The 72,089-nt window shown below is 44.4% G+C and overlaps 2 protein-coding genes across 3 annotated transcripts; both read right to left on the bottom strand.

Annotated features, from left to right (window-relative positions):
• Nucleotides 1–24,044: 24,044 nt before the first annotated feature.
• Nucleotides 24,045–27,751, bottom strand: LOC123168662 (uncharacterized). Of its 2 annotated transcripts, none has more exons than XM_044586535.1 (2): nt 27,136–27,693; nt 24,045–24,156 (listed from the first exon to the last, which is right to left on the bottom strand). In XM_044586535.1, exons 1-2 carry the CDS (start codon nt 27,617–27,619, stop codon nt 24,083–24,085), a joined length of 558 nt encoding a protein of 185 aa, XP_044442470.1. In that variant the 5' UTR covers nt 27,620–27,693; the 3' UTR covers nt 24,045–24,082. The 2 variants fall into 2 exon arrangements, 1 of the variants encoding a protein (XP_044442470.1); XR_006484468.1 differs by lacking the exon at nt 24,045–24,156 and adding an exon at nt 25,745–25,813 and having other exon boundaries at nt 27,136–27,751.
• An 11,760-nt stretch (nt 27,752–39,511) lies between these two features.
• LOC123181566 (24-methylenesterol C-methyltransferase 2) lies at nt 39,512–41,120 on the bottom strand. The gene has a single exon (XM_044593861.1). The coding sequence runs from the start codon at nt 40,902–40,904 to the stop codon at nt 39,813–39,815; it is 1,092 nt and encodes a 363-aa protein (XP_044449796.1). The 5' UTR covers nt 40,905–41,120; the 3' UTR covers nt 39,512–39,812.
• Nucleotides 41,121–72,089: the final 30,969 nt, after the last annotated feature.

Genomic DNA, 72,089 nt, shown 5'->3' with positions numbered 1-72,089 from the left:
GTCCGATTGGCATTGCCACCTTCCTGGATCGTTGTTTCGGTCGCCGACGCAGACTGAGGTGTCTTTCCAGCTGACGCCTTCCTGTTTCTTCTCCCCTGGGGCCTCAGTGGCACGTCTTCGTCATCATCTGGAAGATCAATGACATGGGGAGGAGCTGCAAAAGAATCAATTCCTAGAAATTCAATCGACCAATAAAACGACCGAGTAAATAAGGATAGGATTATGAGAATCGTACCTGGATTGGAGGTGACGGCATCTTCCATTTCTTCGTCTTCATTCTTGTAAGCGGAAGTCTCGGAGGTAGCGGCACTGCAGATTTCAAGATTCAGTCGGTCATAACAGTGAGTCAACCAACACCCAGTTCGTACTAAACAAGGAATTCAAGTCCAACTATTACCTGGAAATAGTAGGGATGGTCACTTTGATTTTGGGCAAGGCTTTCGGCGGTTTTCATGGCGCAGCTTTCGGCTGCTTCGGTGCCTTTTCAGTCGGCGCTGGAGAAGACGTCTAAGGGCGCTTTGATGACTGCCCGGTTTGCGCGGTCGCTTTGCCACGGGCGCTTGCCGGATCGTGGGTGAGCTTGGATTGCCTTTCCCTACGGGGAGGTGAGTCGACCTCTTCTTCATCACTCGGGTCGTCGCTATCTTCGTCCTCTTCACCATCAGAATGCCACTCGCCGCTCTCGCCTCCGCTCGCCTCCCCCTCTGGGTCCTGCTCCTGCTCTCCGTTAGGCATCGAGTACATCTCAGTAAGGGCCTAGAAGACAACAAGCAAGACAAAAGTCAGTCGGTTGATTACAAGCAGTTGCATGACGAATCAAGATAACACTCGGCAATTCAGAGTTGGACCTTGTCTGTTTCGTACGAGTTGTTGAGTGGAGGGACTCTCCTGCCCCCCTGGGGTTATCTTTGTTGCCAGTGATACCCCTCAACCACTTCTCCACCGTATCCTCATCAACGTCTTCCGGATGGATCCGAGTGGAATCATCAATGCCCAAATACATCCACATCGGATGGTCACGGGCTTGAAGCGGCTGAATGCGGTGCCTGAGGAAGACTTCCAACAGATCCATGCAGGTCATGCCATCACGGATGAGCTGGACCACTCGCTCAACCAGCACCTTCACCTCCGCTTTCTCCCCCGGGGCCACTTTCAAGGCAGAGGGCTTCTCTACTCGAGCCATGGAAAAGGGGGGAAGTCCAGTCGACTAACCTGGAGTCAGCTGGTCTTTGCAGTAAAACCAAGTCGACTGCCACCCTCGGACTGACTCGGGAAGGATTATGGCTGGAAAAGAGCTCTTACCCTCATCTGAATCCCAAGACCCCCACACATTTGGATCACTTTTGTCCTCTCGTCACTCGGATTTGCTTTTTTGACCGACTGAGAGCGACACATGAAAATGTGCTTGAAGAGGCCCAGTGCGGTCAACAACCCAAGAAATTCTCGCACATAGACACGAAAGCGGCAAGATAGACGATGGTGTTGGGGGAAAAGTGATGAAGTTGTGCTCCAAAGAAGTTCAAGAAAGCTCGGAAAAAAGGATGAGGCGGCAAAGAAAACCCGCGGTCGACATGAGTGGCGAGGAGGACGCACTCACCCTCCCGCGGTCGGGGCTCGGTCTCGTCCTCCGGGAGCCGCGCAGATCCGTGGGGGATCAATCCCTCCTTGGCCAGATTGTCGATGTCGTCCTGACGAATCATCGACCGGATCCAGTCGCCCTGGATCCCGCCGCGCGGCAGGCCGGACCTTGACGAAGATCCACCCCGGCTGGACTTCTTCCCCTTCGCCTTCGCCGTCGCCTTCTTCACGCGCTCCAAGGCCATCGTCTTCTCCTTCCCCATCGCAGCGGGCGGAGCTCGAACAGAGCGGCAGGAGCGGATGCAGTGGAGAAAACAGAGAAGGAAGAGGAAGAATGGGAACGCACTGTTCAAAAAACCCCACCCGACGCCTTATATGAGGTTGTTTCCGAGTGACTGACCTGTGGACCCGGGCGATCTTATCAAATCCCGCAACAGTCGCGCGTGCTATACATGGCAAAAAAGGTGGCGAATAAATCGAGGCGGCCCTGCCTAATCCAGCCCGATTACTGCGGCTTCCTCCGCCCCGCGCGCTTCCCAAAATTCAAATCCCACGAGATCCGCAGACAACAGAGCAACCTGTCAGACGGAAGATTTCCTCCATATCAACGCTCGAGGCTTTTCGGTAAAAGTTCACTCGACAAAAACAAAGAATGGATCAAGGCGACTGAAAAAGAAGTTGATGTTACCGTTTTGATTCGTTGATCCCCACAAGACACTTCCGAAGCGCGAAAGTTGAATCGGAAGTATTTTCAACTCCTTCTCCACTCAAACCCTGAACTATTCGGGGGCTAATGATGAAGCTATGTACCTAGTGTAGGGTCATAGGCCTGACCTAGACACCCTTCCCAAGGACATCATCCTAAAGTCAGAAGCATTCGAAGGGTACCATCATCCACTCGACCGGGAACATTCCAATTGGAAGAATCGCTGTCACTCGACCGTAACAGAAACCACTCGACATATAGAAGATCTAAAGTCACTCTGCACAGCAACGGTCGGGCGTTTACTCATAGATTTAATGATCATTTATAGCACTTTCTTACAGACGTTACCTGTAACACTCTCTCTTTAAGTACATTGAACCCTGTGTAACGGAGGGGAGCTGGGGTCCTGGCGCACTCTATATAAGCCACCCCCCTCCTCTAGGACAAGGGTTCGCACCCCTGTAACACACACACACACGCATAATCCAGTCGACCGCCTCCGGGCACCGAGACGTAGGGCTATTACTTCCTCCGCGAAGGGCCTGAACTCATAAAACTCGTGTGTACAACTTCGCCATAGCTAGGATCTTGCCTCTACATACCTACCCCCATTCTACTGTCAGTCTTAGATCCACGACACCGGTGGCCTCATTATATGGAAATTCCGGTCGTACAACCTCTCATACAGGCGCGAGCGCCAGTATGGAATGCCGTCTGGCGTTGATTTCTGTTGATCTAGGGTTTGGGTATTTGGGTCGGGCGCTCTCATATGGATGTGAGCTCCCGTATTATAGACCTCCGTTTGCTCTGTTTCCCTAGCTAGGTTGATTTCGCTCAAGGGGTCAAACTACCACGCATGCGGGTGCTTGCCCTGTTTGAAACGCCGTCTTCTATGCTGGATGTTTTGGTGATTCTCGTCGGAGGTCTCATACGACGACTCAAATGAGCGCGGGTAGTCGTATGAGACACCATAGTTCTCCCTGACCTTCTTTGATGTTCCCTTTTGTCTTTTCATGCGACCGCACATACGGGCGGCTGCGCCCGTATGACACGCCGTCTTACTCCCTGATTGCTCTTCTCTCTTGCCTCTTCCTTCCACCTCCTTTAATTCTTCAATGTTTCTCCTATGACACAAAGTCAAATACAAGCTTTTCAAGAGTTTTTCATCAGATTTTTATGAGAGCAAAACATCAAAAACAATTCTTTTGACAAACTAATGGGTTGCCTCCCATTAAGCACTGGTTTTTAGGTTGCTAAGCTCAACCTCATACCTCAGTATCATGTCAAGTCCCTGGTGGCCTGAGATTTTCTTTACTTACCGCACATACTCATTTAGGTGGGGGAACATAGTTCTCCTTTGCTCCTGGCTTCTTCAGGAAGTACTTTACGATTTCTTCTTCGCAAATTCAAAAATTTACTTTCCCTTCGGGGCAGTGAAGCGCTGCACCTGCATATTCAAAAATGGTCTACCAAGGATAATTGATATTTTCTATATTCAGGCATGTTAAGAATAACAAAATCAGTAGGTATAGCATGCTCATCTAGTCTTAGTTGAACATTCTCAGCTACTCCCACTAGCTTCTTTGTGGACGTATGTGTCATTTGCAAGGTTATGCTTGTGGGCATACATTCTGCTAAATTCAGCTTATGATAAAGATTTAGAGGCATCACACTAACACCTGCTCCTACATCGCAAAGATCATTACTTATACCAAGATTACTAGTTGAACAAGATATAGTGGGTATGCCTGTGTCTCCCAACTTTTCTGGTATCTTATTCTCAAAGGGGTACTCCATTATTGTAGCCACCTACTCCTTCCAATTCATACTTCTTTTTTTGTTAACGATGTCACGCATGAACTTGGAAAAAGTAGGAATCTTTAATATATCAGTTACATGCATCGAAACTTTAAGATTAGCTATTTCTTGTAAAAAGGAGGAATAAAGTGCATCATTCGAAGGTGGCTTGACAGTCTTAGGGTAAGGAAGGGTTTTCTTTGTTTTACCTTTGTTTTTATCCTTTTCCTTGCCCCTTTCTTTATTCCATGTTGCTTGGCTAGTTTCTCGTCTGGTGGGATAAGGTGGTCAGGTGTTCCTCTCTACCCTTGGTTCTCTAGCTCTTTCAGCTTCTGGAACTACTTCTTCGTTATTGTCACCATCTACCATTTCAACATCAAGGTCAATTTCTTTGTCAGACTCCGTTTCATTTTCTTGAGCATCCTAATACACCTATTCTTCAGGTTCTTCTTCACCAAAGAGTATTTCTTTGTTCTCCTATGTTTTTCTCTAGCTCTCTCTTCTCCTTTGTTGTTACTTCTCATAACACTCGGGGCCTTTAGGATCCTATGTTCTCTTACCACTACGAGTGGAAATTTAATTAGTAGAAACAAGATTATCTTTATCTAATTGAGCAAGAATCAAAGATTGAGTCTTAGAGATTTGAGAACATTGAGTTTGTATCAGTGAGGGTGTTTATCAAGATTATTTACCACTTGACTTAACCCTTCTACCTCTAGCGAAAGATAGGCTATTACCTTTTCATTATGATAAACACATCTTCGAAAGTCTCTGTTGAAGTTGTCTTGGTGGAATTTGAATTCATTGTCTCTTGAAGTTCATCCTCCTAATGATAGATACCAAATATATCCACTTTTTTCATTAATAAAATGTTCAACAGGCTTACCTTTCTCTTGAGTAACCCTTTTAAATTCTTCCATGTCTTCAATATGATATACTTTTCCAGTAGGCTTCACTGGTTGCTGGATATTCCACTGTTCTTGTGCAGATAGAATTTTCTCTATAAGTTCTTTCCACTGTTCAAGAGTTAAAGAAATAGATTGTCCTCATGCACTTAAATCAAGAAAGGATTTTGATTCCTCATTAATTCCATGATAAAACATATGAAGTATAACATATTCAGCATACCCAGGTCACGGCATAAGTTCAAAAATTTAGAATATCTCCCCCAAGCTTTATATAAACTTTCACTGCCCTCCTCGATAAATAGGGTTGTAGGATAGAAAGTATGTCTAGATGGGGGTGTGATTAGACTACTTGACCAAATAAAAATCTATCCTTTTCCCAATTTTAGTTGTGGGCAGATTTTAGCAATTCTACCAAGTCTAGTATCACCCTACACATGCAATTCTAAGAGTATAGCAGTGGAAAGTAAAACATTGCACATGTAAGTAAAGGAGGGGATTGGAGATTTCAAACGCAATGAAGACACGATGATTTTTGGTGTGGTTCTGATAGGTGGTCCTATCGTACGCCCACATTGATGGAGACTTCAGCCCACGGAGGGTAAGGTTGCGCAAGTCCATGGAGGGCTCCACCCACAAAGGGTCCATGAAGAAGCAACCTTGTCTATTCCACCATGGCTTCCGTCCATGAAGGACTAGCCTCACTTGGGTAGATCTTCATGAAGTAGGCGATCACTTTGTCCTTACAAACTCCTTGGTTTAACTCCACATCTTGGAGGCTCCCAAGTGACACCCAGCCAACCTAGGAGACAACACTCTCCAAAAGGTAATAGATGTCATGTTCGTGATGAACTCCTTACTCTTGTGCTTCAAATGATAGTCTCCTAACACTCAATCTCTCTCTCACACACACAGATTTGGCTTGGGTAGGAGAAGGATTGGAGTGGAAAGCAACTTGAAGAGGCTAGAAATCAAGGTTCAAATGGTAGGAATGGAATCTCTTTATCTCAACACATGAGTAGGTGGCGCTCTCTCAGAAGATGAATGGTGGAAGTTGTGTTTCGTTCTGATGGCTCTCTTGAAGAGTAAGTGGTGGTGGAGGGGTCTAAATAGGTAGCACCAAAAATCCAACTGTTACAAGTCTTTGACCCAACTCGATGGCACCGACATGAGAATCTCGGTGAGACCGACTAATGTAAAAGACTTGACTGTTAGGCTTTTAAATGAGACCGATTATACCAACTCGCTGGGACCGAAGTGAAATGGCTAGGGCAAGACCTCATTTCAGTAATTCTGATTAGTTCATCTCGGTGATTCCGAAATGAAGCGCAACTTCATCACAGAAACTTGGTCAGGCCGTCTCGGTGGGACCAAGAACCATTTCCGTTAAACCAAATTGCTAGGGTTTTGGCTGTGGCAATGGAATGATCATCCCGGTGGGTCTGGAGTAGGTGATATCAGTGGGACCGAAATGAAGTTTTTGGGCTTTGGACAGATGTGTTGGCAAAGTGATTGAGGGTTTTTGGAGCAATACCACTAAGCACTTGAGCAACAACCTCATCCCCTTTTAATAGTATTGGTTTCCTAAGGGACTCAATGTGATCTTGGATCACTAAACAAAAATCTAGAGTCTTGGAGTAGCCAATTCTCGTCCTTGAAATTTTGAGGGGTCCACATCCATTAGTCCTTGCCATGCTAATCATGGATCTTTTCTGAAATCTATCATCAATGTTCATTAGATCAATGACATGTATATTATTAATTACCAAAACCACCCGGGGAATAATTGCACTTTCAATCTCCCCCTTTTTGGTAATTGATGACAACATATAGATCAAAGCTTCGACAAATGATATAATGAATGAAATACATCATCGCTTTGAGAAGTATGTGATAAGCAAGAGCTCCCCCTAAATTTGTGCATTATTGAAAGTTTGTGTTTGAATGTAAATGCACAATCGATTTGGATCATGGGTTACTCTTCCATGTCACATACATCTTGGTGGAGCGCTCAAAATGATATGATTGCATAATAATTAGCACCCATCACCAAATAAATAAGTAAATGATCATACAAGAGCATATGAATGGATGTTCAAACAAGCATAGCATTAAGGTACGATATGATAAAGTAGTCTCATACGTGCATCAAGCAAAAGTAACTCAAAGTAGCAAGAATCACTCAAGGAAAACCAAATGAACAAAAGCAAAGCACTCTCAAGCACTCACTCGAGGCCTAATGATCTATACTATTCTCCCCCTTTGTCAACAAGTACCAAAACGTTCAAATAAGTACAGAGCTAAATGACGCTCTAGGCTTGATCTCCTGATGCTCCTGGTGGTGAAGTCCTCTAACTTGCAGCGCTGGTGGGCGTCGATGTCGGAGTAAAGAGAAGTGCATGTGCAAATGCCTTAGACAAAGTCTATTGTGGAGGAGTGGAGATGGTAGGAGGCATTGAGGGGGCAACCGAAGGTGTAGCTGCTGGAGCTGAAACTATAGCTCTGGAAGATACTGGTACTACAGATGATCTAGGCATAGTCCAGAACTGAGTAGTCTTGGTAATGCCATCACTTGGGTGATCCTCATCATCACTGGAAGCCCGTGTCCTGGCTTCATCCACTTCACGCTTTGAGCTCTCAACAGTGGTCTGAACCTTTCACCTTGACATCCCGATCATGAATCTTAGTCTCTACAATCCTCTCAAGACTCTTTTGGTTCTCTACGAGGTTGTCCAAACTCCGCTCTATCCTCCGAGTAGCTTTAATGAGATATAACACCTGGTCGGTCTTGGTCTTGAGCACTGGAGATGAAGAAGCACTAGGTCCTGAAGTTCTAGCAGCTTTTACGCTTACATGTGATGTGACTGAGGTAGGATGGGATGGATCCATCATCACGGTGTTGTCCTCAAACTTAGGTCGAAGCGGAAAATGCTCACAATCCAACAGAAAAGAATTGTTTGCACCCTTTCAGTTGATAAGCACCTTTATATGAGGGGCAAAACCACAAGTCCTCTTCTGATCAGCAGTTGTCCTCTTGATAGTTTCCATTATGAGATCCATGACCTTGAATTTCTCAATGTTGGTCAATATACTTCCAGTCCACCCACTTCATATCACTGACTATGGGCTTCTTGTCAAGCAACATAGTCTCGTAGAAATCTTGTTGTTCTTTGGTGTGGAAGCGATAGTCTACAGCAGTCCTCCTTCTGATGGAGTAGGGATCAGACTCTCTCCATTTTCTCAGTCTTCTATCCTTCCTCTTTCTCATGTTCTTTGCAACTGGGTGAGTGTCATTGTGTTTAGGCAATCTAGGTCTGAGCTTCATAAGCACCGGGGCATCATCCTCTTCTTCTTCTCTACCAGGCACTGGGGCCCTGTTCTTCTCTGCAGCTGAGATGTTTCTGATGGTCTTTATCTTTGGCTTGGAGGAAGTGGCAGTCTTCATAGCATCACCCAGGAGCTTCTGCTGCTTGGCTGGAGGTGGGTTAGCAGTTGGCTCAGGCATGCCATCTCTCCTCATGAAGGTAGGCTTGAAGGTCACTTGCACTGACTCCTTCCTTAATCTCTTTTTCCCTACTGCCTTGGCTATAGATTTGTTTGCAGCTGGCCTAGTGCTTTCAACAGTGCCATATTCCCTGGCAAGCACACCTTTCTTCTTCTTTGAGGCAACTTCTTTTGCAAAAAAGTCTTCATCCTCATCATCAGTGTCCTTTTTCTTTCTTGATCTAGAGGTTGCCTTGGGCAAGTCTGGAGAACTTCTTTCTCCCTCATGGTATCTCTCCTCGAGACTAAAGCCTGCACTCAGATCAACACTATGCTCTTCTGACCTGTTTTGGCTGTCACTGGCATCTGACATCTTGCAAGCAGACGTGTGAAGTAGATGGGTATGGGAAGAATAGATGAGCTTCACAAAACACAACATTTTGACAAAATTTGGTTTTCACATAAGTGATTTAGGAAATTCCGAGTAGATTATCTCAATAGCACTGAAGCTGTAACATAAACTTTGCCACATAGACTCGGCCAAATCGAGGTGTGTTTCGGTCTCTCCGACATGCTAGGGTTCTACTGAGACTTTAGACTCGGATCCACCGATATGTACGACTCGGTGATACCGAGACGTATAGTGTGCAATGGTGGGAGGCCAAATCGGTGAGTCCGAGTATCTCTATTTGATCTGCCCGAGATGAGTTCTGCTTAAACCTAACCCTGATTTTTTTCGCTCAAATCTATTTCTACAGAATTGATGGAATAGAAATCTCAATTAGTGGGAATATTGCGGGCGCAATTACTCTAGTGCATAGAATCGGAAATTTGAAGCACTAGGGGATCGAATTTCACCCTAACTCAGTGGAGATCCTCTATGGCGGCCACGGAGGTGAGGAATGCTATTGACGACAATGAAATATGGCGGCGAGGGCGCGCTGGAGTCAAGTTGATGATCCGGGGACCATGGGTGACGGCAGCAACGGGGTGTGGGAGAACATAATTGTTGAGAATTTTCAATGTACGGTCCACGCGATATATATACCCGTAAGTTGCGAGTGAGACCGAGCGAACCTAATCGGTGGCACCGAGATGTGTAACTGCTGTGAGCACATTGATGACCCACAAGCATAGGGGATCAATTGTAGTCCGTTCGATAAGTAAGAGTGTCAAACCCAACGAGGAGTAGAAGGAAATGACAAGTTGTTTTCAGCAAGGTATTTACTGCAAGCACTGGAACTGTTGGTGACAGGTTGTTTGATAGTAGGATAATTTGTAACAAGTAAGTAATGGTAACGGTAACAAAAGTGTAGCAAGGTATCCCAATCCTTTTGAGGCAAAGGACAAGCCAAAACGGTCTCTTATAATAAGCAAAGCGTTCTTGAGGGTACACGGGAATTTCATCATATCACTTTCATCATGTTGATTTGATTTGTGTTCGCTACTTTGATAATTTGATATGTGGGTGGATCGGTGCTTAGGTGTTGTTCTTACTTGAACAAACCTCCTACTTATGATTAACCCCCTCGCAAGCATCCGCAACTACGAGAAAAGTATTAAGATAAAATCTAACCATAGCATTAAACTTTTGGATCCAAATCGGTCCCGCATAAACTAGGGTTTAAGCTTCTGTCACTCTAGCAACCCATCATCTAATAACTACTCCACAATGCATTCCCTTAGGCCCAAATATGGTGAAGTGTCATGTAGTCGACGTTCACATGACACCACTAACGGAATCACAACATACATACCGTCAAAATATCGAACACATATCAAGTTCACATGATTACTTGCGACATGACTTCTCCCGTGAGCTCAAGAACAAAAGTAACTACTCACAAATGATAATCATGCTCAAGATCAGAGGGGTATTAAATAGCATAATGGATCTCAACATATAATCTTCCACCAAATAAACCATATTGTAATCAACTACAAGATGTAATCAACACTACTAGTCACCCACAAGTACCAATCTAAGGTTCCGGTACAAATATTGAACACGAGAGATGAACTAGGGTTTGAGAGGAGATGGTGTTGTTCAAGATGTTGATGGAGGTGGCCCTCCCAAAGATGGGAGAGTTGTTGGTGATGACGATGACGATGATTTCCCCCCTCCGAGAGGGAAGTTCCCCCGGCGGAATCGCTCCACCGGAGGGCAAAAGTGCTCCTGCCCAAGTTCCGCCTCGAGACGGCGGTGCTTCGTCCCGAAAGTCCTCTCCTTATTTTTTTTCTAGGTCAAAATGACTTATATACCGGAAGAGGGGCACCAGAGGTGGGCCGAGGAGGGCACAACTCACCAGGGCACGCCTGGGCTCCCTGGCACACCCAGGTGGGTTGTGCCCACCTGATGGGCCCCCTCTGGTAGTTATTTGCTCCAATAATTCTTAAATAATCCATAAAAAATCTTCGTGAAGTTTCAGCTTATTTGGAGTTGTGCAGAATAGGTAGCTCTGACGTGCTTTTTCAGGTCCAGAATTCCAGCTGCCGGCATTCTCCCTCTTTGTGTAAACCTTGCATATGATGAAAGAAAAGGCATTAGAATTACTCCATAAAGTATTATTATGCATAAAAACATTAAAAATAACAGTAGTAAAACATGATGCAAAATGGACGTATCAACTCCCCCAAGCTTAGACCTCGCTTGTCCTCAAGCGAAAACCGAAATGGACGTATCAGTGGAGCTTGTCCTTTTGCCTTTTAGCTTGTGGTCTTGCGATGGACGATCATCTTGAGCTTGTGTCCCCTCGAAGGAAGTAGGATCATACTTCTCTTGTTGAGGAACACACTTTGTCTTGGGATATTGATATTCTTCCCACTCAACTCCATTGGCATTGAACCTTCGTTCAAAACCAATACCTTGATTCTTCTTGTGTCTTCCTTGCTTGTGCATGATTGCCTCAAATTGCTTACTCCCGGCAAGGCTCTTGTAAACACCTTTCTCTATAATTCCTTTCAATAAAGTGTTTTCTTGCTCAAGTGTAAGTTGGCTAAGAGAATCATTAGTGTAATCAAGAGAACTACTAGAAGCGACAATATTGGATTTAGCATTGTTATTGTTACTACTAGATTAAGAACCTTTCTTACTCTTGTTATTAGCATAAGTAGATTTAACTTGTGGCATAAAAGTAGACAAGAGGAGATGCTTGGCAATGTAAGAAGAACTCTTCTTTCGAAGATCATCATTGATTGCTTTAAGAAGCTCATGCTCTTGCTCTAAATTTAGCTTCTTGAAGCATAGCTTCTCATGAGTTCTTACAAGCTCTCTATGATCTTCTTGAGTTTTTTCATGAGCTAACTTAAGAGTGTTTAGTTCTTTAGTTAGACGCTCAATCTCCTTCTTTGCATTTTTACCCATTTCATCTTGACTATCATGATTACTAGCAAGTTCATTACAGCTCACATCACTTGTTTTATCAACAAGCAAATCATCATCACCTAGCAAATCATATTTATCACTATTGAAATCAAGATACTTGGGTTGTGATACCTTGGGGCCTGTACCATGAAGCATCTTCCAATTCCTACATTTGGTGAATCAAATATGTCATGGGAGTTGGAGGATACTAGAGCAAGTCCGGCAACACCTTCATCTTGACTATAGTCGAAGTCGGGGTGATAGCTTCCCTCAGAGTGGTTGTCAGAGTCGGAGCCGGAAACCCATTCACCAACATAAGCTTGATGTCTTCTTCTAGAGTAGCTCTTGGTTTACTTGTATTTCCCTTCGGACTCCTTGTTTCTGAAGGAAATATGCCCTAGATGCAATAATAAAGTTTTTATTTATATTTCCTTATATCATGATAAATGTTTATTATTCATCCTAGAATTGTATTAACCGGAAACTTAGTACATGTGTGAATACATAGACAAAACAAAGTGTCCCTAGTATGCCTCTACTTGACTAGCTTGTTTATCAAAGATGGTCATGTTTCCTGACCATAGACATGTGTTGTCATTTGATGAACAGGATCACATCATTAGGAGAATGATGTGATGGACAAGACCCATCCGTTAGCTTGGGATAATGATCGTTTAGTTTTATTGCTATTACTTTCTTCATGACTTATACATGTTCCTCTGACTATGAGATTATGTAACTCCCGAACACCGGAGGAACACCTTGTGTGCTATCAAACGTCACAACGTAACTGGGTGATTATAAAGATGCTCTACAGGTGTCTCCGAAGGTGTTTGTTGAGTTGGCATAGATCAAGATTAGAATTTGTCACTCCGTGTATCGGAGAGGTTTCTCTGGGCCCTCTCGGTAATGCACATCACTATAAGCCATGCAAGCAATGTGACTAATGAGTTAGTTGTGGGATGATGCATTACAGAACGAGTAAAGAGACTTGTCGGTAACGAGATTGAACTAGGTATGATGATACCGACGATCGAATCTCGGGCAAGTAACATACCGATGACAAAGGGAACAACGTATGTTGTTATGCGGTTTGACCAATAAAGATCTCCGTAGAATATGTAGGAGCCAATATGAGCATCCAGGTTCCGCTATTGGTTATTAACTGAAGATGTGTCTCGGTCATGTCTACATAGTTCTCGAATCCGTAGGGTCCGCACGCTTAACATTCGATGACAATTTGTATTATGAGTTATGTGATTTGATGACCGAAGTTTGTTCGGAGTCTCGGATGAGATCACGGAAATGATGAGGAGTCTCGAAATGGTCGAGAGGTAAAGGTCGATATATTGGAAGGCTATATTCGAACATCGGAAATGTTCTGAGTGATTCGAATATTTTTCGGAGTACCGGAGAGTTACGGGAATTCGCCGGGGGAAGTAGTGGGCCTTAATGGGCCATACGGGAAAGGAGAGAACGGCCTCAAGGGGTGGCCGCGCCCCCCCATCGGCTGGTCCGAATTGGACTAGGAGGGGCGGCGCCCCCTCCTTCCTTCTCCCCTCTTCCTCCTTCCCTTCCTTCTCCTAGTTGGAATAGGAAAGGGGGCCGAATCCTACTTGGACCGAGAGTCCAAGTAGGACTCCCCCTTTTGGTGTGCCCCTCTAGGGCCGGCCTCCTCTTCTCCCCTCCTTTATATACGTGGGAGGGGGCACCCCAAATACACACAAATTGATTTCTTAGCCGTGTGCGGTGTCTCCCTCCACAGATTTCCACCTCGGTCATATTGTCGTAGTGCTTAGGAAAGCCCTACATCGGTAACTTCATCATCACCGTCACCACGCCGTCGTGCTGATGAAACTCTCCCTCGGCCTAAGCTGGATCAAGAGTTCGAGGGACGTCACCAAACTGTACGTGTGCAGATCGTGGAGGTGCCGTGCGTTCGGTACTTGATCGGTTGGATCGCAAAGATGTTCGACTACATCAACCGCGTTACCAAACGCTTCCGCTTTCGGTCTACGAGGGTACGTGGACACACTCTCCCCGCTCGTTGCTATGCATCACCTAGATAGATCTTGCGTGTTTGTAGGATTTTTTTTTGAAATTACTGCGTTCCCCAACAGTGACATCAGAGCCAGGTCTATGCGTAGATGTTATATGCACGAGTAGAACACAAAGAGTTGTGGGCGATAATAGTCATACTGCTTACCAGCATGTCATACTTTGATTCGGCGGTATTGTTGGATGAAGCGTCCCAGACCGACATTACATGACCGCATTCATGAGACTGGTTCTACCGCCGTGCTTCGCACACAGGTGACTAGTGGGTGTCTGTTTCTCCAACTTTATTTGAATCGAGTGTGACTACGCCCGGTCATTGTTGAAGGTTAAAACAGCACACTTGACGAAAAATCGTTGTGGTTTTGATGCATAGGTAAGAACGGTTCTTGCTAAGCCCGTAGCAACCACGTAAAATTTGCAACAACAAAGTAGAGGACGTCTAACTTGTTTTCGCAGGGCATGTTGTAATGTGATATGGTCAAGACGTGATGATATATAATTTGTTGTATGAGATGATCATGTTTTGTAACAGTTATCGGCAACTGGCAGGAGCCATATGGTTGTCGCTTTATTGTATGAAATGCAATCGCCGTGTAATTGCTTTACTTTATCTCTAAGTGGTAGCGACAGTCGTAGAAGCAATAGTTGGCGAGACGACAATGATGCTTCAATGGAGATCAAGGTGTCAAGCCGGTGACGATGGTGATCATGACGGTGCTTTGGAGATGGAGATCAAAGGCACAAGATGATGATGGCCATATCATATCACTTATATTGATTGCATGTGATGTTTATCCTTTATGCATCTTATTTTGCTTAGTACCGCGGTAGCATTATAAGATGATCCCTCACTAAATTTCAAGGTATAAGTGTTCTCCCTGAGTATGCACCGTTGCGACAGTTCGTTGTGCCGAGACACCACGTGATGATCAGGTGTGATAAGCTCTACGTTCAAATACAACGGGTGCAAGCCAGTTTTGCAGGTGCAGAATACTCGGGTTAAACTTGACGAGCCTAGCATATGCAGATATGGCCTCGGAACACTGAGACCGAAAGGTCGAACGTGAATCATATAGTAGATATGATCAACATAGAGATGTTCACCATTGAAAACTATTCCATCTCACGTGATGATCGGACATGGTTTAATTGATATGGATCACACGATCATTTAGATGACTAGAGGGATGTCTATCTAAGTGGAAGTTCTTAAGTAATATGATTAATTGAACTTAATTTATCATGAACTTAGTCTTGATAGTATTTGCAAAATTATGTTGTAGATCAATAGCTCGCGATGTAACTCCCCGTTTATTTTTTATATGTTCCTAGAGAAAAATAAGTTGAAAGATGATAGTAGCAATGATGCGGACTTGGTCCATGATCTGAGGATTTTCCTCATTGCTGCACAGAAGAATTATGTCCTTGATGCACTACTAGGTGACGGACCTATTGCAGGAGCAGATGCAGACGTTATGAACGTTTGACAAAGCTCGGTATGATGACTACTTGATAGTTTCATGCACCATGCTTTACGGCTTAGAACCGGGACTTCAAAAACGTTTTGAACGCCATGGAGCATATGAGATGTTCCAAGAGCTGAAATTGGTATTCCAGACTCATGCCCGAGTTGACAGGTATGCGACCTCTCACAAGTGCTTTGCCTACAAGATGGAGGAGAATCGCTCAACCAGTGAGCATGTGCTCAGAATGTTTGGGTACTACAATCGCTTGAATCAAGTGGGATTTAATCTTCCAGATAAGATAGTAATTGACAAAGTTCTCTAATCACTATCACCAAGTTACTCAAACTTCATGATGAACTATAATATGCAAGGAATGACGAAAACGATTCCCGAGCTCTTCGTGATGCTGAAATCGACGAAGGTAGAAATCAAGAAAGAGCATCAATTGTTGATGGATAACAAGACCACTAGTTTCAAGAAAAGGGCAAAGCAAAACAAAGGGAACTTCAAGAAGAATGACAAGCAAGTTGTCACTCCCGTAAAGAAGCCCAAAGCTAGACCTAAGCCTGCAACTGAGTGCTTCTACTGCAAGGGATTAATCACTGGAAGCGGAACTACCCCAAATAATTGGCGGATAAGAAGGATGGCAAAGTGAACAAAAGTATATCTGATATACATGTTATTGATGTGTACTTTACTAGTGTTCATAGTAACCCCAAGGTATTTGATACCAGTTTAGTTGGTATGATTAGTAACTCGAAACAGGAGTTGCAAAATGAACAGAGACTAGTTAAGGGCGAGGTGACGATGTGTGTTGGAAGTGATTCCAAGGTTGACAAGATCACCATCGCACACTCCCCATACCTTCGGGATTGGTGTTGGACCTAAATAAATGTTATTTGGTGTTTGCGTTGAGCATGAATATGATTAGATCATGTTTATTGCGATACGGTTATTCATTTAAGTCAGAGAATAATTGTTGTTCTGTTTACATGAATAAAACCTTCTATGGTCAAACATCCAATGTAAATGGTTTATTGAATCTCGATCGTAATAATACACATATTCATAATAGTGATGCCAAAAGATGCAAAGTTGATAATGATAGTGCAACATATTTGTGGCACTGCAGCTTAGGTCATATTGGTGTAAAGCGCATGAAGAAACTCCATGCAGATGGATTTTTGGAATCACTTGATTATGAATCATTTGATGCTTGCGAACCATGCCTCATGGGCAAGATGACTAAAACTCCGTTCTTCGGAACAATGGAGCGAGTTACAGACTTATTGGAAATAATACATACCGATGTATGCGGTCCGATGAGTGTTGAGGCTCGCGGCGGTTATCGTTATTTTCTGACCTTCACAGATGAGTTGAGCAGATATGGGTATATCTACTTAATGAAACACAAGTCTGAAACATTTTGAAAAGTTCAAAAATATTCAGAGTGAAGTGAAGAATCATCGTAACAAGAAAATAAAGTTTCTACGATCAGATCGCGAAGGCAAATATTTGAGTTACGAGTTTGGCCTTCATTTAAAACAATGTGGAATAGTTTCACAAACTCACGCCACGTGGAACACCACAACGTAATGGTGTGTCTAAACGTCGTAACCGTACTTTATTAGATATGGTGCGATCTATGATGTTTCTTACCGATTTACCACACTCGTTTCGGGGTTATGCATTAGAGACAGCTGCATTCACTTTAAATAGGGCACCATCTAAATCCGTTGAGACGACACCGTATGAACTGTGGTTTGGCAAGAAACCTAAATTTTCATTTATTAAAGTTTGGGGCTGTGATGCTTATGTGAAAAAGCTTCAACCTGATAAGCTCGAACCCAAATCGGAGAATTGCGTCTTCATAGGATACCCAAAATGAAACTGTTGGGTACACCTTCTATCACAGATCCGAAGGCAAGATATTTGTTGCTAAAAATGGATCATTTCTAGAGAAGGAGTTTCTCTTGAAAGAAGTGAGTGGGAGGAAAGTAGAACTTGATGAGGCAATTGTATCTTCGCCCGAATTGGAAAGTAGTTCATCAAAGAAATCAGTTCCAGTGATGCCTACACCAATTAGTGAGGAAGTTAATGATGATGATCATGAAACTTCAGATCAAGTTACTACCGAACCTCGTAGGTCAACTAGAGTACGTTCTGCACCAGAGTGGTATGGTAATCCGGTTTGGGAAGTCATGTTACTAGACCATGATGAACCTACGAACTATGAGGAAGCGATGATGAGCCCAGATTCCGCAAAACGGTTTAAGGCCATGAAATCTAAGATAGGATCCATGTATGAGAACAAAGTATGGACTTTGGTGGACTTGCCCGATGATCGGCAAGCCATTGAGAATAAATGGATCTTCAAGAGGAAGACGGACGCTGATGGTAGTGTTACTATCTACAAAGCTCGACTTGTCGCGAAAGGTTTTCGACAAGTTCAAGGTGTTGACTACGATGAGATTTTCTCACTCGTAGCGATGCTTAAGTCTATCCGAATCATGTTAGAAATTGCCGCATTTTATGAATTCTGGCAAATGGATAACAAAACTGCATTCCTTAATGGATTTATTAAAGAAGAGTTCTATATGATGCAACTAGAAGGTTTTGTCAATCCTAAAGGTGCTAACAAAATGTGCAAGCTCCAGCGATCCATCTATGGACTGGTGCAAGCATCTCAGAGTTGGAATATACGCTTTAATAAGTTGATCAAAGCATATAGTTTTATACAGACTTGCGGCAAAGTCTGTATTTACAAGAAAGTGAGTGGGAGCACTACAGCCTTTCTGATAAGTATATGTGAATGACATATTGTTGATCAGAAATGATGTAGTATTTTCTGGAAAGCATAAAGGAGTGTTTGAAAGGAGTTTTTCAAAGAAAGACCTCGGTGAAGCTGCTTACATATTGAGCATCAAGATCTGTAGAGATAGATCAAGACGCTTGATAAGATTTTCAATGAGTATATACCTTGACAAGATTTTGAATTAGTTCAAGATGGAACAGTCAAAGGAGTTCTTGCCTGTGTTGCAAGGTGTGAAGTTGAGTAAAGACTCAAAACCCGACCACGGCAGAAAATAGAAAGAGAATGAAAAGTCATTCCCTCTGCCTCAGTCATAAGTTCTATAAAGTATGATATGCTGTGTACCAGACCTATTGTGTACCTCACCATGAGTTTGGCAAGAGGGTACAATAGTGATCTAGGAGTAGATCACTAGACAGTGGTCAAAATTATCCTTAGTGGAATAAGGATATATTTCTCGGTTATGGAGGTGATAAAGAGTTCGCCGTAAAGAGTTACGTCGATGCAAAGCTTTTACACCAATCCGGATGACTCTAAGTCTCAATCTGGATACATATTGAAAGTGGGAGCAATTGACTAAGAGTAGCTCCGTGCAGAGCATTGTAGACATAGAAAATTTGCAAAATACATACGACTCTAAATGTGACAGACCCGTTGACTAAAATTCTCTCACAAGCAAAACATGATCACACCTTAGTACTCTTTGGGTGTTAATCACATAGCGATGTGAACTAGATTATTGACTCTAGTAAACCCTTTGGGTGTTAGTCACATGGAGATGTGAACTAATCACATAAAGATGTGAACTAATCACATAAAGATGTGAACTATTGGTATTAAATCATATGACAATGTGAACTAGATTATTGACTCTAGTGCAAGTGGGAGACTGAAGGAAATATGCCCTAGAGGCAATAATAAAGTTGTTATTTATATTTCCTTATATCATGATAAATGTTTATTATTCATGCTAGAATTGTATTAACCGGAAACTTAGTACATGTGTGAATACATAGACAAAACAGAGTATCCATAGTATGCCTCTACTTGACTAGCTTGTTTATCAAAGATGGTCATGTTTCCTGACCATAGACATGTGTTGTCATTTGATGAACGAGATCACATCATTAGGAGAATGATGTGATGGACAAGACCCATCCGTTAGCTTGGCATAATGATCGTTTAGTTTTATTGCTATTGCTTTCTTCATGACTTATACATGTTCCTCTGACTATGAGATTATGCAACTCCCGAATACGGAAGGAACACCTTGTGTGCTATCAAACGTCATAACGTAACTGGGTGATTATAAAGATGCTATACAGGTGTCTCCGAAGGTGTTTGTTGAGTTGGCATAGATCAAGATTAGAATTTGTCACTTCGTGTATCGGAGAGGTATCTCTGGGCCCTCTCGGTAATGCACATCACTATAAGCCATGCAAGCAATGTGACTAATGAGTTAGTTGTAGGATGATGCATCACATAATGAGTAAAGAGACTTTCCTGTAACGAGATAGAACTAGGTATGATGATACCGACGATCGAATCTCGGGCAAGTAACATACCGATGACAAAGGGAACAACGTATGTTGTTATGCGGTTTGACCGATAAAGATCTTCGTAGAATATGTAGGAGCCAATATGAGCATCCAGGTTCCGCTATTGGTTATTGACCGAACATGTGTCTCAGTCATGTCTACATAGTTCTCGAACCCGTAGGTTCCGCACGCTTAACATTCGATGACGATTTATATTATGAGTTATGTGATTTGATGACCGAAGTTTGTTCGGAGTCCCGGATGAGATCACGGACATGACGAGGAGTCTCGAAATGGTCGAGAGGTAAAGATCGATATATTGGAAGGCTATATTCGGACATCGGAAAGGTTCCGAGTGATTCGGGTATTTTTCGGAGTACCGGAGAGTTACGGGAATTCGCCGGGGGAAGTAGTGGGCCTTAATGAGCCATACGGGAAAGAAGAGAAGGGCCTCAAGGGGTGGCCGTGCCCCCCCCCATGGGCTGGTCCGAATTGGACTAGGAGGGGGCGCCGCCCCCCTCCTTCCTTCTCCCCTCTTCCTCCTTCCCTTCCTTCTCCTAGTTGGAATAGGAAAGGGGGGCCGAATCCTACTTGGACCAGGAGTCCAAGTAGGACTCCCCCTTTTGGTGCGCCCCCTCTAGGGTCGTCCTCCTCTTCCCCCCTCCTTTATATACGTGGGAGGGGGCACCCCAAAGACACACAAGTTGATTTCTTAGCCGTGTGCGGCGTCCCCCTCCACAGATTTTCATCTCGGTCATATTGTCGTAGTGCTTAGACGAAGCCCTACGTCGGTAACTTCATCATCACCGTCACCACGCCATCGTGCTGACGAAACTCTCCCTCGGCCTCAGTTGGATCAAGTGTTCGAGGGATGTCACCGAGCTGTACGTGTGCAGATCGCGGAGGTGCTATGCGTTCGGTACTTGATCGGTTGGATCGCGAAGACGTTCAACTACATCAACTGCGTTACTAAACGCTTCCGCTTTCGGTCTACGAGGGTACGTGGACACACTTTCCCCGCTTGTTGCTATGCATCACCTAGATAGATCTTGCGTGTTCGTAGGAATTTTTTTAATTACCGCATTCCCCAACTGTTTCTTCGAGAAGGTCTTTGTTCATAGCGATCATCTCTACTCACCCTCTCTCTCTATGAGGTGATTCATCTCTTCTACTCTTCCTTCTAGGTGAGTCTTCTCTTTATTTGTGAGGTGTCGTACACTCATTGGAGTAGTGTCCGGGTCTTCCACAATTGTAGCAATTATGGTCACGACTTGATGATCTTTGCTCATAGTGCCTTGAGTTGGAGCTTCTCTCTTTGCTTATATTCTTGTAGAATTTGTTGAAGTTCTTCACCATTAGGCTTATCTCTTCATTGGATACTAGCTTTTCACTTGAAGTTGTAGGAGCATCACTTAAAGCTTTGTATGCACCACTTGACTTGTTGTGGAGTTCCTCTTTGTCCTTGAGTGACATCTCATGAGCAACAATCCTTCCAATGACTTATGTGGGCATGAGATCTTTGTAATTGGGCATCATTTGGATCAATGTTCACACGGTATCATATTTTCCATCCAAGGCTCTAAGGATCTTCTTGATGATGAATTTGTTGGTCATCTCTTCACTTCCTAAGCCGGCAATCTCATTTGTGATGAGAGCAAGCATAGAGTACATTTCAGCAACTCCTTCACCATCCTTCATCTTAAACTTGTCAAGTTGACTTTGGAGCACATCCAACTCGCTTTGTGCATATCAACCAAAGTATCCCAAATTTCCTTTGCATTCTCGAGGCGGATAATCTTGTTGAACTCCTCGAGGCACAAACCATTGAAGATAATGTCACACGCTTGAGCGTTGTATTGCAACATCTTCAATTCTTCCATGGTTGCTTCACGATCCGGTTCTCTACCATCTTCAAAGAATTCACCTTGCAAGCCAACATGAAGAACAACCCAAACGGCGGGATTATGACCAAGAATATGCATTTTCGTCTTATGCTTCCAACTAGCAAAGTTTGTACCATCAAAATATGGACCTCTATGGTGGTAGTTTCCCTCAATAGATGCCATACTCTCCTAGGTTGTGAAACCAATGCAATGGAGACCAAAGCTCTGATACCACTTGTAGGATCGAAAGTATGTCTAGAGGGGGGTGATTAGACTACTTGACCAAATAAAAATCTATCATTTTTCCTATTTTAGTTGTGGGAAGATTTTAGCAATTCTACCAAGTCTAGTATCACCCCACACATGCAAATCTAAGAGTATAGCAGCAGAAAGTAAAACATTGCACATGTAAGTGAAGGAGGGGATTGGAGATTTTAACCGCAATGAAGACACGATGATTTTTGGCGTGGTTCTGATAGGTGGTGCTATCATACGTCCACGTTGATGGAGACTTGAACCCACAGAGGGTAACGGTTGTGCGAGTCCACGGAGGGCTCCACCCACGAAGGGTCCACGAAGAAGCAACCTTGTCTATTCCACCATGGCTTTCGTCCACGAAAGACTAGCATCACTAGGGTAGATCTTCACGAAGTAGGCGATCTCCTTGCCCTTACAAACTCCTTGGTTCAACTCCACATCTTGGAGGCTCCCAAGTGACACATAACCAATCTAGGAGACACCACTCTCCAAAAGGTAATAGGTGTTGTTTTGGTGATGAACTCCTTTCTCTTGTGCTTCAAATGGTAGTCTCCTCAACACTCAATCTCTATCTCACAAATTTGGCTTAGGTAGGAGAAGGATTGGAGTGGAAAGCAACTTGAAGAGGCTAGAAATCAAGGTTCAAATGGTAGGAATGGAATCTCTTGATCTCAACACATGAGTAGGTAGTTCTCTCTCAAAAAATGAATGGTGAAAAATGGTATAAATAGGCAGCACCAAACTCGGTGGCACTTACATGAGAATCTCGGTGAGACCGACTAGTGTAAAAGACTTGACCGTTAGGCTTTTCGGTGAGACCGATTATACCAACTCGATGGTACCAAAGTTGTCAGGGATATACCCCGTGGTATGACCTGGCCGAAGATATGACCCGGCTAGGACTTGGTGTTTCATTGGTGACCTGGCAGTTTGTAAGCCGGCAGATTGTAAGCCAGATTGTAAGCCGGCAGTTTGTAAGCTGGCAGATTGTAAGCGAGATTGTAAGCCGGCAGATTGTAAGCCAGATCGTAAGCCGACAGATTGTTAGCCAGATCGTAAGCCAGATCGTAAGCCATATTGTAAGCCAGCAGTTAAGAAGTCCAAGACGTTAAGAAGCCCATGGTGAGAAGCCCATGGAGAGAAGCCAGATTAGTTTATGTCTTAATCCGAGTTGGACTCTACATGTAACCCGCCCCTTCAAATTATATAAGGAGGGGCAGGGCACACCAAGAGGGACAGGTTGAATAATCATTAAGACTAGACATAACTAGGAGAGCCGGAGATACGGCAACTCCCTCGTGATGATAATAAGACCTAGCCACAAACAACATGTAGGGTTGTTACAGGATGATGTTTCCCGAGGCCCGAAGCTGTCTAAACCCTTGTCCTGTGTTGTGTCTCTCGATTCCGATCAACCCCTCTCAAGCTACCACATAGATGCGTTGGCCTCACGACTAAGTCCTCACACTAGGACATCTGCCGTGACAAATCCACGATAGTTGGCGCCCACCGTGGGGCCTGCGCACGGTGGTGTTGAGTTCTTAGAGGGATCTCTCTCAGGGACCGAGGAGTTCACAATTCTCCGGATGAGAAAGACTTAGCTCGGAAGGATATGCATCAGCCTCGAGGTCATTGGTTCAGATTTTACAATCCGTGAGATTTAAGTCAAAAAAGAGAAATTAGGGTTACGGTGTGTTCTGCCGCCGCTACCAAAAAATAGCCGAGACCATCGGTAGGATTTCCATCGTCTATGCAACACCTAGTCCGAGACAAGGACAGCTGCACGAGACTGGGTCAAGGGATGTTTTTACATGCACATACAAGTCAATTGTGAGTCACCGAGGATGGAGTCAGCCGCTGAGTTCCCGTTGTCAATTGTGAGTCGCCTCCATGTTGGATCAAAGGAAGAGATATGCTCACATCCGTCAAACCACAGTTGTTTACTTCAAGTCTGTGACGCCCACGATTCAATTGTACACTAATCATACACACAAATGTGTACGATCAAGATCAAGGATTCACGGGGAGATATCACAACACAACTCTAGACACAAATTAAAATAATACAAGCTTTATATTACAAGCCAGGGGCCTCGAGGGCTCGAATACACAAGAGTCAGCGGAAGCAACAATATCTGAGTATAGACATGAGTTAGACAAGTTTGCCTTAAGAAGGCTAGCACAAAAGCAACGATGATCGAAAAGGCAAGGCCTCCTGCCTGGGAGCCTCCTAACTACTCCTGGTCGCCGGCGGTCTCCACGTAGTAGCAGGCATCGGCGGTGGCATCTGGCTCCTGGGCTCCGACATCTGGTTGCATCAACCGGAAAGAAGAAGAAAGGGGGAAAAGGGGGAGCAAAGCAACCGTGAGTACTCATCCAAAGTACTCGCAAGCAAGGATCTACACTACATATGCAACATTATCAAAGGAAGGCTGTATATGTGGACTGGGCTGCAGAAATGCCAGAATAAGAGGGGGAGAAGCTAGTCCTATCAAACACTAGCATCTTCTAGAAACCACCATCTTGCAGCAACAGGAGGGAGTAGAGTAGCATAAAGTAAAGTAGTAGTAGTAGTGTTATCAACCTCGGCCAGAGATCCTTTCTCGACTCCCTGCGAGAAAGCAATCCTAGAGCCATACTATCCATTTCTCATATCCATGTCTCATCTCAAGTATCCAGTTCTAGTTGTATCGATCGGGATACAACTCCAAGTGTCCGTTACCGTAGGACAGGCTATCGATATGTTTTCTTCCCTGCAGGGGTGCACCAACTTACCCACCACGCTCGATTAACTCCGGCCGGACACACTTTCCTGGGTCATGCCCGGCCTCGGCTAAACAATATGCCGCAACCCGACCTAGGCTTAATAGAGAGGTCAGCACGCCGGACTAAACCTATGCCCCCAGGGGTCATGTGCCATCTCCCCGGGAACTCCTGCACGTTGCGTACGCGGCCGGTGAGCAGACCTAGCTACCTCCTTTAAAAAGGCAGGTGCTTACCAGTCCAACCCGGCGCACGCCGCTCAGTCGCTGACGTCTATTAAGCTTCGGCTGATGCATAAGACGCAGAACGCCCATACTATGCCCACGTGATGGTTAGTGCTATCAGGCCAGAGGCCCCTTAGGATCAAATATCCAAATAGTGGATTAGGAGCACGCGGTAACAAGCAGAGACTCACGAAAGATGTGACCATGTTGCCCCGTCTCGAGGACTTGCGGCAAGGGCTAGGAATGCCCGGCCAAGCCTCGTAATTATCTCGCGGGCACCCTCCAGGTCAACCCATCTCCACATCACTCGCGGGTACCCCTCAGGGTTGACCCGCCCTTCCAAGTAACAGTTGTAAAGTCCAGGTATCCGTGTGTCCAAACATCAAGGGGAAAACTCGAGGAATCACCCCCGGTGAATTCCACTCAATGTAATCATCAAGGTGAACGTAAGAGGAACCACCCCCGAGGTTCACACTTGAGGGGTTGCACGACAGAGTCGTATCGTAAGTGGTTAAGGAGGAAATCACCCTCGATGACCACGACCTAATAGCTACACTACAGGGTTAACATCAGAAGTGCTGAAGAGGTCTCACCCTCGGCACTCGATGGTAACCCAGTAGTGTCGAGCAACTAAGGGGAAAGTGATGTGCAGTGCCGGGGCCTGGTCTTCGATTCCGTTGATCGGGTCTTCGATGATGAAGCAGGGGCAACCGGGACAAGGTGGGGGTCACTAATGGATCACTAACCAACCTATACTAAGCAGTTTAGGATAAGCACGTAAGGTACGATGAGCAGGTTACAAAAGCAGGCTATGCATCATAATAGGAGCAAACAATAACAGTAGCAAAATCTAATGCAAGCATGAGAGAATGGAATGGGAGATATCGGGATGATCAAAGGGGGGCTTGCCTGGTTGCTCTGGCAAGGAGGGGTCATCGTCGACGTAGTCGATCACAGGGGCAGCATCGGTCTCGGGGTCTACCGGAGAGAAGAGGGGGAAGAAACAATAAATATATAGCAAGCAAGAGCATAACAGGACAACAGGCAGAGCTAGACGTGTTCTAACGCGGCGCTACACGCTACCAGCGAAGGGGGATAACATCCGGGAATGCTTTCCCGAAGTTTGGCATTTTCGGACAAACGAACCGGAGGGGGACAGTTGCAGGTTCGCTATGCTTGAGACGCGTGACAAACGAATGGACTGTGTATTCGGATTCGTCTCGTCATTCTGAGCAATTTTCTTGTAGAAAACATTTTCATCCGAGTTACGGTTTAATTTCTATTATTTTTCAAAGATTAAACCATTTCCTGAAATTCCTTTTATCTATTTACTCTAATACTAGATAACAGAATACTTTTCACACCAGCCCGGGGGCTAGCCATGTGTATGACAGCGGGGCCAGGGGTTCCAATTGACCAAGTCAACGTCCAGTCAGCAGTCAACTAGTTTGACTGTTGACTGGGTCAACTAACAAGGGGGCCCCGCATGTCATAGGCTCATGTTCAGATAGAAAAGTTTTAATAGACTGATTAAGCGATGGGGCCACTTGTCATAGACACTATTTTTATTAAGCCAATAAATAAAAGATAATCAACACGGGTGGCCCACTTGTCATCTTCTATTAAGCAAAATTAGCTAGAGCTAATTAAACAAGGACCAGCCTCATATCCAGAGAGTCAAACGATCTCTGTGGTTGGGTTGTACGCTCGCGCGGAGGGCGCCGACGACCTTGTGCAGCAGGAGGCGGCAGGCAGGAGCAGGCGCAGGGGCCCGGCGGAGGCAGGGAGGTGGGGCGCGGGAGCCGGCAGGGGGCTACCGGCGACGCGGGCGCGCGCGGCCACGCGCGAGCGGGCCTGGTGGGGAGGCGCCGGGCGAAGCGGTAGGCGGCGGGGCGAGGGCGCGGTCGGGTGGAGCCGATGCGGGAAGCGGCCGCCGGCACGGCCCCAGCTCGCCAGGCGCGGCCTCCGACGCGGCCGGGCGCGGCCAAGCGAGCGACGCAGGCAGGGCGGCTGGAGGCGGGCTCGGTGGCGCGCAGGAGCACGGGTTCTAGGCGGCGTGGGACAGCAGCGGCAACGGCGATAGTGGTTGCGGCCTGTGTGGGCGGGGGGCGCGAGCGCGCAGCCAGGGCGCGGGGCGCGCGTCAGGAGGCCCGCAAGCGCGCGGACGACGCTTGGTGAGCGGGAAGCCTAGCGAGCGCGGGCGCGGTGAGTACGAGGTCGCCGTGAGCTTCGGGCGCGAGCGATACGGCGCCAATCAACGGTGGAATCGATGGGGGAAAGGGGAGGGGAACGCGGCTCACTGGGAGGAGGGCGGTGGAGAGCTCGGGGCGGTTGGAGTGGTGTCGGAGAGGCGAATCGACGGCGAGATGGTGACGTCCACGGCAGAGAAGAGCTCGATGGCGAGGCTTGGAGTGGTCCTAGCTCGAACCGGTGCACGTGGCGAAGGAGACGATGCCGGAGGTCCTCCTGGACACGAGCTCCGGCCGCGGGGAGGCCAGTGGCCGCGACGACAACGATGGCCATGGCGGCTACTCGGGCGATTTTATCGAGAGAGAGCGAGGGAGAGGAGATGGGGGCGCTAGGGTTCATCAAGGGAGGGAGGAGGGAGGAGGGGCGTCCTCTTATCCACAGGGAGAGAGCGGGGATGGCCGCCACGGGACCAGGGGCGCCATGGGATGGCCGCCACGATCCCCCCGCCTCCAGTAGCGAGGTTGGGGATGAGGTGGAGGTGGGCTGCCCAATGTTGTTAGATGGGCCAAAGTGCACAATGGCACTAGAGCCCATTAACACATAGTAGTTAGGCCTTTCCCTTTTATTTTATTTTTACACTGATTGCAGAATCTGTTTGCAATATTTTGAGATGTTAATTGGTCTTTGTAAAAATGTGGAACTTGGCCACATAAATACATTACAATATTTGGCACTACCACAAAAAGTTTTGGAGGAGTTTGAATTGATTTGGATTTTTCACAAATGGAAAAGTATAAGAAAAGGCTGATTTGGAACTGTTTTAATTTCCAAGGGAAATTAACTATCTCAAATGATGTTGAATCATTCATGACAATTAGTTAGCGAATATTTTCAACCCACCGAACATTTTTACTTGACAGTTCGAAGAAATAAGAATTTGACTTGTTTTTGGAATTTGAATTTGACCTGTGTTTGAAACAAGTGGGTTTAGCAAGAGTAACAGTGGTGACATGGCATCATTAACAGAGGATTACTGTAGCTTAATTATCCAGGCGTCACAAAGTCCCGAGGAGATCAATAGCCGATTTGTCTGCTCAAACAAACCTGGTCATCATGATGTGCTAGTTGAAAAGTGCTCTGTTTGCATGAGCCTCCAAATGCGAGTTGAAGTGCTCTGTTTGTCTGCTCCGAGCCGTTCTTGCTCGAGCGCCGCCGCGGTTGGTGAGTCGCTAACAGCCACCTCTGAGTCGCCCCGTTGCCGCTTCGGTCTGCTGTTCTTGCTGCGGCCCTCTGCCGGGAGCCGCCGCCCTCTGCCGGGAGCCGGCGCCCTAAGAGTCGCCCCTTAGATCCACCTCTGTTCAAACACCTCTAAACAGCTGTCGCGGTCCTCTGCTCGCGCCCTCACTGGAGTTCTCTGAGCCGCCTGTGCCTCTCAGCGGTCCCTGTTAGTGTCAAACTACTACCCTGGAAAAGGATACTAGCTAGTACGTGCGTTCCGGAGCACTGAGTCGCCACCTGAGAACCGCCGCCTGAGAGCCGCCCCCGCCGGAGCACTGAGCCGCCACTACGGTCGTAGCTCTGTTTCGAGCCGTTAGCCGCCGGTGCATCTCTGAGCCGCCGCTGTGGCAGATTTCGTCAAGACGCCGGCGCCTCGTTGGCTGCCTGCCACCTTGCCTCTCCTTGCCGGGGGGTTCTTTGATCTACCGCCTGAGTCGTCCCGGCGCTAAGACGCCGTCTCCAAGCTGCCGCGCATCCGTTCGTCGGCCTCTGCTTCTGCTGCGACTGGCCGTGGCCCCGAGCCGCCTTGGTCTTAGTATCTGCTTCGGCCTTGCTCGCTCAAGTCGCCATTTCGCTGCGGCCTTGACGGCCGCACCGGGTCGCCCTGCCGGAAGTCGCTACGGGCAAGCCGCCGCCGTCTCTCCAGTGGCCACGAACTTCCACTTCGCGCTGCTGTGACTCGCTGTACGCTTCAGCTGCCACCGCAGTTTCCACATCTCTACAAAACGACGCCAAGCCGCCTTCATTGACTCGACGGTGACCCGGACTCTGCTTCGTTGCCGAGTCACCCGCAGCGCGCGAGCTGCCGGTGAGTCGCCTCTCCTGCGGCGGGTCAACACCGAGCCGCACCTGCGCCTCGCTCTTCTGCTGCAGGGACGCCGTGGCTGTCCCAAGCCACTTCCACCCATTGCTAACGCACCACAAGTCACCGTTGCCAACGCCCAGCAGTCTCGAGCCGCCCTCAAATCGCCGGCGCCTCAGGATCTTCACGGCAGCAGCCATGGCTGAAGCTCCGCCTCACTGGCCGCCTGGCAAGTCGCCTTCATGATCCGCCTTCGTTGTCGCGCTGAGCCGCCCCCTGCTCCATTGAGCCGCCATGGTCAAGTCACCGCGGCTGAGCCACCGCTACCAATCGCCATGGCCTCGGGCCGGCCCTCTGCTGTGACTCCAAGCCGCGAGCCGTCCGTGGCCTCCCCGAGTTTCTGCAGTCTCTGCACTTCGAGCCGCCTGCTATCACGGCCGGAGCTAAGTCGCCGCCGTCCGTCTGCTTAAAGAGCCACCATTGTGGCCTTTCTTCTCCGACCTCATCGCCTCGCGATGCCCCCGTGCCAGACCTCAATTCGTTTCCGTCGTGGCTGAGCCGCCATTGCGATTCCCACCTCTGTCGTGGTCCGGAGCTCAGAGCCGGCCTATACTACTGCTGAGTCACCGCTTCGAGTTGCCTCCGTCGTCGCGCCCCAACTGAGCCGCCTGGAGTCGCTACCTCTACTATGGTAGGCCACCCTCGTCTGCGTTGCCGGGGGCCACCTCGAGCCGCCTCGATCTGCCACGGGTGAGCCGCCCTGCTTTGGAGCCGCTCCATTGACCCGGTGCGGACTTCCGCCGCCCCCGCCGACCGCGTTTGCTTCAAACCGCCGTCCACGGGCCGCCTAGCCTGCTTCACCTCAGCCGCATTTGCTTCTCCGCCGGCCTACAGTGGCCTCAAGTCGCCGCCTCCTTCAGGCCATTCCTGCTGCCTTGATGTGCCGTGGTTTTCCTCGAGCTGCTGAGCCGCCCGATTCCTAAAAGAAAGAGATAAGAGGAGACCGGTTGAAAGAAAGTTCTAGTGGCCAGGTGTTTAAAAAAATCAGCATGACCCGGAGGATCCCTTCTGAGCCGCGCGGTGCAGTGCTTTAAGCCGCCACCTCTATCGTTGTTGCTGCAACCGTACAGCCGATACTTCTTGATAAAACATATCAGGTGATATCCATCTAAAGTCTATTTTATTAGCACATATTGTTTTTGTCAAACAACAATTGCTTTGGTCTATATATTTTCATATGCATGACAGTTTGTCTACTGCAAAGGTGACCGTTATGTCACTGAGTTGTTGAATGACTCATACCAGGAGTATATTACAAGTATTGTGAGGTTATCTACTCGCCACTTTCCCTCCGTTTGAGCAGATTCAAGAACTCCGGGTCATTGGAGGAAAGATAACCTGGTCCCGGAGAATACTGCCATATTGATGACAATTTAAAGGCCGCCAGAAATTGCCGGCTTAAAATGAAGGATTCCGGTTTAAAATCCGGCTCAAGGGAAATCTGTTTCCCACAAAGCTCTGAAGCTCTCAATACCCGGTTCAAAATTCCGGCTCAAGAAGAATTTGTCTCTCGCGAAGTTTGAGTTCTCAAAAAAAGTTAAAGGTTGCCAAAGAGAACTTGCTGCCATGATGCGCGGTTCAAACATGGGTATCCTGCCTTATGGGCTCATCTTATTATGGTCACTTGGGGGCTTCCTGCTCATATTTGAAGCATAGCTGTGAATATCCCTCTTGATCGGCTCAATGCCACACTTATGGTCACCTGGGGGCTTCCTGCTCATATTTGAAGCATAGCTGTGAATATCCCTCTTGATCGGCTCAATGCCACACTTATGGTCACTTGGGGGCTTCCTGCTCATATTTGAAGCATAGCTGTGAATATCCCTCTTGATCGGCTCAATGCCACACTTATGGTCACTTGGGGGCTTCCTGCTCATATTTGAAGCATAGCTGTGAATATCCCTCTTTATTGGCTCAATGCCACACTTATGGTCACTTGGGGGCTTCCTGCTCATATTTGAAGCATAGCTGTGAATATCCCTCTTGATCGGTTCAATGCCACACTTATGGTCACTTGGGGGCTTCCTGCTCATATTTGAAGCATAGTTGTGAATATCCCTCTTGATCGGCTCAATGCCACATTTATGGTCACTTGGGGCTTCCTGCTCATATTTCAAGCATGGCTGTGAATATCCCTCTTGATCGGCTCAATGCCACATTTATGGTCACTTGGGGGCTTCCTGCTCATTTTTGAAGCATAGCTGTGAATATCCCTCTTGATCGGCTCAATGCCACAAGCCATTTGGGGGCTTCCTGCTCATTGAGCATAGTTGTGAATATCCCTCTTGGTCCGGCTTATATGCCCTAAAGCACGTGGGGGCTTCCTGTTCAAACATAGGTGTATTCACCAAAGAGAACATAGCGTTACTACTCTCGTGAGCTGACTTGGAACACCAGGTGTATTCACCGAAACCTTCCGGGTTCTCCTGCTTTGTAGAAACTGCCACTCCGCCCGGGTAATCCCGGAATGACAAGCCGAACTCTTGACAGTCAATCTTACATAGACCCTGAACTTGTCAAGGTTAAAACGGCGGTCATGTGAGGCCGGATTCACAAAGTGTAAAAGGTTAACTCAGTGGCTTGGCGGCTCATGAAAGCCTTGGAGCTTTAGGCTTGGCGGCCTATGAAAGCCTCGTTTTCTTGATTTTGATTCGTTATCTTTTCCTGAGCATTTTTTTTGGATTCATGTATTTTGTAACATCCCAAATTTTCAATTTGGAATGTTATACATAGATCATCATCTGCATATCATGTTTTGTTGCATTTTGACAAAATCCTCGATAAATCCTAAGCAACTCAAGGACCCTCGGAGAGAGTTGGGGATTTTCTCGAATTTCTTATTTGATTTTTCAAACGAGGATTGGGATTTTTAATTATTTTTCTCTCCGGAAAAATATTTCATTTTTAAATAAACGAGAGGAGAAAATATGACTTCTCCAAAACATTGAAATACTGGAGGAAAAATGTTAAAACCATTATTTGGAATTTATTTGGAATTTATTTGCAATTTTTATTGCATTTAAAAATATGCATGTTTTCAAAATATTTATTTTTGATTTTAAAAATGTTCACCCTATTCTAGATTTTCTAACTAGACGGGGAAAATTTATTTCATATTTTTCTGATTTTTATTTATTTTTTCTACGCAATATTTTCCGCGGAACTTATTTTAAAAAAAACGCGCCCGCGCCGACTGGGCCGAGCCCAGCCGACGGCCCGCCCCGTCGCCTCTCCTCTTCCCGCACGCCCGCCGCCACGGGAGCCGCCGCCGCCTCGGGTTTGCCCCTCCCCCAAGCCGCCCGCACCCCCCCTCCATTTTCCTCGCCACCGCCGCCGGAGGAGCACGCCGCCGCCCGCATCTAGCCCCGCCGCCGCCGCCTTTTCGCCTCGCCGCTGCCGCCGGGAGTCGCCGGAGCCGCCGCCCCCGCCCGCCGGAGCACCCCCCCGAGCCCCGTCGCCCCTCGCGCCCGAGCCCCGCCCGCCGGAGCCCCTCGCCGAGCCCGCCGCCGAGGTACTGCCGCCGGTCGTCTCGTGTTGACCGGTTTTCTGAAGAAAAAAAACCTTTTGTTTTTAAAAAAAAAACCTAGATCGGTTTTTTTCGGTTTTCTTATTTCGTGAGCGTTCACCGAACCGTTCGTTTTAACGAACGCGTTCATCGGTTTTTCTCTGTTAACGAACGTCCGTTATTTAACCGTTCGTCCGTTTTTCTTTTTCATCGGATTTTCTCGTTATTTTCTCGGATTCGATTTCCGATCGAATTTTCAAATCTGTTTAACTTTTCGCTCGTTTATCGGAATCAGGTGATTCAAGCGCCTAGAGTTTCGTTTCGAAATTCTATTTCCGTTTAACCTACTCAAACAAGTTTTTGCTACAGTAAAATTTGACCTAGATCCAGATTAGCAAACAAAGTTTCTTTCTTTCGCCGTTTGACTTTCGTTGCTTCTTTCGAGTTGATTCTTTTTGCAAACCGGAGTTCTTAAGTTGAACTTTCTGGTTGGATCTTTCATTCGAGTTTTACCTGTGCATTAGATGAGTACTGATTGTATGCTTGTTTGTTTGCGATAGAGTACCCGGAGTGTGCCGCTTGTTACTTCGACTCGCTAGGTTTTGAGGATCATCAGCAAGGCAAGTAACACTTTGATCATACCCCGTTCATACCCAGTTTTATTGCATTAGATCTATTTTCCCTCAAACATTGCATGATTAGGATCTAATTAAACTGTGGGTTTTGGGAAGTAGTTGAGGTAGTACCTATTACCTGTTTCTATTCAAACCCTTGGGAGTTACTTCTACGTTGCTATTATATTGCCATGCTATGCTCGTAGACGTGGATTGGGTTTGAGTGAAATTCATGACAGATGTGAGATTGTTAATAATGGTTCAACTTAAGGTGGCAACTAAAACTCACATCTGGGTGGATTGAGGCACCTGGAGAACCCAGTGTTGTCTATTTGTATAAGGACCGCCACCCAGGCTCAAAGGGATCATAAGATTATTCATGCTAGAAACTTCCGTGTGCAGCCACAAGCTATTATGGGCTCTAGCATAGCTGAGTAGGTTACAGGATCTCTTGAAGAGGTGGACTAGCAGATGTAGGGGAAAGTAGGTGTACCGGTCCATCCAGAGTAGAGAGTGATTGTTTCTGAAAGACTGTGTCTCGGTCATCCGTTTCTCAAACATCATGCAGTGCGAGAATCAAGCGGAGGCGATCGAGTCTTGTGGGGAAAAGTGCACAAACCTCTGCAGAGTGTACAAACTGATCATGATTAGTCGTGTCCCCGGTTATGGACAACTTGAGTATCTAGTATCTGGATTATCATTTGAATCTCATCACCGTGATACTTATAATTAATTTTTTTGGGTTAATGATGTCACTTAATTGGGATTGAGTTGGAGGTACCTTCTCAATGTTTCAACCACCATGATAGTTAAATAAAATTTATTCCTTTGCAGTAGGATAAAATTGGCTTTTCGCAAAACTGTAACCATAGAGCCTTTCCACCAGCCATATATGCATGTAGTATAGCCTTATTATTGTTCATTGCTCTCTATGTGTTACATTGCCAGCATATTCTATGTGCTGACCCGTTTCGGGCTGCAACGTTTCATGTTGCAGACTTTTCAGACGACGAGTAAGGTGCTTTAGGTCATGGTCTTATACTCAGTGATGCCGCTGGAGTTGATGGACTCACTTATCTTCCAAGTCTTCCGCTGTTATCGTTATTAGATGGCCTTAAGCCATGTTTATTATACTTAATCTCTTCGGAGATATTCGATGTAATAAGTGTGTGATTGCTACTCTGTTATAAATCCTCCATTTGTACTGTGCGTGTCAGCATTACTGATCCAGGGATGACACTGGTGCACAGCAGCACAGGCCATTTGAGGTCTGGTCGCTACATATTTACACCATGTTAACATATGGCTTGAGACAATTCAGGCCATGAAGCCTTCATCCTTATGGATCATACTTGAGAATAACCCGGACTGGCTTTGGATTATAAGTCGCCAGTATATGATAATAACTTAACTTAGATGGATTGATATTGAATGATTGAGGTTTTCAAACAGGGTTATATTATTCAAATCTTTAATAGCCAACATGGCTGGATTTTTATTATGGTTATCAATAACCAGTATTATGATTGAGGTTTTCAAAGTCGCTTTAGCGCAATGGATATTATTTTATCACTGGATATGATTTATTCTACAATGGAAGGAATAGTCCCGAGTCGCTGCAAGCTTACGACCCGACACTTGGGGGCTACATTATTCAAGTTGAGATTACATCAAATATGCAAGTCCCATGTCACTGCCAGCATGCACCATGGCACTTGGGGGCTAATGCAAGGTCCTTTTTAATTGCCTTATTGAAGACTCGACTCATCACATCGTAATGAGCCGGCCCTTGGGGCTACACGTTGCTGTTCAAATCTACATGATCATGTCTACAAAGTCCCTGCTCATCATTGCATAATGACCCGGCCCTTGGAGGCTATACTGGTTGAAGTTTTTATGAGCATAAGGCAATTACAAGTCCCAGGTTGCTGCAAGCATGACAACCCGGCACTTGGTGGCTACATATGTGGAATATTCAGTTTATGACTAGTGACTGAGATGAACAACCTGGATTTCTTCAAGGTTGTAACATTTATATTGAAGCAAGTCTTAAGTGGTTGCTACACTCCCTTCTTAAGACTTGGGGGCTACAAGTGATATGCATATAAGGGAGGGATATTTTCAAGCTTGATGATTAGCAACAATTATGACTCAGTGCCATCGATATTTACAAGCCGACAATTTTGGATAAACCGGCAAGTTTTACATCTTCAAGCCAGGCTGAAAATCAGATGAGTATTTCAAGACCAATATTTTTTTGTTAAGCATTGGGAGTTGAATCAAATGTATTATTCTTCACAATATTTCTCTGTGAGAAACCAACGTCAACAAATTAAGTATGAAGCTGGCCTATTGAAGAAGGAAATGACAAGGAATTAAGGATGATCAGGATCAGTTTAACATGGATAAATCCAAATTAAACTGGGGGCTAATGTCGGGGATATACCCCGCGGTATGACCCGGCCGGAGATATGACCCGGGTAGGACTTGGTGTTTCATTGGTGACCTGGCAGTTTGTAAGCCGGCAGATTGTAAGCCAGATTGTAAGCCAGCAGATTGTAAGCCGGCAGATTGTAAGCCAGATTGTAAGCCAGATTGTAAGCCAGATCGTAAGCCAGATCGTAAGCCAGATTGTAAGCTGACAGTTAAGAAGCCCAAGACGTTAAGAAGCCCATGGTGAGAAGCCCATGGAGAGAAGCCAGAATAGTTTAAATCTTAATCCGAGTTGGACTCTACATGTAACCCGCCCCTTCAACTTATATAAGGAGGGGCAGGGCACCCCAAGAGGGACAGGTTGAATAATCATTAAGACTAGACATAACTACGAGATCCGGAGATACGGCGACTCCCTCGTGATGATAATAAGACCTAGCCACAAACAACATGTAGGGTAGTTACCAGATGATGTTTCCCAGGGCCCGAAGCTGTCTAAACCCTTGTCCTGTGTTGCGTCTCTCGATTCTGATCAACCCCTCTCAAGCTACCACATAGATGTGTTGGCCTCACGACTAAGTCCTCACACTAGGACATCTGCCGTGACAAATCCATGACAAAAGTGCAATGGCTAGGGCATGACCTCATTTCAGTAATTCCGATCGGTTCATCCCGGTGATTCTGAAATGAAGCAACTTCATTACAGAAACTTGGTCAGGACATCTCGGTGGGACCGAGAACCATTTCGGTCAAACCGAATTGCTAGAGTTTTGGATGTGGCAATGGAATGATCATCTCGGTGGGTCTAGAGTATGTGATATCGGTGGGACCGAAATGAAGTCTTAGGGTTTTGGAAAGATGTGTCTGGGAAAGTGATTGGGGATTTTTGGAGCAATACCATTAAGCACTTGAGCAACAACCTCATAAACAATACCTCATCCCCTTCTAATAGTATTGGCTTTCCTAAGGGACTCAATGTGATCTTGGATCACTAAACAAAAAAGTAGAGTCTTGGAGTAGCCAATTCTCGCCCTTGACATTTAGACCATTGCAATTTTATTATCTTTAGACAATGGTAGTTATATTATAGGTAGCATGTCATTTAAAAAAATCCTCTCAAGTCACTTGTCAAAATGTGATAATTTTATTTTTTTCTTGGCAAAAATAAAGGTTTGCCATTGATTTAAGATAAGTGATTACTATCCGCAATAGGGGACAAATTACAATGATGCCCCCAAACACATGTGCCACTCGACCATGCAGGGAGAGGGCATGTGGGAAGCCGCGCGTTGAACAACACTAGAAAAAATCGATCAGCGCTGCCCCATCTCAAAGATTCACTGTCGATGTCCACCACTGTGCTGAATTCGTAGCCACATGTCGGTAATGAAGATGAAGACCAACAATCACACATTGGGCGAAAAAAGTTTCGCCTAGCATCCTCTTGAATAAGAGGAACGAGATCTCTCCGACTCCAGATATCATGTAGAACCGCATGCATTGGAGAGGAAGAAGCCCCTTGGTCAGGCAGGCGCCTCCTTGTAGAATGGAGCAACTTCGGTGACCTGGTTGTTAAGGAACAACATCCAATGTCCACAACGTGGGCCTCCAACAAAGGAGGTTGAGAACGAAGCAGCCTTTACAAACTCAGATTCCTAAATAAGGCTCCCCTAAAGTCAAAGAAGAAAAGCAAGAAAGTATCTACAGCTCAAGTGAAGAAATTTGGCACCAAATCATGGACAAAAAATTATTGCACCAGATTAAAAGGAGCCTGCATCGGCCTCCAAGAGACCAAAGTTAAAGCACTAGATTTCCATACCGAGCAATATTTTTGCATCCTCGGAGACAACAAACAGGGGAATAACTGGCAAGGACGAAGAACAAGAGAAGGGGGTCCAACCGAGTGTGATCCATGGCGCAACCCTTTGCCGGCGTCGCACCACCGTGGTGCCATGCTTGAGAGAAGAGAAAATGCTTGGGAAAGACACTGAATTGGAAGGAAGGTTATTTAAACTGTGATTATGGTGACCATCCAAAGCATGCCATCGTCAGGGATGATGAGAACGATGATGTAGAGGACAACCACAAGTGTTCTTCGGAGACTCCAATCCAATGAAGGGATAAAGAACAAGAGAAGGGGATCCAACCGAGTGTGATTCATGGAGCAACCCTTTGCCGGCGTCGCACCACCGTGGTGCCATGGCTTGAGAGAAGAGAAAATGCTAGGGAAAGACACTGAATTGGAAGGGAGGTTATTTAAACTGGGATATGGTGACCATCCAAGGCATGCCATTGTCGGGGCTGATGAGAACGATGATGCGAAGGACAACCACAAGTGTTCTTCAGAGACTCCAATCCAACGATGAATACCTAGATGTAGCCATATAAGACATAACCTAAGGTGGATAAATAGAGGGAGGGGTGGGACGAGCCCCTCTCCCCCCTTTCTCCAACCGGACGAGATGACGGAGGAGAGAGAGAGAGAGAGAGAGGGAGAGAGAGGGAGAGAGAGGTTGCATGTGATAATTCTGATTGAAACTTTGTTATGTCAGTTGGGTCATACCAACCTTCACTCAGTCATGGCAATTTTCCTTTGTTTTTATATTTTTTATTCTTATATATACATGAAATCTTGAAAGACTGCAAATTAATGGCTTTATACATATAGGTGATTTTTATTCTATACATGATGGCAAATTAAGTTTTTTTAGCATGTGTTATATACAGTTGGCAATTTCATGTCTTTTTCTGCATAATGACTAACATTTTAGTTCTTTTATTGATTTTGTTTGTTTGGACAGTTTGGGCTTTATTTTTGCAAGAACACCGTTTGATGGCCAACCAAATGGCCAAAATGTTCACACGGGGGCTTTCCTCCAGCAAATCAATTAGTTCCCTCCCCTGTCCTTTCCTGAGCAAATATACTGTCGCTCGATGGCTCCTTCCCATTGACATACGCCCAGCCATCAACGTCCAAAAAAAACCACCCAACAATACTCTTATTATCTCTTATATGTTCGGGTTGCGCGGCACCACTCAAACTCAGCCCACATATGGAGGCAATACAAGGACACCTGGACAGATCAGACATTTTCTCCGCATCAGTCCAATTTTCACCCAACCCACTTAGTGCCACATGCAACCACATATATTTTTCTTCTCTCTCCACTCTGCTCCCACGAGATTGGGTTGCGGGGCCACGTCGTATGATGCACACAATGTGTTTGATGAAATATCTGACATAGAAAGGATAAATGGGAGAGACAGAGGATTGTAATTGTGCGCGGGAAAAAGTGAGGTATCAAAGTGATATGACCGAATGGGTTTAGGAACATTCGAGGGTCGAGATTTGTCCAGAAAAGTGAGGGATCAAAGTGATACGACCGAACGGGTCCACAAACGTTTCGGGGGTCCAGATTTGTGTATTGTGGTTGTAAGATGCTTTGAAAGTGAGGTCCAGATTTGTGTATTGTTGTTGTAGATGCTTTGAAAGTGTACAGCTCCGCACCGTCGGATCGCTTTGCTCCAGATTCAAAGGACAAGGGCATATGCCACGCTGGTTTGGATCTGCTGAGTAGATTCCTACTCAGCCAGATCTCAGAGGCATCCAGATTCCAGATTCCTCCTGCACGCAGAAATATAGTACACCTAGTAAGTAACTGAACCGCAGATCCGATCTCGGCCCATCCGCCGCCCGCCGGACGGAATCCAAAGACCCACCGTGTCAAACCACACACGTCCACACCGGCGGTCAGACACAATCACTGCAGTAAACACAACGAACTCGCAGCAAAGCCAGAATGGAGCAGACGACGAGTCCTCCAATCCAATGTTTGCTTCAAGATAAACAGATCGATTCTTCCACATATTAATAAACAGGGAAAATATAAAGTGGGGACTTCGGGTGATACCGAGCTCCCCGGAACTAATTAACCAGTCTCAGTCTAAGAACAAGAAGAATGTCTAAGAACAGAAGAATTCATCCATGCTAAGATCAAAACCAAGAGCTGCTTTTCCTCGTCTGATTCCGCTCCTAGCTGCCCGCGGCAAGAGCTAGGACTCGCTGCTGCATTCTTGCGCATGTGATGCTACTGTCTATTCAGCGGCGGTGGCCGGCTTGCGGAGCAGCACCATGTGCATTGGGGTGAAGATGCCAGTCTCGCCGCCGCGGGTGAGGTGATGCGCCGTCTCGTACAGCATCTCGTGCACCTCGGAGACGCCCTTGGGCGCCACGCGCAGCAGGGTGAGCGCACGGATCACCAGCGAGTTGCGCCAGTAGGAGAGGCGCCCCATCTTGAGCCGCGTCCACCAGGGGAGCGCCGGCGGCAGCGCCAGGTCCAGCTCCTTGACGACATCGAAGCCGACCTCCTTAGCGACGACGGCGATCTCGTCCTGCCGGCGCAGGCCCGGGAGGGCGTCGCCGCGCTCGATGCCGTGGATGGCCTCGACGTGCTCCGGGTCGTCGGCGCGGTACAGCGGGGTGGTGACCCACTCGTAGGAGACGTAGAGGCCCCCTGGCTTGAGCACGCGGAACACCTCGCCGTAGACGTCCTGCAGCCTGGGCGCGTGGCAGGTGGCCTCGATGGAGTAGGCGCCGTCGAAGGACGCGTCCGGGAACGGCATGGCCATGAAGTTGCCGCACACCACCTCGCATTGCGCGTCCAGGCCGGCCTTGCGGTTGTGCGAGCGGGCGCGGTTGACCTGGTACTCGTTGATGGTGATCCCGACGACGTCGGAGCCGGAGTGCGCCGCGATGGCGCGCATGGGCCCGCCGACGCCGCAGCCGACGTCGAGCAGCCGCTTCCCGGGGCGCGCCTCGAGCAGGTCGGCGACGCGCTCCTCGTGCACCCGCGTCGCCTCCCGGTGCGACCGGCCGGGCAGAGAGGGCGAGAAGTGGAACGACTGGCCCCAGCCCCACTCGTAGATGTCGGTGACGAGGTTGTAGAAGGTGTCGACGAAGGCCGGCACCTTGTCGGCGGTGGCCGCGGCGGCCGTCTCCTTGGGGCTGCGGAAGAAGGACCAGTACTGGGAATACCTGTCCCCGACCTTGTCGTCGGCGATGGATCCCATCTGGAGGTCGACGGCGCGCTTCCCCTGCACTTCCGCGGCGCCCATCACCCACACGAACCAGTACACCAGCGCGAAACCCGCCGCCGCCAGCGTCCAGGCCATGGTAGCCGGCTCCATCTCCCCGATCTGGGAGGAGAGAAAGGTTTGACTCGCGAGGAGAAAGCGGCTCCAGATGGGGGGAGGAGTCCTGAGATTGCGATCTGGGTCTGGTCTGAGGTGGTAAATGGGAGAGAGATTTATGCCCAGCTGGATTCGAAACGGACGACGGCAGAGGATGCCGTTGCTGGTTTCAGATCTGGACTCTGCTCAGCTCCGCCCGGCCCGTGTTTGCACTCTCATCAGCTATTGCACACGGCTTGGACCTGGGCTGGAAGTTTTTTTTTTTAGGGTAAAACAATTTACTCCTTAATAAAGTTTCGGATCTCGTCCGCTATTACATGCAAGATACAGTCTGGAGGCGAATCACGCCACTCCTCACTGGTCTCAGAACCTACCGCGAGTCTAGCTAAGATATGGGAGGCTCGATTGGCCGATCGCCTCTTCCATGAGACTCAACACCCCCGCCATCCCTGCATTAGCCCTTTGATGTCCTCCACAATTGGTCCAGCTGCAGAAAGGTTCTTCGCGCTCCCATTGAACATGGCAACAGCCTCCCTATAGTCTGTCTTAACGTGGATCCTCTGTACTTCGAGCTCACGCCCGAACTGGAGTGCCCTCCGACAAGTTTTCAACTCAATAATCTCCGGCTTAGCATCGTTGGGAAAGAAGTGAGCCGCAGCACCTCGAAAGGCATCAACGTGGTCACACAGGACCACCCCTCCTCCTCCCTTTACCTCGTCTTTTGCCACTACTCCATCCGTATTGGCCAAGATCCATCCCAACTCCGGTGGCTTCCACCTCTCATGCTGGACCTTCACCTTTGTTCTAGCTTTCCTCTGGACGGTCTTGTTCCATTCATCCATGAACCGAGAAACATAATATGATATTTCATGTGCTTCTGGAATTCTTTTGCCATCTCTAGCTTCATTCCTTGCAAGCCAAAGGCCATATACCCCCTGCAGCATCATTTCTTTCTCCTCCTATCCTGCCTCGCCCAGCCATTGCAAGAACCCCCAGCCACTCTCTTTGTTCGACTGGAAGGACTCCGATGAAGAAGAAACCCGACTGCCCCTCCTTTCGTATAGCTCCTTCCAAAATAGTCGGGTGTGTGGGCATAACCAGAAGCGGTGTGCTAATGTTTCCTCTCTGCCACATGCCATGCAGAATACCATCGGTTTGATTTTCCTCCTGTGCAGCTCTGTGCCCACCGCAAAACCATTGCGTATTATCCTCCAGGAGTGAACCTTCACTTTGTTTGGCACATGAGTTCCCCACAAAGCGAGCCAGCTTCTATGCGCGTTCACTGTTGACGAGGGTTCCGGTCGTCCGGTCCCCGCGTTTTTCATACTCATGAGGAGGTGATAAGCCGAGCGGACTGTAGAGACTCCATCCTTGGTGAAGTCCCATGTTAGATATGAAGGCCCTAGAGGCAATAATAAAGTTGTTATTTTATATTTCCTTATTCATGATAAAGGTTTATTATTCATACTAGAATTGTATTGATCGGAAACCTAAATAGATGTGTGAATATATAAACAAACATCGTGTCCCTAGTGAGCCTCTACTTGACTAGCTCGTTGATCAAAGATGATGGTTAAGGTTTCCTGACCATGGACATGAGTTGTCATTTGATAACGGGATCACATCATTAGGAGAATGATGTGATGGAGAAGACCCATCCGTTAGCTTAGCATTATGATCGTTTAGTTTTATTGCTATTGCTTTCTTCATGTCAAATACATATTCCTTCAACTATGAGATTATGCAACTCTCGGATACCGGAGGGATGCCTTGTGTGCTATCAAACGTCACAACGTAACTGGGTGATTATAAAGATGCTCTATAGGTATCTCCGAAGGTGTTTGTTGAGTTGGCATAGATCGAGATTAGGATTTGTCACTCCGAGTATCGGAGAGGTATCTCTGGGCCCTCGTGGTAATACACATCATAAGCTTGCAAGTAAACGACTAAGGAGTTAGTCACGAAGTGATGTATTACGGAACGAGTAAAGAGACTTGCCAATAACGAGATTGAACTAGGTATGAAGATACCGACGATCGAATCTCAGGCAAGTAACATACCGATGGACAAAGGGAATTACGTATGTTGTCATAACAGTTCAACCGATAAAGATCTTCGTAGAATATGTAGGAGCCAATATGAGCATCCAGGTTCCGCTATTGGTTATTGACCGGAGAGGTCTCTCGGTCATGTCTACATAGTTCTCAAACCCGTAGGGTCCGCACGCTTAATGTTCGTTGACGATATAGTATTATATGAGTTATGTGATTTGGTGACCAAATGTTGTTCGGCGTCCCGGATGAGATAATGGACATGACGAGGAGTCTCGAAATGGTCGAGAGGTAAGTATTGATATTTAGGATGATGGTATTCGGACATCGAAAGTGTTCCGGAGGGTACCGGGTACATATTGGATCAATGGAAGGGGTTCCGGGCAACCCCGGCAGAAGATATGGGCCTTATGGGCCAAGAGGGGAAACGCACCAGCCACCAATATGGGCCGGCCTAGGAGGAGAAGGAAAGAGGGGAAGGGAAAGGAAAGAGTGGAATAGGATTCCCCCTTCCTTCCCACACCTCCTTGATGTCGACTACTCAACCTTCTTCTAGTAGACGTTGTTGGGCCTCCAAGTGCAGAGGTTTGTAGGACAGTAGCAAATTTCCCTCAAGTGGATGACCTAAGGTTTATCAATCCGTGGGAGGCGTAGGATGCAGATGGTCTCTCTCAAACAACCCTGCAACCAAATAGCAAAGAGTCTCTTGTGTCCCCAACACACCCAATACAATGGTAAATTGTATAGGTGCACTAGTTCGGCGAAGAGATATTGATACAAGTGCAATATGGATGGTAGATATAGGTTTTTGTAATCTGAAAATATAAAAACAGCAAGGTAATTAATGATAAAAGTGAGCGTAAACGGTATTTCAATGCTAGGAAACAAGGCCTAGGGTTCATACTTTCACTAGTGCAAGTTCTCTCAACAATAATAACATAATTGGATCATATAACTATCCCTCAACATGCAACAAAGAGTCACTCCAAAGTCACTAATAGCGAAGAACAAACGAAGAGATTATTGTAGGGTACGAAACCACCTCAAAGTTATCCTTTCTGATCGATCTATTCAAGAGTCCGTAGTAAAATAACACGAAGCTATTCTTTCCGTTCGATCTATCATAGAGTTCGTACTAGAATAACACCTTAAGACAAAAATCAACCAAAACCCTAATGTCCCCTAGATACTCCAATGTCACCTCAAGTATCCACGTGTATGATTATACGATATGCATCACACAATCTCAGATTCATCTATTCAACCAACACAAAGAACTTCAAAGAGTGCCCCAAAGTTTCTACCGGAGAGTCAAGATGAAAACGTGTGCCAACCCCTATGCATAAGTTCACAAGGTCACTGAACCCGCAAGTTGATCACCAAAACATACATCAAGTAGATCACGTGGATATGCCATTGTCACCATAGATAAGCACATGCAAGACATACATCAAGTGTTCTCAAATCCTTAAAGACTCAATCCGATAAGATAACTTTAAACGGAAAACTCAATCCATTACAAGAGAGTAGAGGGGGAGAAACATCATAAGATCCAACTATAGTAGCAAAGCTCGCGATACATCAAGATCGTGCCAAATCAAGAACACGAGAGAGAGAGAGAGAGAGATCAAACACATAGCTACTGGTACATACCCTCAGCCCCGAGGGTGAACTACTCCCTCCTCGTCATGGAGAGCGCCGGGATGATGAAGATGGCCAGCAGTGAGGGATCCTCCCTCCGACAGGGTGCCGGAACAGGGTCTCGATTGGTTTTTGGTGGCTATAGAGGCTTGCGGCGGCGGAACTCCCGATCTAGGTTATGTTCTGAAAGTTTGCGTATATATAAGAGGTGTTGGCGTCGGGAACAAGTCACGGCGGTCTCTGAGGCGGCCACAAGGTAGGGGGCGCGCCCCCACCCTCGTGGGTGCCTCGGGACTCTTCTGGCCCATCTCCGATACTCCGTGGGCTTTTTCTGGTCCAAAAATAATCTTCGTGAAATTTCAGGTCAATTGGTCTCTGTTTGGTTTTCCTTTTCTGCGATACTCAAAAACAAGGAAAAAACATAAACTGGCACTGGGCTCTAGGTTAATAAGTTTGTCCCGAAAATCTATAAAATAGCATATAAATGCATATAAAACATCCTATATGGATAATATAATAGCATGGAACAATAAAAAATTATAGATACGTTGGAGACGTATCAAGCATCCCCAAGCTTAATTCCTGCTCGTCCTCGAGTAGGTAAATGATAAAAACAATTTTTTTATGTGGAATGCTACCTAACATAATTTTCAATGTAATTTTCTTTATTGTGGCATGAATGTTCAGATCCGAAAGATTCAAGACAAAAGTTTAATATTGACATAAAAATAATAATACTTCAAGCATATTAACTAAGCAATTATGTCTTATCAAAATAACATAGCCAAAGAAAGCTCATCCCTACAAAAATCATATAGTTTGGCCATGCTTCATTTTGTCACACAAAAATGCTCTCATCATGCACAACCCCGATGACAAGCCAAGCAATTGTTTCATACTTTAGTATTCTCAAACTTTTTCAACTTTCACGCAATACATGAGCGCGAGCCATGGACATAGCACTATGTGTGGAATAGAATATGATGATGGAGGTTGTGTGGAGAAGACAAAAAAAGAAGAAAGTCTCACATTGACGCGGCTAATCAACGGGCTATGGAGATGCCCATCAATTGAGGTCAATGCAAGGAGTAGGGATTGCCATGCAACAGATGCACTAGAGCTATAAATGTATGAAAGCTCAGCAAAAGAAACTAAGTGGGTGTGCTTACAACTTGCTTGCTCACGAAGACCTAGGGCATTTGAGGAAGCCCATTGTTGGAATATACAAGCCAAGTTCTATAATGAAAAATTCCCACTAGTATATGAAAGTGACAAAATAAGATACTCTCTATCATAAAGATCATGGTGCTACTTTGAAGCACAAGTGTGGAAAAAAGGATAGTAGCATTGTCCCTTTTATTTTCTTCTTTTTTGGGGCCTTCCCTTTTTTTGGCTTTTCTTTTTCTTTTTTTGGCCTTCCCCTTTTTTTGGCCTTTTTTTCATGGGACAATGCTCTATTAATGATGATCATCACACTTCTATTTATTTACAACTCAAAGATTACAACTCGATACTAGAACAAAGTATGACTCTATATGAATGCCTCTGGCGGTGTACCGGGATGGGCAATGAAACAAGAGTGACATGTATGAAAATATGCATGGTGGCTTTGCCACAAATACGATGTCAACTACTCCCTCCGTCCGAAAATACTTGTCATCAAAATGGATAAAAAGAGGTGTATCTAGAATTAAAATGCGTCTAGATACATCCTCTTTTATCCATTTTGATGACAAGTATTTCCGGACGAAGGGAGTACATGATCATGCAAGGCAATATGACAATGATGAAGCGTGTCATAATAAACGGAACTGTGGAAAGTTGCATGGCAATATATCTCGGAATGGCTATGGAAATGCCATAATAGGTAGGTATGATGGCTGTTTTGAGGAAGATATAAGGAGGTTTATGTGTGATAGAGTGTATCATATCACGGGGGTTGGATGCACCGGCGAAGTTTGCACCAACTCTCAAGGTGAGAAAGGGCAATGCACGGTACCGAAGAGGCTAGCAATGATGGAAGGGTGAGAGTGCGTATAATCTCTGGACTCAACATTAGTCATAAAGAACTCACATACTTATTGCAAAAATCTACAAGTCATCAAAAACCAAGCACTACGCGCATGCTCCTAGGGGGATAGATTGGTAGGAAAAGACCATCGCTCGTCCCCGACCGCCACTCATAAGGAGGACAATCAAAGAAACACCTCATGCTTCAAATTTGTCACACAACGTTTACCATACGTGCATGCTACGGGACTTGCAAACTCTAACACAAGTATTTCTCAAATTCACAACTACTCAACTAGCATGACTCTAATATTACCATCTTCATATCTCAAAACAATCATCAAGTATCAAACTTCTCATAGTATTCAATGCGCTTTATATGAAAGTTTTTATTATATCCCTCTTGGATGCCTATCATATTAGGACTTGTTTCATAACCAAGGCAAATTACCATGCTGTTCTAAAGACTCTCAAAATAATATAAGTGAAGCATGAGAGTTCATCTATTTCTTCAAACTAAAACCACCGCCATGCTCTAAAAAGACATAAGTGAAGCACTAGAGCAAATGACAAACTACTCCAAAAGATATAAGTGAAGATCAATGAGTAGTCGAATAACTATGTAACTATGTGAAGACTCTCTAACATTTAAGAATTTTAGATCTTGGGATATTATTCAAACAACAAGCAAAACAAAATAAAATAAAATCACGCTCCAAGCAAAACACATATCATGTGGTGAATAAAAATATAGCTCCAAGTAAAGTTACCGATGAACGAAGACGAAAGAGGGGATGCCATCCGGGGCATCCCCAAGCTTAGGCTCTTGGTTGTCCTTGAATATTACCTTGGGGTGCCTTGGGCATCCCCAACCTTAGGCTCTTTCCACTCCTTGTTCCATAGTCCATCGAATCTTTACCCAAAACTTGGAAACTTCACAACACAAAACTCAACAGAAAACTCGTAAGCTCCCTTAGTATAAGAAAATAATACCACCACTTAGGTACTATTGTGAACTCATTCTAAATTCATATTCGTGTAATATCTACTGTATTCCAACTTCTCTATAGTTCATACCCTCCGATACTACTCATAGATTCATCAAAATAAGCAAACAACACAAAGAAAACAAAATCTGTCAAAAACAGAACAGTCTGAAGCAATCTGATTTGTTCGAATACTCCTGGAACTCCAAAAAGTCTGAAAAACTAGGAAAACCTGGATAATTTGTATATTTATCTACTTCAAAAAGAATTAGCATTTTATCACGTTCAGGTGAATTTTAACAATTGTTTTAGTGAGCACAAAGTTTCTGTCTTTTTCAGCAAGATCAAACAACTATCACCCAAGAAGATCCTATTGGTTCTACTTGGCACAAACACTAATTAAAACATAAAACCACATCTAAACAGAGGCTAGAAGAATTATTTATTACTAAACAGGAGCAAAAAGCAAAGAACACAAATAAAATTGGGTTGCCTCCCAACAAGCGCTAAGGTTTAACGCCCCTAGCTAGGCATGATGATTTCAATGATGCTCACATAAAAGATAAGAATTGAAACATAAAGAGAGCAGCATGAATAATATGACTAGCATATTTAAGTCTAACCCACTTCCTATGCATAGGGATTTTGTGAGCAAACAACTTATGGGAACAATAATCAACTAGCATAGGAAAGCAAAACAAGCATAACTTTAAAAATTTAAGCACATAGAGAGGAAACTTGATATTATTGCAATATGTAGAAGCATATGATCCTCTCTCATAATAATTTTCAGTAGCATCATGAATGAATTCAACCATATAACTAGCACATAAAGCATTCTTTTTATGATCTACTTGCATAGAAATTTTACTACTCTCCACATAAGCAAATTTATTCTCATCAATAGTAGCGGGAGCAAACTCAACAAAATAACTATCATGTGAAGCATAATCCAATTGAAAATTAAAATCATGATGACAAGTTTCATGGTTATCTTTATTCTTTATAGCATACGTGTCATCACAATAATCATCATAAATAGGAGGCATGCTTTCATCATAATAAACTAGCAGTGTGACCCGGGCATTTGCGCGGCTAGATTTATTACTTATCGCCGCATTTGCATTGCAGTGTCATTCAAAATATTGAAACTAATGTGGCCAATATCTCCAACCATGGAACATTATTGGATTATTATGAGAATCATTTGATTGGTTGTATTAGGTTTTGGGTGAACCTTGTTATGGTACAAAAGAACACCCAAGAAATTGTAATTTGAGTCTCATGATTTAAGTCTACATAGTTTCGTGCTAATTTCTAGCCTTCTCTCTTCGACTCCTTCTCATATATTTTTGGTTGGCTAGTTTAAGTTGAGATAGTAGAAGACTTCTTCTCATCTTCTGAGTCCCCCCCCCAATGGATTAAACCTAAACAGTGATAGTTTGTACCAATGTTTTTATCTCTGCAATGGTACACCTCTGACATGCATTATCATTTATACTCTTTCTTGTCTTTGTTACTATTGACGAATGCTTGAATGATGTTACATCTAACTAATGCCATGTAATTTGGTATATCTGATGCATGATACATTCCCATAGGTTATCTATCACCACATATAGGAAGTTACATGTTTGAAATCAAATTGCTAAATTTTTAAACTTTATTCCACATTTAAACTGTGGGTCTAATTTCATATTGACATCCAACATGCCATTTCATTTAATTTTTATTTAAAAGTAGAATTTTCAAAGAAATAATCTAATTTCCTTTCTACTTTTATTTGAAGTTTTCATTAAATTTTGCTACGAAATTCACCTATTGATGTACTCCGCATATAGTCTTGTGAAGGGAAACCAATTTGAATTCACAATTTATATTAGAAAAAAAATCCAAACATAGGTACTTTTGGATTTCATGTAGAGTTCTCGTGAAAACAATTGCTAATTTCACTTTGTTTGCATTTCAAATTGGACACTTGAGTCTTTTCCGCATGTGTTGATTTTGGCGAATTTTTCTCATAGAATTACTAAGGCAGTCGTTGATGTCATTTCTTTGGTTGTTGTGTGGCAGTAACCAATTATGCATGAGGTTTTGATGTTACGCCTTTTGTTTTTTCACATTTCTGCCTTTTCTCTACAATAATTTTCTTGTATATCTTTCGGTCAATACTGTTCTAGATTTGCTTGACCATCTATTATCATTCTGAAGACACGACTAAAACAAAGTGTTAGTTTTTTTAAGCAACGAAGAGTTATAGTTGACATGGTTTATTCAGGCAAATATTAATTGTTGCACCCGTAACGTCATTATTATTTTCCTATCTCTTGTGCCATACTCGTGACTCACACAAATAGCTCATTGGCCTTGATATCACAATTCGTTTGGTGCCATGTATTGAGTGGTATAATAAGTCCGTAAACAAATGTATAAATATGCTTATACTTTTCCCAAGTAACCGTGTCTATATATTGGTTCTGACCGCAGTGAACTGATCTCTAGTGACCGCATATTCATGCATGTCTCCGCTCATTGTTTACTTTGACTTTTTCCCACTGTCTAACCCGTACATGCATGCAAGTTAATTTATGTTCTAGCATATATTCTGAGCGGTTCCTACTAAAGTGCGTACTTTAATTACCTGGCCGCTTGGTTTACTCTATTGCCTGATGGGGGCATGTCGATTCGTCACAGCTCTATGCCTCCGGCGACCGGCGGCCATGTTGATGTATCTTCTTGTATCTAGTGTAGATTTGAATGGCTAGCTGAAAGTAGAGAAAAGAATGTAGTGCTTCATTAGATGGATCGAAACATCATTCTCTAATCTTAATTAGCACCCGTGTAAGTATTATATGAAGAGTGATAGAAAGAGTGAGTGAAGATCTTGTATATATATTACACGTGACTGAAAGGAACAAAGACATGAGTGGTGCCTGGAGATGATATTTAGGTGGAGATTATCTAAATTCCATGGTTCAGGCGATCGTAAATGCAAGCAACTCCAGAACATGGCTGGTGTGGCTTGGATGTAGGATGGATCGGTGTTGCTGGCCTGTCGACCGATCATGAATGGGTTCACTGTTGGTAGTACTATGCTGACTATATGTATAGCATTTTTTTTGGCAAGGGACATGTTTTTTTAGATCAAGTCACGCATATAGATTCGGATTGCACTTTCCTTCCTAAGATATATGTTACAGAATTCCCATCTAATATACGCCTATACACAATATTTGTATGTAACGTAATATCCTTAAATCTCAGCCATCAATAGTTTAAAATTAATGGCTGAGATAATTTAATATATGTGGTTAAACGTGATGGCTTGTTTGACTCTTGTTTTAATTATATAATAGATAGATTTGTTTATCAAAACTTAGGGGACTAAACATATCATCTTCATCAAACATAGCATCCCCAAGCTTGTGGCTTTGCATATCATTAGCATCATGGGTATTCAAAGAATTCATACTAACAACATTGCAATCATGCTCATCATTCACATATTTTATGCCAAACATTTTATGTAATTCTTCTTCTAGTCCTTGAGCACAATTTTCCTTCCCATCATTTTCACGAAAGACATTAAAAAGATGAAGCATATGAGGCACCCTTAATTCCTTTTTTTTGTAGTTTCCTTTTATAAACTAAACTAGTGATAAAACAAGAAACTAAAAGATTTGATTGCAAGATCTGAAGATATACCTTCAAGCACTCACCTCCCCGGCAACGGCGCCAGAAATTGCTTGATGTCTACCACTCAACCTTCTTCTTGTAGACGTTGTTAGGCCTCCCAGTGCAGAGGTTTGTAGGACAATAGAAAATTTCCCTCAAGTGGATGACTTAAGGTTTATCAATCCGTGGGAGGCGTAGGATGAAGATGGTCTCTCTCAAACAACCCTGCAACCAAATAGCAAATAGTCTCTTGTGTCCCCAACACACCCAATACAATGGCAAATTGTATAGGTGCACTAGTTCGGCGAAGTGATGGTGATACAAGTGCAATATGGATGGTAGATATAGGTTTTTGTAATCTGAAAATATAAAAACAGCAAGGTAACTAATGATAAAAGTGAGCGTAAACGGTATTGCAATGCTAGGAAACAAGGCCTAGGGTTCATACTTTCACTAGTGCAAGTTCTCTCAACAATAATAACATAATTGGATCATATAACTATCCTCAACATGCAACAAAGAGTCACTCCAAAGTCACTAATAGCGGAGAACAAACGAAGAGATTATTGTAGGGTACGAAACCACCTCAAAGTTATCCTTTCTGATCGATCTATTCAAGAGTCCGTAGTAAAATAACACGAAGCTATTCTTTCCATTCGATCTATCATAGAGTTCGTACTAGAATAACACCTTAAGACACAAATCAATCAAAATCCTAATGTCACCTAGATACTCTAATGTCACCTCAAGTATCCACGGATATGATTATACGATATGCATCACACAATCTCAGATTCATCTATTCAACCAACACAAAGAACTTCAAAGAGTGCCCCAAAGTTTCTACCGGAGAGTCAAGATGAAAACGTGTGCCAACCCCTATGCATAAGTTCACAAGGTCACTGAACCCGCAAGTTCATCACCAAAACATACATCAAGTAGATCACGTGAATATCCAATTGTCACCACAGATAAGCACACGCAGGACATACATCAAGTGTTCTCAAATCCTTAAGGACTCAATCCGATAAGTTAACTTCAAAGGGAAAACTCAATCCATTACAAGAGAGTAGAGGGGGAGAAACATCATAAGATCCAACTATAATAGCAAAGCTCGCGATACATCAAGATCGTGCCAAATCAAGAACACGAGAGAGAGAGAGAGCAAACACATAGCTACTAGTACATACCCTCAGCCCCGAGGGTGAACTACTCCCTCCTCGTCATGGAGAGCATCGGGATGATGAAGATGGCCAGCGGTGAGGGATCCCCCCTCCGGCAGGGTGCCGGAACAGGGTCCCGATTGGTTTTTGGTGGCTACAGAGGCTTGCGGTGGCGGAACTCCCGATCTAGGTTATATTCTGGAAGTTTGGTATATATAAGAGGTGTTGGAGTCGGGAACAAGTCAGGGCGGTCTCCGAGGCGGCCACGAGGTAGGGGGCGCGCCCAGGGGGTAGGGCGCGCCCCCCACCCTCGTGGGTGCCTCGGGACTCTTCTGGCCCATCTCCAATACTCCATGGGCTTCTTCTGGTCCAAACATAATCTCCGTGAAATTTCAGGTCAATTGGACTCTGTTTGGCTTTCCTTTTATGCGATACTAAAAAACAAGGAAAAAACATAAACTGGCACTGGGCTCTAGGTTAATAGGTTAGTCCCAAAAATCATATAAAATAGCATATGAATGCATATAAAACATCCTAGATGGATAATATAATAGCATGAAACAATAAAAAATTATAGATACGTTGGAGACGTATCACTCCTCTCCTTCCTTCCCCCTCCGACTAAATATGGCAGGGGGTGCCACTTGGGAGGAGCCCAAGTAGGACTCGGCCTACTTGGGGCGCCTCCTGGCAGCCTCCCCTCTCCCTCCCGCCTATATATATGTGGGGGGTGCCCTAGCACATACCGGACAATTTCCTAGCCGTGTGTGGCGCCCCCTCCACCGTTTACTCCCCCGGTCATATTTTCGTAGTGCTTAGGCGAAGCCCTGTGAGGATCACTTCACCATCACCGTCACCACGCCATCGTGTTGATGGAACTAATCCACTACCTCGATGTCTTGTTGGATCAAGAAGGCGAGGGACGTCACCGAGCTGAACGTGTGCAGAACTCGGAGGTGCCGTACGTTCTGTACTCGATCGGTGGATCACGAAGTAAGTTCGACTACATCAACCGCGTCGTGAAACGCTTCCGCCTACGGTCTACGAGGGTACGTAGACACACTCTCCCCCTCGTTTCTATGCATCTCCATGGATAGATCATTGCGTGTGCATAGAAAATAAATTGTTTTCCATGCAACGTTTCCCAACAATGGCATCAGAGCCAGGTCTATGAGTAGATGATATGCACGAGTAGGACACAAAGAGTTGTGGGCGGTGATAGTCATACTGCTTACCATTAACGTCTTATTTTGATTCGGCGGTATTCTGGGATGAAGCGGCCCGGACCAACCTTACATGTCCACGCACATAAGACCGGTTCCACTGACTAACATGCAACTAGTTTTGCATAAAGGTGGCTGGCGGGTGTCTGTTTCTCCTACTTTAGTTGAATCGAATTTAACTACGGCCAGTCCTTGAAGAAGGTTAAAACAGCAAACTTGACGAAACACTGTTGTGGTTTTATGCGTAGGTAAGAACGACTCTTGCTAGAAATCCGTAGCAGCCACGTAAAACTTGCAACAACAAAGTAGATGACGTCTAACTTGTTTTTGCAGGGAATGTTGTGATGTGATATGGTCAAAACATGATGTGATATACGTTATTGTATGAGATGATCATGTTTTGTAAGATATCTGGCAACCGGCAGGAGCCGTATGGTTGTCTCTTTATTGTATGAAATGCATACGCCATGTAATTGCTTTACTTTATCGCTATGAGTTAGCAATATTTGTAGAAGCAAGAGTTGGCGAGATAACCACGATGCTACGATGGAGATCAAGGTGTCGAGCCAGTGACGATGGAGATCATGATAGTGCTTTGGAGATGGAGATCAAAAGCACAAGATGATGGCCATATCATGTCACATATTTTGATTGCATGTGATGTTTATCTTTTTATGCATCTACTTTTGCTTAGTACGGCGGTAGCATTATAAGATGATCCCTTCACTAAATTTCAAGGTATAAGTGTTCTCCCTGAGTATGCACCGTTTAGACAGTTCGTCGTGTTGAGACACCACGTGATGATCGCGTGTGATAGACTCTACGTTCACATACAATGGGTGCAAGACAGTTTTGCGCATGCAGAATACTTGGGTTAAACTTGACGAGCCTAGCATGTACAAACATGGCCTCGGAACACTAGAGACCGAAAGGTCGAACGTGAATCATATAGTAGATATGATCAACATAGAGATGTTCACCATTGATGACTACCCCATCTCACGTGTGATCGGACATGGGTTAGTTGATCATTTGGATCATGTATCACTTAGATGACTTGAGGGATGTCTATTTAAGTGGGATTTCATTAGTAATTTGATTAATTAAACTTAATTTATCATGAACTTAGTCCTGATAGTATTTGCAAATTATGTTGTAGATCAATAGCTCGCGATGTAGCTCCTCATTTATTTTTGATATGTTCCTAGAGAAAAATAAGTTGAAAGATGATAGTAGCAATGATGCAGACTGGGTCCGTGATCTGAGAATTATCCTCATTGCTACACAATTATGTCCTTGATGCACCGCTAGGTGACAGAACTATTGCAGGAGCAGATGTAAACGTTATGAACGTTTGGCAAGCTCGATATGATGACTACTTGATAGTTTAGTGCGCCATGCTTTACGGCTTAGAACCGGGACTTCAAAAACATTTTGAACTCCACGGAACATATGAGATGTTCCAAGAGCTGAAATTGGTATTTCAGACTCATGCTCGTGTCGAGACATATGAGACCTCTGACAAGTACTTTGCCTACAAGATGGAGGAGAATAGCTCAACCAGTGAGCATGTGCTCAGAATGTCTGGGTACTACAATCACTTGAATCAAGTGGGAGTTAATCTTCCAGATAAGATAGTGATTGACAGAGTTCTATAGTCAGTATCACCAAGCTACTAGAACTTAGTGATGAACTATAATATGCAAGCGATGACAAAAATGATTCCCGAGCTCTTCGCGATGCTGAAATCGGCGAAGATAGAAATCAAGAAAGAGCGTCAAGTGTTGATGATTAACAAGACCACTAGTTTCAAGAAAATGGGCAAGGGAAAGAAAGGAAACTTCAAGAAGAATGGCAAGCAGGTTTCCACTCCCATGAAGAAGCCCAAAGCTGGACCCAAGCCTGAAACTGAGTGCCTCTACTGTAGAGGAAATGGTCACTAGAAGCGGAACTGCCCCAAATATTTGGCGAATAAGAAGGATGGCAAAGTGAACAAAGGTATATTTGATATACATGTTATTGATGTGTACCTTGCTAGTGTTCGTAGTATCCCCTGGGTATTTGATACCGATTCAGTTGCTAAGATTAGTAACTCGAAACAGGAGTTGCAGAATAAACATAGACTAGTTAAGGGCGAGGTGACGATGTGTGTTGGAAGTGATTCCAAGGTTGATACGATCACCATCGCACACTCCCTCTACCTTCGGGATTAGTGTTGAACCTAAATAAATGTTATTTGGTGTTTGCATTGAGCATGAATATGATTTGATCATGTTTATTGCAATATAGTTATTCATTTAAGTCAGAGAATAATTGTTGTTCTGTTTACATGAAGAAAACCTTATATGGTCATACACCCAATGTTAATGGTTTATTGAAACTTGATCGTAGTGATACACATATTCATAAAATTGATACCAAAAGATGCAAAGTTCAGAATGATAGTGCAACATACTTGTGACACTGCCATTTAGGTCATATTGGTGTAAAGTGCATGAAGAAACTCCATGCAGATGGACTTTTGGAATCACTTGATTATGAATCATTTGATACTTGCGAACCATGCCTCATGGACAAGATGAATAAAACTCCGTTTTCCGGAACAGTGGAGCGAGCCAATAACTTACTAGAAATAATACATACCGATGTATGCGGTCCGATGAGTGTTGAGGCTCGCGGCGAGTATCGTTATTTTCTGACCTTCACAGATGATTTGAGCAGATATGGGTATATCTACTTAATGAAACACAAGTCTGAAACATTTGAAAAGTTCAAAGAATTTCAAAGTGAAGTGGAGAATCATCGTAACAAGAAAATAAAGTTTCTACGACCTGATCGCAGAGGCGAATATTTGAGTTACGAGTTTGGCCTTCATTTAAAACAATGTGGAATAGTTTCACAACTCACGCCACTTGGAATACCACAGCGTAATGGTGTGTCCGAACGTCGTAACCGTACTTTATTAGATATGGTGCGATCTATGATGTCTCTTACTGACTTATCACTATCGTTTTGGGGTTATGCATTAGAGATAGCTGCATTCACATTAAATAGGGCACCGTCTAAATCCGTTGAGACGACACCGTATGAACTGTGGTTTGGCAAGAAACCTAAGCTGTCGTTTCTTAAAGTTTGGGGTTGTGACACTTATGTCAAAAGGCTTCAGCCTAATAAGCTCGAACCCAAATGGGAGAAGTGTGTCTTCATAGGATACCCTAAGGAAACAATTGGGTACACCTTCTACCACAAATCCGAAGGCAAGATCTTTGTTGCCAAGAATGGAACATTTCTAGAGAAGGAGTTTCTCTCGAAAGAAGTGAGTGGGAGGAAAGTAGAACTTGATGAGGTAATTGTACCTTCTCTCGAATTCGAAAGTAGCACATCAGAGAAATCCGTTCCCGTGATGCCTACCCCAACTAGATAGGAAGCTAATGATGATGATCATGAAACTTGAGATCAAGTTACTACTGGACCTCGTAGGTCGAAGAGAGCACGTTCCGCACCAGAGTGGTACGGTAATCCTGTTCTGGAAGTCATGTTACTAGACCATGGCGAACCTACGAACTTTGAAGAAGCTATGATGAGCCCAGATTCCGATAAATGGCTTGAGGCCATGAAATCTGAGATAGGATCCATGTATGAGAACAAAGTGTGGAGTTTGGTGGACTTGCCCGATGATCGGCGAGCCATGGAGAATAAATGGATCTTCAAGAAGAATACTGACGTTGATGGTAATGTTACTGTCTACAAAGCTCGACTTGTCGCGAAAAGTTATCGACAGGTTCAAGGAGTTGACTACGATGAGACTTTCTCACCCGTAGTGATGCTTAAGTCCGTCCGAATCATGTTAGCAATTGCCATATTTTATGATTATGAAATTTGGCAAATGGATGTGAAAACTGCATTCCTTAATGGATATCTCAAAGAAGAGTTGTATATGATGCAACCAGAAAGTTTTGTCGATCCTAAAAGTGCTAACAAAGTGTGCAAGCTCCAGCGATCCATCTATGGACTGGTGCAAGCATCTTGGAGTTGGAATATATGCTTTGATGAGGTGATCAAAGCATATGGTTTTATACAGACTTATGGTGAAGCATGTATTTACAAGAAAGTGAGTGGGAGCACTGTAGCATTTCTGATGTTATATGTGGATGACATATTGTTGATTAGAAATGATATAGAATTTCTGGATAGCATAGAAGGATACTTGAAAAAGAGTTTTTTCAATGAAAGAACTCGCTGAAGCTACTTATATATTGAGCATCAAGATCTATAAGGATAAATTGAAACACTTAATAGGACTTTCACAAAGCACATACCTTGACAAAGTTTTTGAAAAGGTTCAAAAATGGGTCAGTCAAAGAAAGGTTTCTTGTTTGTGTTGCAAAGTGTGAAGTTGAGTAAGACTCAAAGCCCGACCACGGCAGAAGATAGAGAGAGAATGAAAGTCATTCCCTATGCCTCAAACATAGGTTCTATAAAGTATGCCATGTTGTATACCAGACCTGTTGTGTGCCTTGCCAATGAGTTTGGCAAGGGGTACATGTAGCGATCCGACCTCAGACGGTCAAATCTCTGTGCATAAGTGTCATCCCTGGATCGGTAATGCTGACACACACAGTACTCGAGGATTTATAACAAAGTGCAATCACACACTTATTACATTGAATAACTCAGAGAGAATACTTATTACAATAATATGGCTGAAGGCCATTTAAATAAGATAACTGTGGAAGCTTCGAAGGTAAATGAGTCCATCAACTCCAACGGCATAGCTGAGTGCACGACAACGACCTAGCGCACCTTACTCTTCGTCTGAAAACTCTGCAACATAATACGTTGCAGCCTATGTAGGTCAGCACATGGAAAATGCTGGCAAAATAACACTATAGAGCAATGAACAGATAACAACTATCACTACATGCATATATGGTTGGTGGAGGCTCTATGGTTATCATTTTGCGTAAAGCCAGTTTTTCCCTACAACAAAGGAATATATTTTATTTAACTACAAAGTTTGTTGAAAACATTGAGAATGGTAACCCCATCTCAATCCCAAATTAATAATCAATAACCCAACAAGTTAATTAAGTAAAGTGATGAGATCAACATAATAATTCAAGCACCAGATACTCAAGATGTCCATAACCGGGGACACGGCTAATCATGATTAGTTTGTACACTTTGCAGAGGTTTGCGCACTTTTCCCCACAAGACTCGATCTCCTCTGTTGTATTTCTCGCACTACATGATGTTTGAGAAACGGATGACCGAGATACAGTCTTTCAGAAGCATTAACTCTTTCGACGGGTAAACCGTACCACCTACATCCCCTGCATCTGCTAGTTTACCACTGAAAGAGGTCACGCAACATACTCAACTATGCCAGAGCCCATAATGGCTTGTGGCTGCACACGGAAGTTTCCAGCATGAATAACATAATGATCCCTTTGAGCCTAGGTGGCAAACCATAGGATGATCACACGGGTTCCTCGGGATCTCCTTGGACAACACTGGAATTCCCGAGGTGCCCACAAACAATCCACCCAGATGTGTCTTTAGGTAGCCACCTTAAATTCTCCCTTAAGTCATAATAATACTCACATCTGTCATGAATCACTCAAACCAAACCACGTCTACGAGCATAGCATAGCAGTATAAGCATAACGTAGTAACTCCCAAGGTTTGAATATAAGACAATAGGTTCTACCTCATCAACTACTTCCCAATACCCACATGTTAATCAGATCCTACTCATGCAATGTTCGAGGATTGAATCTAATGCATAAAAACTGGGTAATAAAGGGATATGATCAAAGTGTTACTTGCCTTGCTGACGATCTGAAAACCCTAGTGACTCTATCGTGAACAGACAATAGCATACATAAGCACTCAAGCATAATATGCAAGGGTAAAGCTCAAAAGAAAAGATCCCAACTGAAAGTTCAACTAAAGAGCTTCGATTTGCAAAAAGAATCAATCGAATCGGAGCTACGAAACTCAAACTGCGATCAAAAGAAGTATGAACTCAAATCTTCTTGAAACCAAATTTTAATTTGTCAAAATCATGTTCAAGTTGATTAACTGGAAAGAGGGGAACAAGATGAAGATTTTGGCGTTGGTTTCACTGGTTTTGGACAAACGAGTAAAAAGTAGCGAGAGTTTGAAGTTCAGGGACTAATCTATGATAAAAGTATTTGCGGATAGGTCCCTGGCCGAAAATAAACAGAAAAAGAAGAATCTATGGAACGAACGCTCGCTAACAGATCTAAACGAACGAATATGTTCGTTTAAACAATCTAACGGGTGAACGTCCGTTAATTAACCGATAGAACCAGAGAAAAACCGAATGGTTTTACCGGTCAAAACGGGCGGCGAGGTCAACGGATGGGTCGGCGGCGGCGGATCGGGCTTCGGCTCCGGCGGCGGCTCGGGCGAGGCGGCGTCGGCGTCGGCTTGAAGCGGCGGCGGCGGCTGGCTCGGTGGGGAGGAGGGCGGCAGCGGCTTGTGAGGAGGAGGGCGGCGGCGGGGCTCGGCATATAAAGGCCCGAGGGGGCGGCTTGGGCAAGGGGCAACGACGGTGGCGCGGAGTCCGGCTCCCTGCCGGAGTCCGGCGCGAGCACGGGGTCGGGCGAGGCGGCTGGGCTTGGCCTCGGCTCGGCTCGGCCTTCGGCCCAGTCGGGCGAATAAGATTTTTTTAAAATAAAATTTCACTCGAAAGAAAAATCCTAATAAAATATAAAAAAAATTCTAAAAATACCAGAAACAATTCTCGCTGTCCAAACCTAATATTTAGGACAAGATGGACATTTTTTCTGGCCTAAAAATGCAATTTTCGAAAATGCATATTTTTCTCATTCAAATAAAATAGCAGATAAAATAATAATTTGATTTTAAAATTTCTGCTCCAATATTCCTCTCTTATTGAAGAAGTCATTTTATCTTATCTCTTTTATTTTTATTATTGGAAATAATTGGAGAGAAAAATATTAAAATCAAATTGATCCTCTTTTCAAATTTGAGAAAAATTCAAATATGAAAATCTGTGAAATCTCCAACTCTCTCCTTGGGTCCTTGAGTTGCTTAAGATTTCTAGGATCACAACCAAAATGCAAATAAAATATGACATGCATATGATGACCTATGTATAACATCCATATTGAAAATTGGGATGTTACAGTACAATAGTGATCCAGAAGTAGATCACTAGACAACGGTCAAAATTATCCTTAGAGAACCTAGGAAATATTTCTCGGTTATGGAGGTGATAAAGAGTTCGTCGTAAAGAGTTACGTCAATGCAAGCTTTTACACCGATCCAGATGACTCTGAGTCTCAATCTGGATACGTATTGAAAGTAGGAGCAATTAGCTAGAGTAGCTCCATGCGGAGCATTGTAGACATAGAAATTTGCGAAATACATACGAATCTGAATGTGGCAGACCCGTTGACTAAACCTCTCCCACAAGCAAAACATGATCACACCTTAGTACTCTTTGGGTGTTCATCACATAGCGATGTGAACTAGATTATTGACTCTAGTAAACTCTTTGGGTATTGGTCACACGGCGATGTGAACTATGGGTGTTAATAACATGATGATGTCAACTAGATTATTGACTCTAGTGCAAGTGGGAGACTGGTGGGTTGTTGTCCCCACGTGGGCCCCCTCACTTATCCCTTTAGCCCATATCATCACTTACCTCCAGAAAAAAATCCCCATTGCTCTCTCTTCCGTGTTCTTGAGCTCAAACCCGCGGATTTCGATCTCTTTGCTCGAAGCTCCGTTTCTGAAACTGTTTCGGGGGATTGTTGCTTGGTATGTGACTCCATCATTTGTCCAATTAGTTTTTGGTTTAGTGGTTTATACTTTGAATAATTAGCTGCTCTTCGTGCTACTGTAGATGTGCTTGCATGTTGAATTCTTAGTATTCTAAGTAGTTTGAATGCTTGCTATGGCTTCTATGCATCCCTATGAGTAGTTGCTATCAATCTTATAAAGTTTTGTTGACAAATTTTTGTCACCCCAAAATTTTATTTTCAGAAAATTGTACGCGGACATGATGAACCTATTTGGAAGGAGTTCTTCGAGGAGACGATCCTCGGGGGCATCTTCTAGTGACAGTTCTGCTCGTCGGTCCTATGTTGAACCAAGTGAAAGCGCCACGCAAGATGCCGCCACCAAGACATGTTTATGGCCTAGCGATGAATATATGGTGCGTGCGGGCATTAAGGAGGAATTTGAGCAATATGTTCACAATGCCGGCCTCGGTCCCTACCTTTCAGATAAGTGTGAACAACACCAACTTCTCACTGAATCATTTGTCAAAGGATTTAAATATTTTCCACGTGAGTCTAGGGTGTCGTTTGTGCTTTTCGATAATCCATTTACTATCCCACTGGAGAATGTTTTCTTACCATTGCAAGCTTCCATTTTGGGGTTCGCTTGATGAGCCACCAACGGTTGAGTACGAGTCTTTCTTGACTAGCCTTTGTTACGGTGAAAATAGGGGAGTGAGACAAGGAAGAATAAAGAGCATTCACTTTCCCGCAATTCAGTATTTTGCATTATTTAACAGGAAATGCATAGTAGGCAAGCAAGACTGTAGCATACTTTGTGCGCCAGACTTGAGCCTCATTCACACCGCTCTCACTGGTGAAAGGAATTATAACCTTGGAGCGATTGCGTAGAAGCACGATGCTAACAGTGGTTGGTTCTATGGTGGAATTTATGCCACGCGTTTAGCACGACAGCTGGGTGTTTCGCCTTTGCCCTTTGATCCTATCCTACCCACGCGGTATTTAGATTTTGACACTTTGAAAGAACACAAGACCCTTAAGGGAAAGGTTGATAATTTCACTCACAATCTAATGTTTAACCAAAAATCTATTGTGGACACATATTTGCCTGCGCCTGCTCTTTTTGATTATAACAACAAGGGAAGATATTTTGTTCTTGAGAGCGAGGCCCGAGCTCATAATGCAGCAGTGGTGGCGGCACGGTGTGCTGAGGCATCCGCACCGAGAGCCTCCGTGAGCTACCACGCCGACTACTACCCTCCAGGCTACTGACCGATTACCAACTTAGGCCAAAAGCCTAAGCTTGGGGGAGTACGTGTTCTCATCGACATTACATTCATGTTCATATCATTCTGTTTGTGGGTGTTCACACTGTTTCATTGTATCATCCATGCTTGGATTTATTTTCTTTCTTTCTTCTTGTGTGTTTGAAAAACTTTAGAAAAACCAAAAAAATAGTTGTAGTAATTTACTTTCTATGCATGCTTAGTAGTGGTACTAAAAGAAAATCCAAAAAGATTTCCTTGTTCTTCTTTTGCTTGTTGGGAGCTTTCCCGTGTAAATAGTTTTTCTCGTTTTTGCTTTTTATTTGCTTATTGAAGAAAACCAAAAACTCCAAAAATATTTCATTGTGTTTCTCTGAATTTCTTTTCTGTTTATTCGAGTTGTACCGAGGAGAAGACCACGATGAAAATGTTGAGTGGCTCTCATATGAATAAATGTTAAACTAACAAAGAGCACATTTTACCTTGGCTTCTCTTGTTGAATAAAATGTATGCAGATTCCAGCCTAGTCCACGGTATTCTTGTGCTATTACTATTTTCATATCATTCGATCGTGCAAGTGAAAGGCAAGAATGACGACATTCGATGAACTGGCCGTGGCAGAGAGAAATTGGTATGAACTCGACTTGTTCTGTCTGTGTAAATATGTTTAACCTAGTGCCCATGCTTCAGCCCATTATGATTAAACATGTTTGCAATGAAAATTAGAGATTATAGTTTCTCATGCCATGGATAAGTAGCTGGGAGTTAATAATGATTTATCTTGGATATCAACATTGAGTTAAGATGATTGTGATGTAGTATGATGATATGGTATCCTCCTCTGAATGTTCGAGTGGCTTGACTTGGCACATGTTCATACATGTAGTTGAATCAAAACCAACATAGCCTCTATGATATTTATGTTCATGGTGTTCATATCCTACTCATGCTAGTGTCCAATGTTACTTATGCATAATGCATGGTTATGGTCGTTGTTGCTCTCTAGCTGGCCGCTTCTCAATCTAAATTGCTAGCCTTCGCCTGTACTAAGTGGGAATTCTGCTTGTACATCAAAAACCTTGAACCCAAAGTTATTCCAGATGAGTCCACCATACCTACCTATATATGGTATTACCCAGCTGTCCTAAGTAAATTTGCATGTGCCACCTCTAAAAACTTCTAAAAAATTATCCTTTTAGTGTGCCTGGATTGTTCATGGAACGACAGGAGGTGGTCGATATCTTCCGTGCTAAGCAGGTTATTCTCGGGTCGAGTGTTTATTCACTCGCCATCGCACGAGAAAATGGGCGGTAATAGGGATTCTCAGTCCCGAACTAAAAAATGCAAATAATTAAACAAAACTCCCCCGGGACTGATGTTGGTATGGATGGCACCCGTTGTTTCGGACAAGCCGTGGAGTGTGATTGATGGTGGAGGGGGAGTAAACCTTTACTTTTATCGCTTGGGAACCGCCGCTAGCGTGCTTAGCATGGAAGATGTTGATAACTGATAGTCGTGAAGTGAATAAGAAGGGTGCATGTCCCAAAATAATCATTTATCTCTGTTTTAAAAATTGAGCTCTGGCATCTCTGCAAATCACTGCTTCCCTCTGCGAAGGGACTATCTATTTACTTTTATGTTGTGTCACCACCTTCTAAAACAAGCGCCAGAAACTGAGTAGAGCACAGCTGTCATGATTTATGCATTCTGTGTAGCTAATGTTGGGTGCATCATGACTGGATCTTTTCTACCATGAATTACAATGTTTAGTCGCTGCTTGAACTTTGGAGGTGCTCTGCATTTATGTTTTGCGGTATCAGAAAGGGCTAGCGAGATACTACTATTGTCATATTATATCATGGTTGTTTTGACAACGTGTTGCCGTTTGAGATATCTTATTATTGCTCGCTAGCTGATTATGTCATTGATATGAATCATTATAATCTTTAAGAGTTATTGTTGACATGGTTAGTTATAATATTGGCTGAAAACCTGGGTGTTGTTTAAGCTTATTTATGCAAACAACAGCAAATGAGTTCGTAAAAGTTTTCTTTCTCACTTTTAGTTTATCAACTGAATTGCTTGAGGACAAACAAAGGTTTAAGCTTGGGGGAGTTGATACGTCTCCAACGTATCTACTTTTTCGCACGCTTTTCCTCTTGTTTTGGACTCTAATTTGCATGATTTGAATGAAAGTAACCCCGGACTGACGCTGTTTTCAGCAGAACTACCATGGTGTTGTTTTTGTGCAGAAATAGAAGTTCTCGGAATGGAACGAAACTTTGCGGGGATTTTTTATATAATAAAAGAGAATTTCTAGAGCCAAGATCCATCGGAGAGGGGACCCTGGGTGGGCACAACCCACCAGGGCGCGGCCCCCCTCTCCTGGCGCGCCTAGGTGGGTTGTACCCACCTGGTGGCCCCGCAGACGACACCCCTGAAAATCACATATTTCTAGAAAAAAAATTAGGGAGAAAGAATTATCGCGATCCACGAGACGGAGCCACCGCCAAGCCCTGTTCTTCCTCGGGAGGGTAGATCTGGAGTCCGTTTGGGGCCCCGGAGTGGGGGATCTTCGTTCTTCGTCATCACCAACCCTTCTCCATCACCAATTCCATGATTCTCCCCACCGGGAGTGAGTAATTCCTTCGTAGGCTCGCTGGTCGGTGAGGAGTTGGATGAGATTCATCATGTAATCGAGTTAGTTTTGGTAGGGCTTGATCCCTAGTATCCACTATGTTCCTAGATTGATGTCGCTATGACTTTGCTATGCTTAATGCTTGTCACTTTGGGCCCGGGTGCCATGAACTCATATCTGAACCGTTTATGAATTCATCATTATATCCATGTTTTAGATCCGATCTTGCAAGTTATAGTCACCTACTACGCGTTATGATCCGACAACCCCGGAGTGAAAACAACCGGGCTCACTCTCGGTGATGACCGTAGTTTGAGGAGTTCATGTATTCACTATGTGTTAATGCTTTGTTCCGGTTCTCTGTTAAAAGGAGGCCTTAATATCCCTTACTTTCCAATATGGACCCCGCTGCCACAGGAGGGTAAGACAAAAGATGTCATGCAAGTTCTTTTAATAAAGCACGTATGACTATTTACAGAATACATGCCTACATTATATCGATGAACTGGAGCTAGTGCCGTATCACCCTAGGTTATAACTGACACATGATCATCCAACAAGTCACCGATCCAATGCCTACGAATTTATCTTATATTGTTTCTCCTAAGTTACTGCTGCTATCATCACTGTTACACTTGCTACAAAATTACTGCTATTACCGTTACTGTTACTGTTGCTGCTGTCACTACTATCAAAACTATCAAACTACTTTGCTACTGATCACTCTGGTGTAGATAATTAATCTCCAGGTGTGGTTGAATTGACAACTCAGCTGCTAATACCTTCAAATATTCTTTGGCTCCCCTTGTGTCGAATCTATAAATTTGGGTTAAATACTTTACCCTCAAAAATTATTGCGATCCCCTATACTTTTGGGTTATCAGTACTCGATCGGCGGATCGCGAAGAACGTTCGACTACATCAACTGCGTTGTGAAACGCTCCCGCTTAAGGTCTACGAGGGTACATAGACACACTCTCCCCCTCATTGCTATGCATCTCCATGGATAGATCATTGCATGTATGTAGAATTTTTTTGTTTTCCATGCAACGTTTCCCAACAAGATAGTCATCCACACCTGGGCCTGCCAATAGGAATTTGTTTGATATCTCTTGCGTCGTCGATCGTGAACATGATGTCCACCTTTGCATGATCCTAGTCATTGTTGGGGAACGTAGTAATTTTAAAAAAAATCCTACGCACACGCAAGATCATGGTGATGCATAGCAATGAGAGGGGAGAGTGTTGTCCACGTACCCTCGTAGACCGAAAGCGGAAGCGTTAGCACAATGCGGTCGATGTAGTCGTACGTCTTCACGATCCGACCGATCCAAGTACCGAACGTACGGGACCTCCGAGTTCAGCACACGTTCAGCTCGATGACGTCCCGCGAACTCCGATCCAGCAGAGCTTCACGGGAGAGTTCCGTCAGCATGATGGCGTGATGACGGTGATGATGTTGCTACCGACGCAGGGCTTCGCCTAAGCACCGCTACGATATGACCGAGGTGGAATATGGTGGAGGGGGCACCGCACATGGCTGGGAGAGATCAACAGATCAACTTGTGTGTCTAGAGGTGCCCCCCTGCTCCCGTATATAAAGGAGCAAGGGGGGGAGGCGGCCGGCCAAGGAGGGCGCGCCAAGGGGGAGTCCTACTCCCACCGGGAGTAGGACTCCTCCTTTCCTTGTTGGAGTGAGAAGGGAAGGAAAAAGGAGAAGGAAGGAAGGGGGCGCCCCCCTCCCTAGTCCAATTCGGACCAGTCCATGGGGAGGGGTGCAGCCACCCTTTCAGGCATTTTTCTCCTTTCCTGTATGGCCCATTAAGGCCCAATACGAATTCCCGTAACTCTCCGGTACTCCGAAAAATACCCGAATCACTCGGAACCTTTCCGATGTCCGAATATAGTCGTCCAATATATCGATCTTTACGTCTCGACCATTTCGAGACTCCTCGTCATGTCCCTGATCTCATCCGGGACTCCGAACTACCTTCGGTACATGAAATCACATAACTCATAATACAAATCGTCATAGAATGTTAAGCGTGCGGACCCTACGGGTTCGAGAACTATGTAGACATGACCGAGACACGTCTCCGGTCAATAACCAATAGCGGAACCTGGATGCTCATATTTGCTCCCACATATTCTACGAAGATCTTTATCGGTCAAACCGCATAACAACATACGTTGTTCCCTTTGTCATCGGTATGTTACTTGCCCGAGATTCGATCGTCGGCATCTCAATACCTAGTTCAATATCGTTACCGGCAAGTATCTTTACTCGTTCGGTAATGCATCAGCCTGCAACTAACTCATTAGTCACATTGCTTGCAAGGCTTATAGTGATATGCATTACCGAGAGATCCCAGAGATACTTCTCCGACAATCGGAGTGACAAATCCTAATCTCGAAATACGTCAACTCAACAAGTACCTTCGAAGACACCTGTAGAGCACCTTTATAATCACCCAGTTACGTTGTGATGTTTGGTAGCACACAAAGTGTTCCTCCGGTAAACGAGAGTTGCATAATCTCATAGTCATAGGAACATGTATAAGTCATGAAGAAAGCAATAGCAACATACTAAACGATCGAGTGCTAAGCTAACGGAATGGGTCAAGTCAATCACATCATTCTCCTAATGATGTGATCCCGTTAATCAAATGACAACTCATGTATATGGCTAGGAAACATAACCATCTTTGATCAACGAGCTAGTCAAGTAGAGGCATACTAGTGACACTCTGTTTGTCTATGTATTCACACAAGTATTATGTTTCCGGTTAATACAATTCTAGCATGAATAATAAACATTTATCATGATACAAGGAAATAAATAATAACTTTATTATTGCCTCTAGGGCATATTTCCTTCAGTCTCCCACTTGCACTAGAGTCAATAATCTAGTTCACATCGCCATGTGATTTAACATCAATAGTTCACATCTTTATGTGGTTAACACCCACATCGATATGTGACCAACACCCAAAGGGTTTACTAGAGTCAGTAATCTAGTTCACATCGCTATGTGATTAACACCCAAAGAGTACTAAGGTGTGATCATGTTTTGTTTGTGAGATAATTTTAGTCAACGGGTCTGTCACATTCAGATCCGTAAGTATTTTGCAAATTCTATGTCTACAATGCTCTGCACGGAGCTACTCTAGCTAATAGCTCCTTTCAATATGTATCCAGATTGAGACTTAGAGTCATCTGGATCAGTGTCAAAAACTTGCATCGACGTAACCCTTTACGACGAACCTTTTGTCACCTCCATAATCGAGAAACATATCCTTATTCCACTAAGGATAATTTTGACTGCTGAAACTAGAAGTACTTTGTAGGTGTTGTTGGATAGGTTTGCAAGAATATAAAGAGAGCGTAAATATAAACTAGGGGCTGTTGTAAGTAAAGAAGCAATAAAGTAAATATAGCAAGTGTGGAAAAGTGGTGGTAGGAGTTGCGAAATTGTCCCTAAGCAATTGACTACTTTACTAGACTGAGAGCAAGTTTTATGTGGGAGAGGCCACTGCTAGCATGTCATCCCTTACTTGGAATTCTATGCACTTATGATTGGAACTATTAGCAAGCATCCGCAACTACTAACGTTCATTAAGGTAAAACCCAACCATAGGATTAAGATATATTGGTCCCCCTTCAATCCCGTATGCATCAATTTCTATGCTAGGTTGAAGCTTCTGTCACTCTTGCCCTCCAATACATAGTCCTATCAACATACAACTAACCCTATGGTGTGATCCACGCGCGCGCTCATATGATGGGCACCAAAGGACAACAACATAACCACAAGCAAATTAAATCAATCATAGCAATTCATCAACCACCGATAGGACAACGAAAATCTACTCAGACATCATAGGATGGCAACACATCATTGGATAATAATATGAAGCATAAAGCGCCATGTTCAAGTAGAGGGTACAGCGGGTTGCGGGAGTGTGGACTGCTGTAGATAGAGGGGGAAGGTGATGGAGATGTTGGTGAAGATGGCGGAGGTGTTGATGAAGATCGTGGTGATGATGATGGTGGCCACGGCAGCGTTCCGGCGCCACCGGAGGAGAGGGGGAGAGGGGCCCCCTTCTTCCTCTTCTTCCTTGACCTCCTCCCTAGATGGGAGAAGGGTTTCCCCTTTGGTCCTTGCCCTCCATGGCATGGGAGGGGCGAGAGCCCCTCCGAGATTGGATCTGTCTCTCTGTCTCTCTCTGTTTCTGTGTTCTCCTCCGCCGCCCTTTCACCGTTTCGTGTATATATGGAGATCCGTAACTCCGATTGGATTGAAACCTTCGCCGTGATTTTTTTACCAAAAATTAGCTTTCTTGCGGCCGAAGAAGGGCATCAACCGCCTTACAGGTGGCCCACGAGGGTTAGGGGCGCGCCTAGGGGGGCAGGCGCGCCCCCTGCCTCGTGGCCACCTCGGGCACCGTTTCGTGTTGATCTTTCTCCCAGATTTTCCAAATATTCCAAAAATAAGCTCCGTCCGTTTTTATCCCATTTGGATTCCGTTTGATATGGATATTCTGCGAAACCAAAAACATGCAATAAACAGGAACTGGCACTGGGCACTAGATCAATATGTTAGTCCCAAAAATAGTATAAAAAGTTGCCAAAAAGTATATGAAAGTTGCATAATATTGGCATGGAACAATAAAAAATTATAGATACGACGGAGACGTATCAGCATCCCCAAGCTTAATTCCTGCTCGTCCTCGAGTAGGTAAATGATAAAAAAGATAATTATTTATGTGGAATGCTACCTAGCATAATCTTGATCATGTATCTAATCATGGCATGAATATTAAGACACGAGTGATTCAAAGCAATAGTCTATCATTTGACATAAAAACAATAATACTTCAAGCCTACTAATAAAGCAATCATGTCTTTTCAAAATAACAAGGCCAAAGAAGGTTATCCCTACAAAATCATATAGTCTGGCTATGCTCCATCTTCACCACACAAAATATTCACATCATGCGCAACCCCGATGACAAGCCAAGCAATTGTTTCATACTTTTGACGTTTCTCAAACCTTTTCAACTTTCACGCAATACATGAGCGTGAGCCATGGACATAGCACTATAGGTGGAATAGAATATGATGATGGGGGTTATGTGGAGAAGACAAAAAGGAGAAAGTCTCACATCGACGCGGCTAATCAACGGGCTATGGAGATGCCCATCAATTGATGTCAATGTGAGGAGTAGGGATTGCCATGCAACGGATGCACTAGAGCTATAAGTGTATGAAAGCTCAAACTGAAACTAAGTGGGTGTGCATCCAACTTGCTTGCTCATGAAGACCTAGGGCATTTGAGGAAGCCCATCGTTGGAATATACAAGCCAAGTTCTATAATGAATATTCCCACTAGTATATGAAAGTGATAGCTCAAGAGACTCTCTATATGAAGAACATGGTGCTACTTTGAAGCACAAGGGTGGTAAAAGGATAGTAACATTGCCCCTTCTCTCTTTTTCTCTCATTTTTTTGTTTTCTCTATTTTTTCTCTTTTTTTGGGCCTTCTCTTTTTATGGCCTTTCTCTCTTTTTTTTAATTTTTTTAGTCCGGAGTCTCATCCCGACTTGTGGGGGAATCATAGTCTCCATCATCCTTTCCTCACTGGGGCAATGCTCTAATAATGATGATCATCACACTTTTATTTACTTACAACTCAATATTACAACTCGATATCTAGAACAAAGATATGACTCTATATGAATGCCTCCGGCGGTGTACCGGGATGTGCAATGATCTAGCGTAGCAATGACATCAAAAAAGGACAAGCCATGAAAACATCATGCTAGTTATCTTACGATCATGCAAAGCAATATGACAATAAATGCTCAAGTCATGTATATGGTGATGATGGAAGTTGCATGGCAATATATCTCGGAATGGCTATGGAAATGCCAAATAGGTAGGTATGGTGGCTATTTTGAGGAAGATATAAGGAGGTTTATGTGTGATAGAGCATATCGTATCACGGGGTTTGGATGCACCGGCGAAGTTTGCACCAACTCTCGAGGTGAGAAAGGGCAATGCACGGTACCGAAGAGGCTAGCAATGATGGAAGGGTGAGAGTGCGTATAATCCATGGACTCAACATTAGTCATAAAGAACTCACATACTTATTGCAAAAGTCTATTAGCTATCAAAACAAAGTACTACGCGCCTGCTCCTAGGGGGATAGATTGGTAGGAAAAGACCATCGCTCGTCCCCGACCGCCACTCATAAGGAAGACAATCAATAAACACCTCATGCTCCAACTTCGTTACATAACGGTTCACCATACGTGCATGCTACGGGAATCACAAACCTCAACACAAGTATTTCTACTAATCCACAACTACCCACTAGCATGACTCTAATATCACCATCTTTATATCGCAAAACTATTGCAAGGAATCAAACATATCATATTCAGTGATCTACAAGTTTTATGTAGGATTTTATGACTAACCATGTGAATGACCAGTTCCTCTCATCTCTCTAAATAGATATAAGTGAAGCAAGAGAGTTTAATTCTTTTTACAAAAGATATGCCCACTCTCTAGCAAATATAAGTGAAGCAAAAGAGCATTCTACAAATGGCGGTTGTCTAAGTGAAGAGAAACAGGCAATCCAAACTTCAAATGATATAAGTGAAGCACATGAAGCATTCTATAAAGGCATACTCAAAAGATATAAGTGAAGTGCAAAGAGCATTCT

This window comes from Triticum aestivum, chromosome 1D (genome assembly GCF_018294505.1).
Source record: "Triticum aestivum cultivar Chinese Spring chromosome 1D, IWGSC CS RefSeq v2.1, whole genome shotgun sequence".
Classification (NCBI taxonomy): Eukaryota; Viridiplantae; Streptophyta; class Magnoliopsida; order Poales; family Poaceae; genus Triticum; species Triticum aestivum.
The sequence above is the reverse complement of the archived record's forward strand: the minus strand, read 5'-3'. Positions and strand labels throughout refer to the sequence as shown.

Bases quoted from the DNA above. Each gene is read 5' to 3' on its own strand.
- LOC123181566 (XM_044593861.1), bottom strand. From the start codon at position 40,904: ATGGAGCCGGCTACCATGGCCTGGACGCTGGCGGCGGCGGGTTTCGCG.
- LOC123168662 (XM_044586535.1), bottom strand. From the start codon at position 27,619: ATGGGCTCTAGTGCCATTGTGCACTTTGGCCCATCTAACAACATTGGG. The intron at 24,157-27,135 runs GTGAGCCGCGTT...TGATGCAACCAG, and splicing joins TCTCCACCGCCCTCCTCCCA to ATGTCGGAGCCCAGGAGCCA.